Source organism: Nicotiana tabacum, chromosome 1 (assembly GCF_000715075.1).
Source record: "Nicotiana tabacum cultivar K326 chromosome 1, ASM71507v2, whole genome shotgun sequence".
NCBI lineage: Eukaryota > Viridiplantae > Streptophyta > Magnoliopsida > Solanales > Solanaceae > Nicotiana > Nicotiana tabacum.
In genome coordinates, this window is record NC_134080.1 from 80,567,144 (window position 1) to 80,639,232 (window position 72,089).

General features: G+C 38.5%; 1 protein-coding gene and 2 long non-coding RNA genes across 3 annotated transcripts; 1 reads left to right on the top strand and 2 right to left on the bottom strand.

Moving 5' to 3' along the window:
- The first annotated feature begins 9,267 nt into the window (after nucleotides 1–9,267).
- Nucleotides 9,268–10,247, top strand: LOC107800627 (tyramine N-feruloyltransferase 4/11-like). Its single transcript, XM_016623830.2, has one exon. It carries the CDS (start codon nucleotides 9,385–9,387, stop codon nucleotides 10,114–10,116), a length of 732 nt encoding a protein of 243 aa, XP_016479316.1. The 5' UTR covers nucleotides 9,268–9,384; the 3' UTR covers nucleotides 10,117–10,247.
- Nucleotides 10,248–18,671: 8,424 nt separating this feature from the next.
- On the bottom strand, nucleotides 18,672–20,166 carry LOC142181195 (uncharacterized). The gene is made up of 2 exons (XR_012709665.1): nucleotides 19,741–20,166; nucleotides 18,672–18,933 (listed from the first exon to the last, which is right to left on the bottom strand). It is a non-coding gene; the product is annotated as an uncharacterized LOC142181195 (long non-coding RNA).
- A 9,156-nt stretch (nucleotides 20,167–29,322) lies between these two features.
- LOC142180318 (uncharacterized) lies at nucleotides 29,323–30,826 on the bottom strand. The gene is made up of 2 exons (XR_012708751.1): nucleotides 30,384–30,826; nucleotides 29,323–29,576 (listed from the first exon to the last, which is right to left on the bottom strand). It is a non-coding gene; the product is annotated as an uncharacterized LOC142180318 (long non-coding RNA).
- Nucleotides 30,827–72,089: the final 41,263 nt, after the last annotated feature.

Consider the following 72,089-nt stretch of genomic DNA (forward strand, 5'->3'; position numbering starts at 1 on the left):
ATAGCGCTTGGGCTGTAGGAGCCCCTCCGGAGTCTGCACACCCCAAGTGAGTGCAGTTGACTATTTATATGGATCGGGCTGTGCGCCGCAGCGATGCATGGATCGGGCTGCACACCGCAACGGTTATTATATGGTACCTATTGAGCGTGAGTGCTGAGTGTGAGCATTGATTGATAAGAGTTGAGTCATGAGTGACTGAAAGGCTTGCCCGAGGGGCTATATATACATGTATACAAGTGATGCTTTGCTTAAGGGGCCTGTTTATGAACTTCCTGATTTCACTCCTATTTAAAGTGGGTTTCTATCGAATATGTTGATTTAATTAATGCTTTTAATCATCTTTAGACCAAACCTCTATTGACAATATTGAACAAATGTTTTGAACAACTTTCATTTAAACTGAAGTTTTTAAGTTATGAAATGGTTATGAATTTCTATTTTGCCCGAGGGGCCGATTATGATTTTCATCACTTTCACTATAAATTTCACTGAACTTCTACTGAAAACTGTTTGAAAGGCATTTTCAAAGGATTTTCCCGAAATGGAAGTTGAATGAGATGATTTGGTTTATATCATGTTTTGGAAACATGCGGTATCCTCTGTGGTGCCATGATGTGGTTTACGTAATTTCTTATTTCTCAGACTTTATTTACTTTTATTACTTACTAAGTTGGAGTACTCACATTACTCCCTGCATAATGTGTGCAGATTCAGGTATTCCAAAACCCGATAGCTGGTGTTGATTGCTCAGAGGCAGAGTCATCAGAGTTAGCAAGGTGGCTGCACGACGTTCGCAACACTGCTTTCCTTTCGCTTATTTTCATTAGACTATATTTAGTACATTTTTAGACTCTTGTTGTATTCAGACCTTAGTAGATGCTCGTGACTAGTGACACCCCGATGTTGGGCTTGTGTATTTATTCCGCACTTTTCATTTAAACTTACATCAAGATTATTGATTTATAAATGATATAAAAATAACTATTATTGAATAAAGGTTGATTTGGGAGTTGTGTCAACTGGCCTAGTTTCACAATAGGCGTCATCATGACCGGGTCAATTTTTTGGGTCGTGACAAGTTGGTATTAGAGCCTAGGTTACATCGGTCTCACGAGTCATGAGCAGGTTTAGTAGAGTCTCACGAATCGGTATGGAGATGTCTGTACTTATCCTCGGGAGGCTGTAGAACCTTTAGGAAAAACTTACATTCTTGAATTCTCATCGTGCGTCCTTGATTCAGCTTGAAATATAACTCTTTGAATTCCTTCCACACGTTCGTATGCGCACATGAACGCTCGGTACCAACTGTGCATTGTCGGCATGCGATTCCCTGATCGAGGGGCGAGGTGTGATCTGTGTGTGTTGATGTTGGGCCAGTCTGGAGGACTTGAGGCCGAGTTTTGTCTATAGCTTGAGCATTGAGGCGTTGATTGTGTGAGCACGTGCTTTTGGATTTATATGTCCAATAGTGTCCCTATTGGTGGGAGTGATGACATGATAGCTATGTGATGAGTATGATGTGATGAGTATGATGTGACTGTGAGATGTGTGCATATGATTTGAACGATACAAGAAGGGTGTACTTGGGGATAGTAAGGACTATCCGGTGCTTGGTTTCCATCATGATTTGATGTTTAGCTCGAGATGTGGGCGTGCTGACGGACCTTTTCATGTTGCCTAGTTGGGAAGTGAAGTAAATTTCATGTTGCAATATGAGTTCAGACTCAGGAAGATTAAGTGACTGCATAATGTTTATGACGGTGGAAGGGTATAAAGAGATATTAGTTTGAGGCGAAGCAGGTGGGTTATCCTCTGCGGGTGTTCTGAAGTTTGTGCGATCCTTATGTTGTCTGTTGGAAGATCTCATTTACAAGTGAAATATGTGTGTTGTAATTTTAATTTGGGTTGCTTAAGAGAGTGGGCTTGACTATTACGAGAGTGAATGCGAGATTTGCAGAAGATTTGAAGTACTAGATGGTCTGTGTTGCACGAGCTTATGAGGGATTGAGTTTAATCTCACTATGGTATTATGGCAGTAATAGAGTATATACATTATGAGTTATTGTGTATGTTTTGATCTATGGCTTCGAGCCAAGTGGGGGAGTATGCTATTGATTAGTTGACTGCACGGTTATGTGCTATGCTGGTTCCAGTTTGAGGCGTACGAGTGAATCAGTTATGGCTTACAGAGATTGACACCGAGAATGGCTCGAGTAAAGGAAAATTTTGACAAAGGTTATATTATGCTTCATAGGTGTATGAGAATCACAGAATTTATTGAGTGGTTATTTGTAAAGGATGTGCGGTGCATAGAGTAGGAAGTTGCTTGGTTGTAGGTAAGGTTACATTATGCGGTGTCGGAGTGCTAATGAGGCACAGGTTGTTTGGTTCATTTGATTAGTCTAATTGAGGTTTTAGTAGAGTGGATGACTCTCGAGAATGGTTCTAATGAGTTCAAGATTTTACATGTAATAGTCGGAGATTTTCAGGTTGAATATTTAGCTAGAAAGTTTGCATTGGAGGGTGTCAAGACTCGTGGTATTTACATATTATTATGGATTCTACATATCAGTATCAAGAAGGTGAAGGTAATGACTTTAGATTCACAGAAGGTCTTCTCAGAGCGGGTATCTCAGCTGTGGTACTTTTGGGGGTGCTTCAGAGGAATGTGAGGGTCTATGAGCCTTAGGGCGATGTGATTTTTAGCTAAGAGTTCGTGGGGCAAGTTTAATTAAGGATAGTGGTGTACTAGCAAGGAAACATATCAATTGGAAGGTAATTCGGAAGGAACTCAGAGAATTGGGACAGTTTGGTAGTAGGTCGGATCGACAAGGTAACGGATATGATCGGTTCTTGGGTGCTTATGGTGCACTAGGTTTCTACAGGTGTTTCGTGACAATGCTCTTAGGTTTTGATGGCCTGCGTAGCTGGTTTGAGTTAAAAGAATTTAGTTCTGACGGTTTAGTTTTGTGCAAATGGAATTCGGAGAGTTCTTGATGGTTTCTACCACGGTTAGAGATGTATATTTTCTACTGGCATGAGGAGCATGCGATGTATAATAATTTTCTCCTAGATGAGATCAATGGAAAAGTTCTTGTCTGGTTGAGTACGTAGTTACTTGTAGCTCGGAGTGGATTGTGAAGTTCTCATATTTATCATTGGATGGTATGGTATATGCGGTATGTTGCGTGGGGTTGAGATTTGCATGTGTAAGGTCATGGTTCAGTCTTGAAAGGGAGGTCATAAATTCTTAGGCAGCATGGACAGCTTCAGATGACAAGATAAATGAGATCACTGATTGGTGTGGCTTGATGAGGGTATACATTTCAGAAAGCGCGATGTGTTTGAGTTATGGATGCTTTATTGGTATTGCGACACTATCTTGTTGGATCAACTGCTGATATTCGAGTTTGCTCGGTGGCACAAAAGAATTATAGGAGTACCTCTCGTGGGATGATTGGGTATTAGAGGAGTGTTGTATATTCGGATAGCGGAGTTGGGATCAGATACGGTAATTCGCGTGCTGTATGGATTTGGAGACTGGGAGTTCTCATAGACAGGTTAGGTCATGGTTGTGGACCGCGTATATCGGTCTTGTGTGGTAACTATCGGGGTTTGGAGACCCGAGAGGATCTTTGTTGCTTGGTATGTTAGATTTTGGAGGTGATATTGGGTATAGACTGGTTGTCTCAGTGTTGCGTCATTCTAGTCTGTTATGCTAAGACGACGGCATTGGCTATGCCGGGAATACCCCGGAGTGAGAGGCGAGGTTCGACGGATTTTGTTCTCAGTAGGGTGGTTTTATATTTTGAAGACCCAACGGATGGCTGGGAAGGATTGTCTATCTTATTTAGGAATTCGTGATGGATGTCAGTGCAGAGACTCTTACCATTGATTCAGTTCCGGTGGTGAGGGATTTTTCGGATGTGTTTCTTGCGGTCAGGCATGTCGCCGGACAGGGTTGTTGATTTGGTGTCGGGCACCATATCGTATGGCACCGCTAGAGTTAAAGGAGTTGAAGGAGCAGCTTCAGGAACTCTGGGTAAGAGGTTCATTGGTAGATCAAAATGGATATGAGTTCTACATCGAGTTGGCTTGGTTGACTACCAGTCGTATTGTTGAGAGATGTGTTGATTAGATTGTTATTGAGCTTATTAGTGATCTGGGGAGATCTATAAGCTACCTTTCCGTGTTGCGAGGCATTGGGGTTTGTTGGTTATAGGCACATATGGTGCGGTCTTATTGGGGTTTCTCAGTGAAATTCGAGCTGAAAGAGCATTGGGTATTGCTCGGCGGAGGGCGTATCGGTTGTATCCCCTTTAGGTTTGTGTTAATATTATGTCAATTTCTTCGTCGTGGTTATGATGATCTGCTTGGTTCTAAACATCAGATTGCACGTGATGATCAATTTTTAGCATAGCGACTTGAGGTGTTTCATATAGACAAGTGTTTGGACAGGGTCGCGCATTGCAGCGAAGTTATGTGGAGGTATGACCATCGGGTTAGATTCTTGTGTTCTACTTTTAATGTATGACGGGTTCCCAGCATTTTGTTGTGCTGGTACTGGTGAGCTTGCGGTACAACTCTTTCATTTGAGTCATTTTCATGATTTGAGTATGTTTGGTTATTGCTTATTGGTGCGCGGATTGCACGAGTTGGGGCTTTAGGTTGTATTGATGTGTCATGTCACTAGAGTTGTTGTGTTGGATTAGATGAGATTGTTGGGATCTATAATGGATACAAACGGATTCGATTTCAGCATGTTGGAAGGATAATATCGAGGTTCGGCTCAGAAATTTGCTATGGTCCTTGCCAAAGGAAAAGTGGCTTCGTGAATGGTTGGTTTGAGGAATGGTTATGACTTACTGCATGTTTCAGTTATCATTGACAGTATACAGAAGTGTTGGAATGAGCTTTATTGGATAATAGGTATTATCGGTATTCGGTTGTTTTGGGCAACTACTGTGATTAGAAGTTATCGCTGCGAGTGTTTGAGTATGTGGTATATTATGTAATGGCATTTGAGTCTGCGGGTATGGTTCGTTACAACTTGTTCAGGCTTATTCAGAGAATAGATGTGAGATTCTGATCTTGTAGATAATTTCAGAAGTAGATATGTGGTTCTAAGGTTTATGTGCTAGGTTGGATTGTAAAAATTTCAGTTACATTATGTTATCAGACCTATATGAGATAGGGTGACGTGGGATCACCCCCGGGTATGTGCATGGTAAGGTTTCACAGTGATTTGATGGTTTTCGGAACAACTCTGGGTACGTTCGAGGACGAACGTATGTTTAAGTGGGGGAGGATGTAACGACCCAACCGGTAATTTTAAGCTTTTGCACTTCGCTCGCCTGTTCTCGGGCATGACTAGCCCTGTGTGATGTGTTATGACTTATATAAGTCGTCGGTTTTGGTTTTCAGGGTAATCAGAATAAATTTGGAAGAACAATTCTCAGTTTGAAGCTTAAAATTTGAAAGGTTTGACCAAGTTTTGACTTGTTTGTATATGATCTAGGATTCAAATTTTTATGATTTTATTAGCTCCGCAGGTGATTTGGGACTTAGGAGCGTGATCGGAATGTATTTTGGAGGTCCGTGGAAGGCTAAGGCTTGAATTTGGCGAAATTGGAATTTTGGCGTTTTCCGGTTGATAGGTGATATTTTGATTTAGGGATCGGAAGGGAATTCCGGAAGTTGGAGTAGGTCCGTTGTTTCATTTTTGACGTGTGTGCAAAATTTCAGGTCATTCGGACGAGGTTTGATAGACCTTTTGATCGAAAGCAAAATTTGGAAGTTTTTGGAATTCTTAGGCTTGAATCCAATGTGATATTGGTGTTTTGATGTTGTTTTGAGTGTTCCGAATGTTGTAACAAGTTTGAATGATGATATGGGATATGTTGGCATGTTTGGTTGAGGTCCCGAGGGCCTCGGGTGAGTTTCGGGAGGTAAACGGATCTTTTCGGACTTGGAAAGATTTGCAGAAATTGCTGCTGGTGTTCAGTTCTGGTATCCTTCTATGCGGTCGCATGGGTATGAATGCGATCGCATAGGGCTATTTGGGGGCAGCATAATTTTGTTTTATGCGATCGCCTTAGAGTAGTCGCGATCGCGTAGGGGTCTGAGGCGCGTGAGAGGGCTGCGTGGTGGTTTTGTGCGAACGTGTAGGGCATGGACGCGATCGCGTAGAGGGAGTTTGGTCAGTGCTTCACGCGAACACACTGAGGTAAAAGGGCACCTGGGCAGAAAGTTTAAAAAAGACACCTTCGCAACTTTTAGCCATTTTTCCACCATTTTTGGATGGATTTGAAGCTTTTGAGAGGGATTCTTGAGGAAACCAAAGGGTAATCTCCTGGAGGTAAGATTATTGACTTCATAACTCGTTTATATGTGATTAAAGACCTAATTAGTGGTGAAAATTTGGGGGGCCATTTGAGGTCCGATTTTGATGTTCTTTTATGTATAGACTCGTGGGAGGATGCGGATTCTATAAATGTATGTTTTGTTGGATTCCAAGACGTGGGCCCGAGGGTCGGGTTTGGCCAATTTCGGGATTTTTGAGTTAATTCGATTATTTTCGCTTGGGCTTTGTTCCTTTAGCGTGTATTAATGATGTGGGACTGATTTTGGTTAGATTCGGAGCAATTGGAGATTGATTCGAGAGGCAAAGGCATCGCGAGCTAGAGTTTGGGCCGGATAGAGGTAAGTAATGATTGTAAATGCTGTCATGAGGATTTGAAACCCCGAATTTCACATCGTTGTGCTATTTTGAGGTGACATACACGTTAGATGACGAGCGTGGGGTCGTGCACCGTTGGAGATTGTGACTTAGTCCGTCCCATATGACTGTTTAACTACGTATTTGATTGAAAACTATTTGTTATTATCATGTTTTAGGCTAAATGCTATGTTCGGGCCTCGTGCCGATTGTTTTGGACCCTTATGGGACTTTTACTACCTTCCTCACTGTTTTGACTTAATAATTGTATTCAATCATGCTGCATTTTTTAAATTTCCTAACTTAGCCTTATTTACTAAATTTTGGCACTATAAATGATATTTGAGCTGAACGCCCTGTTTTACTGATCGTCTGAGTGACTTGTGAGGTTGATGGCTGAGAGAGGCCGAAGGCCTGATTGTGAGATTGATGACTGAAATAGACCGAGGGCCTGGTTGTGAGGATTATATATTTATGGATCGGGCTGCATATATATATATATATATATATATATATATATATATATATATATATATATATATATATATATATATATATATATGTATATATATATATATGTATGTATATATATATATGTATATATATATATATATGTATGTATATATGAGATATATGGATCAGGCTGCATGCCGCAACGATATATGGATCGGGCTGGACGCCACAACGATATTGGATTGGGCTGCACGCCGCAGCGATATAGCGCTTGGGCTGTAGGAGCCCCTCCGGAGCCTGCACACCCCTAGTGAGCACATCCGACTATATATATGGATCGGGCTACACGCTGCAACGGTTATTATATGGTACCTATTGAGCGTGAGTGCTGAGTGTGAGCGTTGATTGATAAAAGTTGAGTCACGAGTGACTGAGAGGCTTTCCCGGGGGGCTATATATACATGTATACGAGTGATGCTTTGTTTGAGGGGCCTGTTTATGAACTTCCTGGTTTCACTCCTCTTTAAAGTGGGTTTCTATTGAATATGTTGATTTAATTACTGTTTTCCCTCATCTTTAGACCGAGCCTCTATTGAAAATGTTGAACAAATGCTTTGAACAACTTTCATTTAAACTGAAGTTTTTAAGTTATGAAATGGTTATAAATTTCTGTTTTGTCCTAGGGACCGATTATGATTTTCATCACTTTCACTATAAATTTCACTGAACTTCTACTAAAAACTGTTAGAAAGGCATTTTCAAAGGATTTTCCCGAAATGGGAGTTGAACGAGATGATTTGGTTTGTATCCTATTTTGGAAACATGTGGTATCCTATGTGGTTCCATGATGTGGTTTACGTGATTTCTTATTGTTCAGACTTTATTTGCTAATAATTAGTTACTGAGTTTGAGTACTCACATTACTCCCTGCACCTTGTGTGCAGATTCAGGTATTCCGGAACCCGGTAGCGGGTGTTGATTGCTCAGAGGCAAAGTCATCGGAGTTATCAAGGTGGTTGCACGACGTTCGTATCACTGCTTTCCTTCCTCTTATTTTCATTAGACTGTATTTAGTATATTTTTAGACTCTTGTTGTATTCAGACCTTAGTAGATACTCGTAACTAGTGACATCCCGATGTCGGACTTGTGTATTTATTCCCCACTTTTCATTTAAACTTACATCGAGACTATTGATTTATAAATGGTATAAAAATAACTGTTATTGAATAATGGTTGATTTGGGAGCTGTGTCGGCTGGCCTAGTTTCACGATAGGCGTCATCACGACCGGGTCGATTTTTTGGATCGTGACATCTCTTTTCTTTCCATCACTAATAAGGGACAATTGCTTTTTCCAAAGCATATGGGAACTCACATTACCTTTACATTTCTTCCCTCTATTTCCCATTTACCAAACTTCGCACTTTATTTGCTTACATGTATCCATATTCTCAATATTCCCCTTAGAGAAACACAAATATTCAAACAAAGAGAATCAAAAGTTTCCTTCACATGCTTTTGAAATAGTGATGAATTAGTTAGCCGTACAAAATATATATTAAGATTTAAGTTCTATACACTTTAAAGATTCTTTTGCATTATCAGTGATATTTAAGCTGTAATAGCAAGCTAGTATTAGTAAATCTATTTGTAATTATATATTTAAATAACCCAATTGTATAATCATTTTTTCATCTTTTACTCGACCAATATTGCTTACCATGGCCTAGCTAGGGCTCTCTATTGATTCAAATTTCTTAAAAAAAATTTAGAGTGATCATATGACATTGCTCTCTTCTCAAATCTTGTGAGTTGAAATCTTTTCTTTATAATTTTGCTTTCCCTTTCGAATGTATTTCCCCACAGAACAACTAGAATATGAAGCAAAAAATTGTAGTGGACGGTATCCAAAGTGCCGACTCCCCTTTCACCAAACTCAGAAACTTTTTATTATATTTTAGAGTGTTTTATATTAAATTATCATAATTAAAGATACATTCACTAATGATATCTAGAACCCACACTTGGTTTCCTCCACCAACCCCACTAACTAAATAACGAATTAAAAAGAGATCACATCTCCACTATAAATAACCATTATTATAACCTTTTCAAACATCCCATACCAAAACATTATTCTTAGTCTTTTCAACATTTCCCAGGCTTCCTATTTTTCTCTTCCTAGCCTCTCAGATCTCTAACTGATTAACACCATGGCATCAACTATATCTGAAACAACCACCAACTCCACACCGGAAAACTACGTTACGATCACTGAGATGATATATACTAGAGTACGTCTCGCTAGGAAAGCAGACCTCTACCATATATACCAACTGTTTTACCAAATCCATGCATACCATAACAATACTCATCTGTACAAAGCGACTCAGTGTTCCTTAGAAAACTTGCTCTTCAAAGAAAATCCTCTTCCACTCTATTACGGGCCATCTGTTCTTCTACTTGAAGTCTCCCCTACTCCTTTTACCGAATCCAAGCATACCACGAACGAAGGGTTCAAGCCCGTTCTTAAAACATTCGACCTTAAATTTCCGGTTGCGGAAGGAGAAGCAGATGAGTTCAGGTCCAAATATGATGATGGAAATGATAAACGTGATGTATTCATCGCGGGATATGCATTCTTTTACGCGAACTATTCGTGCTTCTATGACAAACCGGGCTTCTATTTCGAGAGTCTTTACTTCAGGGAGAGTTACAGAAAGTTGGGAATGGGGAAATTGTTGTTCGGAACTGTTGCATCCATTGCTGCAAACAATGGGTTCGTTTCGGTAGAAGGGATAGTTGCAGTTTGGAATAAGAAGTCTTATGATTTTTACATTGAAATGGGGGTTGAAATATTTGATGAGTTTAGGTATGGGAAATTGCATGGTGACGCTCTTCAAAAGTATGCTGATAAGGAGAAAAATGGTGAAGGGAGCTGTTAGTTTTTAAATTTTTTTGCTTTTGCTTAATCGTGTAATTTATCAATTTCTTCTTCTTGTTTTACATTGGTGTTTGAAAAAATTAAATTGGTGATCATATATATTACACTTGATAGTACTTTTTTCCGTCTTAATATCTATTACTAAAAGAATATTGACATCTTTCTATATTTAAAATTTTTTAACTTCGAATTTCATTTTACTTTGACTTGCTTAGAATTACAAACTACAAGGATATGATGACATGAAGGATAGATATGCAGGCGTGTGTCCTTCCTTTCTTAGGTTTCGTGGAAATCTTCTTTGTACATAATTTATGCATTCCAAATTTGTGATTGAACAAAAATTACAAATTAAAAAAGGAAAAAAGAAAAGAGATCAATTTGAGTCTTCCAAAATCTCAAAATTACTAAGTGGATGTTGGTTCCTGTCTTCTTATTTGCTGTATTTGTAAATAATAATTCTGGAGAAAAGAAAGTTAGCGTATAAACAAAAATATAAATGAAACAGTAATTAATTCGAGCCCACTGAATTCACAGTTTCCTTAAGGAATTTAATCCCCTCCTAGTACCCAAGGTTATGGATTATTTCCTCTCAGGATAGAGCGAAGTACACACTGGTGTATCGGTACTTCAAACCCCAGTGTTTCAGCGAACACAAAGTTCGGCAGCAAATCACACTTATGGTTGCTTTGTTTGTAGTTTAAAACAATGCACAACAAAGGAGGAGAACTCAGAAGTCGAATGGAAATTATGAGAGGAAGAAATACAATTTATAGCTGATGTTGAGTTCTTACTAAAGAGGATATCAATTCATTTCTACCTATGCCTTCTCCTAACAGCTCTTATTCCGTTTTTCAGTGTTGTGTTTGTGTTTTTTTTGTCCTTGCTCTAACAGTTACTGCACATATTTATAGTGCAGTCAGCTATTAGGAGAATGACCAGCCACCACTCATGGTGGAACAATTACTAGGCTTTTATGGAGGAAGCACTTGACATGGTGGAAGGAGCACTTGCTCATGGAGCACTAGACTGCCAATGGATAATGGAGCATGCACTTGGCCGAACTGGTGGGATACTTGGATTCTATCCACGGATTGGAAAACATTTGTTACAAACACGGATAATATTACGTTAATATTCACTATTAACAAATAAATTTGGTCCAAAAAATTAATCAATCAATCGATCATTTGACCAAATCCAAATCCGAATCCGAAGCCGAAGCCATAACCGTAGCCGAAGTCGAGCCGAGCAAGCGACGACGACGACGACGCGAGGCTTGCCTTCTTCTTAACTCTTTAAGAGCTACAAGAAGAGCAATTGTATATATACCCACCAAAATCCTTTTCCTCTTCCAATATGGGACAATGTTTCAAGAGAGGGAAACTTAAAATTTTACTCAAAAATTTCATTTTCCCTCCATTTCTCATTCACCCTCTTTTTAAGACTTTTCCATCTTAAAATCCTCAACAATCCCCCACATGAATGGGGAATGGCTATATCACGAAAGTATGCATAAAATATTTGTGTGATTTGCAAGCAAGGATTAATTGCATCTGGATAAGTAGGTTTCCCTTTAAACTTTCGGTAGTGAACTTATGTCGGATATACTCGGTCAATCGGTAGATTTGATATCTTTGAACCGTCGAACTTTAGTGTATACCTAGACAACCATAAGTCACACAATCAGCCTTAACCGTCTTTGGTTCTCATTGTTGTGTTCTTTTCATCCATGAACACCGCATGGTTTCATAAGTGCATAGAGAATTGGCCTTGCAAAATTCTCCTAGAAACGGCTAACACTTCACACTTACATAGGTGATTTCTAATCGTGTCATCCCGTAGATACACTATTTGATACACCCCATATCAAATTTAGAAATCATTAAAAAGCCTTAATACTTTATCCTTGTTACTGAATATTGTCTCATCGCGAGAATGGACCAAAATTTTTGTTGACAATGTTGAACCGTCATTAATGACTTTGTTTGATCTCCTTGAACCTAGATCTTGGGATCTACAGTCTTCTAGGTAGAGGTACCACCACAATGACTTGTTCTCGGCCATAGTCTCATTCCCCTCGATGATTTCTCAACTACCTCTCTAGTTAGGCCTTTTGTAAGTGGATCCAACACATTATCACTTGACCTTACATAGTCAATCGTGATAATTCCTCTAGAGAGTAGTTGCCTAACGGTTTTATGTCTACGTCGTATATGACGAGATTTACCGTTATACATAACGCTCCCAGCCCTTCCAATTGCTGCTTGGTTATCATAATGTATGCATATTGGTGCCAACGTTTTGGGCCAAAATGGAATGTATTCCAAGAAATTACGGAGCCATTCAGCTTCTTCACCGGCTTTATCTAAGGCTATGAACTCAGCCTCTATTGTAGAGCGGGCAATGCAAGTTTGTTTGGAGGACTTCCAAGATACCGCTCCTCCACCAATAGTGAATATATATCTACTTGTGGACTTCGAATCAGTTGAACCAGTGATCCAATTTGCATCACAATATCCTTTAATCACTGCAGGATATTTACTGTAGAGAAAATCAACGTTTTGGGTATGTCCTAAAGATACCAAAACTTGTTTCATTGCCATCCAATGAGATTGACCTAGATTGCTCGTGTATCGACTTAGTTTACTTATAGCACAAGCTATATTTGATCGTGTACAATTCATGATGTACATTAAGCATCCCAACACACGAGCATAATCCAATTGTGATATGCTTTGGCCTTTGTTCTTTGCTAATGCAAGATTCACGTCAATTGGAGTCTTTGCAACTTTAAAGCCTAAGTGCTTGAATTTTTCAAGTACTGTCTTAATATAATGAGATTGTGACAATGCCAGACCTTGAGGAGTCTTTTGGATCTTAATCCCCAGAACTAAATCCGCAACTCCCAAGTCCTTCATATCAAACTTGCTAGTTAGCATACGCTTAGTCGCATTTATGTTGGCAATGTCATTACTCATTATCAGCATATCATCCATATATAGGCAACAATGACTGTGATTTGGAACATTTTTAATGTACACACATTTATCACATTCATTTATCTTAAAACTATTTGACAACATTGTTTTGTCAAATTTCGCATGTCATTGTTTGGGTGCTTGTTTTAGACCATAGAGAGACTTAACAAGTCTACATACCTTTTTTTCTTTACCTGGAACTACAAACCCTTCAGGTTGTTCCATGTAGATTTTTTCCTCCAAATCTCCATTTAAGAAGGCTGTCTTTACGTCCATTTGATGAATTTCAAGACCATAAACTGCAACTAAAGCTACTAGCATTCGTATGGACGTAATTCTCGTCATTGGAGAATATGTATCAAAGTAGTCAAGACCTTCTCGTTGTTTTTACCCTTTAACAATAATTCTTGCCTTAAATTTATCAATAGTGCCATCATCTTTCATTTTTCTTTTAAAAATCTATTTACAACCCAAAGGTTTATTTCCAGGAGGAAGATCAATCAATCCCCATGTATGGTTGTTCAATATGGATTCTATTTCACTATTGACTGCCTCTTTCCAGAACAATGATTCCGAAGAAGACATAGCTTCTTTAAATGTTCGAGGCTCATTTTCCAATAAGAAAGTTACAAAATATGGTCCAAACGAAGTAGACGTTCTTTGATGTTTACTACGTCTTGGATCCCCCTGATTAAATGTACTTTCTTTTGTTTCTTCTCGAGGTCGTGTAGATCTTTCACCAATGGACTCGCATTCCTTTTTATACGGCTATATATTTTCAAAGAACTCAGCATTATCTGATTCTATAACCGTATTATTATGAATGTCGGGATTTTCTAATTTATGAACCAGAAATCGATATGCTTTACTATTGGTCGCATATCCTATGAAAATATAATCAACTGTTTTCGGTCCTATTTTTACCCTTTTGGGTTTAGGAGCTTGAACTTTTGCCAAACACCCCCACACTTTCAAATAATTCAAGTTGGGCTTCCTTCCTTTCTATTTTTCATATGGAATGGATTGTATTTTGCTATGGGGTACTCGATTTAGTATCTGGTTAGTCGTAAGAATGGCTTCCCCCCACAAGTTCGGTGGCAAACCAGAACTTATTAACAGTGCGTTCATCATCTCTTTTAATGAATGATTCTTTCTTTCTGCAATCCCATTGGATTGGGGCGTGTAAGGGCTGTTGTTTGATGAATAACTCCATATTCTAGACATATTTCTTGAAAAGGCGATTCATATTCACCACCCCTATCACTTCTTATCATTTTGACTTTCTTGTTAAGTTGTGTTTCAACTTCATTTTTATATCGCCTGAATGCGTCTATTGTTTCATCATTACTATTAAGCAAGTAAACATAGCAATATCGAGTACTGTCGTCAATAAAAGTTATGAAATACTTCTTTCCACCGCGAGATGGTATTGACTTCATGTCACAAATATCTGTGTGAATTAAGTCTAAAGGATTTGAATTCCTTTCAACCGACTTATAAGGATATTTAACATACTTAGATTCCACACATATTTGACATTTTAATTTTTCGCATTCAAACTTAAGCAATACTCCCAAGTTAATCATTTTCCGCAAGGTTTTATAATTGACATGACCCAAACGTACATGCCATAAATCATTTGACTCAAGCAAGTAAGAAGAAGCTGAAGTTTTATTATTGGTTTCGACAACTATTACATTCAACTTGAAAAGGCCCTCAGTAAGGTAACCTTTTCCTACAAACATTTCATTCTTACTTATCACCACCTTGTCAGATACAAAAACGCACTTGAAACCGTACTTTACAAGAATTCCAGTAGAGACTAAGTTTTTCCTAATTTCGGGAACATGAAGGACGTTGTTCAAGGTCATGACCTTGCCAGAAGTCATCTTGAGAAAAATCTTCCCGTATTCATCAATTTTTGTTGTAGCAGCATTTCCCATAGAAAGCGTCTCTTCGAGTCCAGCAGAAGCATAGGTAGAAAATGCTTCCCTCATAGCACAAACATGACGAGTGGCTCCAATCAATCCACCACTCCTTAGGATTTCTTACCAGGTTGCATTCAGAAAGCATAGCACACAAGTCATCAATATCTTCATGCTTTTCAACCATGTTTGCTTGACCCTTCTTCTTGTCTTTCTTTGGAGCACGACACTCTACAGATCTGTGGCCAGCTTTTCCACAGTTGTAGCAATTTCCACTGAACCGCTTTTTGCTTGGGTTATTTCTTGGCCCGGAATCCTGCTTCCTCTTTCTCTTAATTTGAGAAGTAATTTGCTCCCATTATTGTTGAGTTTCCACGGCCTTTATTTTCAGCTGGTTTGTTGTCCTCTTCGATTCTCAACCGGACAATGAGATCTTCAAGGGACATCTCCTTTCGTTTGTATTTCAAGTCTTGAAATCCTTCCACAAACAAGGCAACTTCTCAATAATTGCTGCAACTTGGAATGCTTTATTGATAACAAGACCTTCAATGAAGAAATTCGTTGCCGCAAAATTTTTAGACTACAAAATGGTAGATAGCAAGTCTGTTATTACCCAAGTCCAGGAATTGCAAGTGATTATTCATGATCTACTTGCTGAAGGTATATATATATAAAATGAATATTGATATTGAAAGTAAAATTTTTAGTATTTTTACTAACGGAATTTTCATTGAAGGTCTTGTCATCAATGAAGCATTCCAAGTTGCAGCAATTATTGAGAAGGTGCCTCCTTTGTGGAAGGATTTCAAGAACTACTTGAAACACAAACGAAAGGAGATGTCCCTTGAAGATCTCATTGTAGTTTTCAGAACTGCAAGTTCTCCAACAAAACGCCACGAAAGCTTTAATCTCTAAAATGGGAGTTGACAAAACCACAAAGGTTTTAGTCTCCAGAGCAGTAAGTATACCACAAATACAAAAATAAAGATTATTAAATTCCTTAAGCTTGTTGGTTCCTGTCTTCTTACTTGCTGTATTTGTAAATAATAATTCTGGAGAAAACAAAGTTAGCGTATAAACGTAAATATAAACGAAACAGTAATTAATTCGAGCCCACTGATTTCACAGTGTTTCCTTAAGGAATTTAATCCCCTCCTAGTACCCAAGGTTATGGATTATTTCCTCACAGGATAGAACGAATTACACATTGGTGTAGCGGTACTTTAAACTCCAGTGTTTCAGCGAACACAAAGTTCGGCAGCAAATCACACTTACGGTTGCTTTGTTTGTAGTTTAAAACAATGCACAACAAAGGAGGAGAACTCAGAAGTCGAATGAAAATTCTGAGAGGAAGGAATGCAATTTATAGTCGATGTTGAGTTCTTACTGAAGAGGATATCAATTCGTTTCTGCCTATGCCTTCTCCTAACAGCTCTTATTCCGTTTTTCAGTGTTGTGTTTGTTTTTTTTTTTGTGTCCTTGCTCTACCAGCTACTGCACATATTTATAGTGCAGTCAGCTATTAGGAGAATGACCAGCCACCACTCATGGTGGAACAATCACTAGGCTGTTATGGAGGAAGCACTTGACATGGTGGAAGGAGCACTTGCTCACGGAGCACTAGGCTGCCAATGGACAATGGAGCATACACTTGGCCGAACTGGTGGGATACTTGGATTCTATCCACGGATTGGAAAACATCCGTTACAAACACGGATAATATTACGTTAATATTCACTATTAACAAATAGATTTGGTCTAAATAATTAATCAATCAATCGATCATTTGACCGAATCCGAATCTGAATCCGTAGCCGTAGCCGAGCAAGCGACGACGACGACGGCACGAGGCTTGCCTTCTTCTTAACTCTTTAAGAGTTACAAGAAGAGCAATTGTATATATACCCACCAAAATCCTTTTCCTCTTCTAATATGGGACAATATTTCAAGAGAGAAAAACTTAAAATTTTACTCAAAAATTTCATTTTCCCTCAATTCCCCATTCACCCTTTTTCAAGACTTTTCCATCTTAAAATCCTCAACAGTCGAGCTATCCATGAATTCGCCGTTAGAGGATTTTTTGAGTTTCTCACATCAGTGAAATCGAGGTGGAAAATCCAAGGGCGTAATGTTGTGCATAATCATCAATCAACTATTTCCATTTATAGCTTATCCACTTAAAATTTGTTGCGGATATTGATTGCTCACTTACTTTGTCTTATAAACAATAATATTTTATTTGTACCTTAAGTTGTGTGAAATGCACTTCATAATCCGTAGTGCTTTGCATCAATATAATGGCCAATTTGTTTTGATATTTTCAGAAATTTTTATTGATGCTTTATCATAAATCCCGGCACAGCAGATCCCGGTAGATCATTATAACTTGATGTTTGGAAATTTAATCAACATGTTTTCGGTTCAAAATTCCTCCCAATTTGATAGTCTAACTTTTTAATACCGATTCCAATAATTTTCAATGGTTAAATTCAAATCAATAGAGCCCACTTAGTCTTCTATAACAAAATTTTTCCAAACTCCACAAAATCTAACAATAGTTTTTTTTATTCTTCTACCAAACCAATCGATTTAAATCTCATTAGGGATAGATAATACAAGCTCAATAAAATATTACCCACTCAATTCCAACTATAAATAAAATTCTTTGATTTTCTATAATATATCTTTTTTAAACTTTAGTTGTGTCACACCCCTTTTCTCCCTCCAAGAAATATGTGTGCAAAATATAACGGATTGTGGGTTAAAGAGCTTTTCCAATTAAAGTGACAAATTTGAAGTAAGGATTATTTTATTTACAGAGTTACCACTTGGAATTGATTTTTACTAGTGTTCCAAGTCACCTTTTATTTGAATCCCTATTAAAAGGAAGATTTGACTCTATTATTATTGGTCTGCGAAAACAAAGTCCGGGTAAGGAATTTTGTTGACCGGGGAGAAGGTGTAAGGCATTCCCTGAGTCCCGTGGTTCTAGCACGGTCGCTTTATTGACTACATTTGGCTTGAATTAAACTTGGATAAACTGTGATTTATTTGATTTTTATGCTTTTCTTATGTCCGTTTTTATTTATTTTAAAAAAAAATAAAGAAAAGATTTGAATAATAATCTACAACTTAACTAATGAGAGAAAATTATTGTTATGAGTACTAATTTAAAAGATGAGAGTAATGAGAGAAAATTATCAATTGGCATTGCTTAAAACTAGTAAGATGTGGACTTGTCTTGACATTGAATGAGGCAGCCCACTATTGGGTTGATGGAGTCAAATGGGTTCATGTCCAAGACAAAATCCAAAAGCCCATATGCTTTTGGACTTTAAATCTGCAGATATGGCCTTTTAAAGCTATGTTACAGATTTGACCATATCTTGCTATTTCAATCCGTAGCCAACTATTTACAAAAATAAGTTTACAGATTGTCTTTCTAATCTACAACTTAACTACCTTACTAAATAAGTATTTTTTAAGAGATAAAAAAAAGATTATTGGGACTCTAAAATATAATAATAATAATAAAATAATAAAAACTTAGCTTGGTGACAACAAAGGGACAAACATGGCTACAAGGGTTCAAATTTTAATAATAATAATAATAAAAACTTAGCTTGGTGACAACAAAGGGACAAACATGGCTACAAGGGTTCAAATTTTAATATATATGCTCCTTTCAGACAACCAAATGCCAGTGGAATTATATCTAATGCTTTGCAAAAATAAAAATAATTAAAGATGCTTAACACAATTTAATTAACTAACATATCGTTATAACATTATCCAACATTAAAGATCATATAAAAATAAATTACAATAGAAGGATAAAGCTACTAATATTTCCCAGCGTCATTATCTTTCATTCCAACTCGATTTTATGAGTTTACATGGTCCGAATATTACCTGGACAACAGAAAGAAGAACAAATACAGCAGAGTCAGCTCTTTCCAAAATCAACAGCAAAACAATTAAACGGGCAGCAACAACAGCAAAAGATAGCGACAACCGGCAGATTCAAACCCAAGAAAATAAACTAGAAATACCCCAGCAAAACAGTACAATTATGTAAGTCAGGAAAAATCTTTCAAGACTACTCTATTTTCCTTAAACAAGTTTTTCACTTAAGAATCAACTCACAAAAGCTGCTAAGGGATATTATAGCTACTGATTTTTTCTCTTTTTTGTGTGTCTAGAGGTCCCTTAGTAAGATGGAGTGTCCTCCTCCTTCTTCTTTTTTTCCTCAAAAACAACCAGCTATTTCAAGATTAAAAATCAATCTTTCTGACAGATTTTTCCACAAAATCTGCTCTTAAATTCAAAAGCAAGACTTTTTTGGTTCAATCTTGTCCAACAGAGAGTATTTCAAACAAAATCTGCCCTTCACTATTCAAAGACAGACTTTTATTCAAACACTGTCCAAAGGTCTACATTTTCTTACCAAACAATTGGACTTTTGAGTGTTGTACTCAAAGAGTCGTGAAGTAGTAAATAAACAACCAAACAAGTACCATATACTCTTAAGTATTTTTTACTACCTCACTTTCATCAACACAAAACTATTTTACTACTTCAACAAGTCCAAAAACAGAAAATTTAACATTTCAAACTACAAAAACTAATGCTAAAATAATTAATAATAGACAAAAATAAAATCTGAAAAAATAAAAATAAAATAGAAAAAACATCCACAAAAAAGAATAGAATTTTTACCATTTTATAATTCAAGTGGCCGAAAAAATGGTGGTATGCCCAAAGAGAGTGTTCGGGGAGGTCGCCGGAATTTGGCCGGATTTTAGTCGCCGGTTTTTCAGGGTAAAATTGGCATCAATAGCTAGGTCTTGGGGATCTCTATCCATTGATGTAGGTATTGTGGGGCGGTAGTGGTTGGAGCTTCAAGAATTTGGGCAAAAAAGTGACGGGAAAATTTCCTAGATCTAAGATTCAAGGGGTTTGAGGGATTTTTGAAGGATTTGGTTTGGAGATATGGAAAGAGGAAGTTGTGGAGATTACATGGTGTGAATTTGGAGGTGTTTGGAGGTGGTCCGCCGGCGGCGGTGATTTCCGGCCGGCGGCGGTGGGCGGAGCTGGGGCGGCGTAGAGAGAGTGAAGAGAGAAGAAGGAGAAAAGAATTATGGGTGAAAATGAGGACAATTTTCAGATTTTTGAGGTTTTAAATACCTAAGCCAAGAGTGAATGAGATCCATTGGATCAAGATGGAATGGATGTGTATGATTTGATCTTGTTTCATTTAGTAAAACGACGTAGTTTTGAGGCAAAACTACGTAGTTTCAGACCCTTTCAATGGCAGCCCTTTATCTTGCACTCTTGGACACTTTTTCTTTCAAATTTGGCCAAATTTCTTCCTTAATCCTACTTATTAAACTAATTTTACACAAATAAATTAATTAAATAACTTATTCTAATGATCAATTAACTAGATTAATTCACCAACTGAACAACTAGTTAATTCTTAAAATGCACAAATGAAGAAAGAACTATTTTTTTTTAGTATTTTATGATAGGAAATATGCAATTAAAGTAACAGAAATTGAGAAAAATAATTAAAATAACAAAATACTAATAACTTTAGGAGGTGTTAAAATAGTGCAAAAATTAGGTGTTCACAGCTGCCCCTCTTTGCTCGAGAACATGAAGAGTTTTCGTGCAAAGAAAAGTGAATGTCATAGCTAATTTTTGCTCACATGTCACTCCAATGGAAGCAATTTTTTTTTTGAAAAAAAAAAGGTGACCGAACCTTGCTTCCGAGGCTGCCTACATATCCTTGGCCATAAAAGAATCAGGTCAGTGTAGTTCTGAAAAAATTTTGTAGCTGGGACTACCGGACACTAGAGTTAAGACTATTGTTGTTGTTGCTGTCGTTGTTGCTATTGTTGTTACTCGCTTCTTACATCAAAAAAGAAAAAGAGAAGATTACTATATATGTCTGCAAACTAAGAGTACAAAATTCCTATCTATGCGTCTTCTGGAGTCAAATCTTGATTCTTGACCTGCTCACTTGCGTTGACCTTAGATTGGATTTTGATACTCTTTGAAGAAACGATTATGACTCAATTTCATTTGCTTGCTTTCCTGATCTGAAATTGAGAAGATGAATCTTGAGAAGCTGGGTTACTAACACATGGTCAAAGTTAACTCCAACTATCATGTGATAGAAAAACTTCTTCCTTCTGATGAGAAAATGAAACTGCAAGCTTTAATCTTCACTTGTGTTATACGGCCGAGCCTGCAAAACCATAAAAAACGAACAAAAAAAAATTCTGCCCCAGTCTGGCACTAGAAAAATTTTGTGAGTTATTAGAGAAATCTGTAAATTGTCTAATTTATTGAAAAGGCAAACAGAAATAGTAGTATAAACTAGCTAAAAGAAATAAAATTTGGTAACGAATGATTGTGTAACCAGGGATCGGTATCCCGTATTACTGAAAGGAAATGTAATCAGGGGCTGGTATCTTCTCTTACTAGAAGGAAATAGAATCAAGTGTTAGCACCATGTATTATTGATAAAGTGTTGAATCCTTTTAGGTGAAAAAAGGTTTGATCTGAGTTAAACTGTATTAAACAACCTGAGCGAAGATTACTTCTACCCGGAACTGGATCCCCCTAGGCGAAACGGTTCTACCTGGGTTAAGCTACGTAAAACACCCTGAGCGAAGAGTACTTCTACCCGGAAACAAGGAGCTGGATCCCCTAGGCGAAACGGTTCTACCTGAGTTAAGCTACGTAAAACACCCTGAGCGAAAAGTACTTCTACCGAAAACTATGAGCTGGATCCCCCCTAGGCGAAACGGTTCTACCTGGTTTAAGCTACATAAAAACAACCTGAGCGAAGAGTACTTCTACCCGGAAATATGAGCTGGATCCCCCTAGGCGAAAATGTTCTACTTGGGTTAAGCTAATGTAAAACAACTTGAGCGAAGAGTACTTCTACCCGGAACTATGAGCTTGATCCTCCTAGGCGAAAAGGTTCTACCTAGGTTAAGTTGCATAAAACAACCTGAGCGAAGAGTACTTCTACCCGAAACTACACGCTGGATCCCCCTAGGCAAAATGGTTCTACCTAGGTTAAGCTACGTAAAACACCCTGAGCGAAAAATACTTCTACCCGAAAACTATGAGCTGGATTCCCCTAGGCGAAAAGGTTCTACCTAGGTTAAGCTAATGTAAAACAACCTGAGCGAAGAGTACTTCTACCCGGAACTATGAGCTTGATCCCCCTAGGCGAAACAGTTCTACCTGAGTTAAGCTGCATAAAATAGCCTGAGCGAAGAGTACTTCTACCCGAAATTATAAGCTGGATCCCCCTAGGCGAAAAGGTTCTACCTGGGTTAAGCTACGTAAAACACCCTGAGTGAAGAGTACTTCTATGCGGAAACTATGAGCTGGATCCCCCTAGGTGAAACGATTCTACCTGGGTTAAGCTACGTAAAATACCCTGAGCGAAGAGTACTTTTACCCAGAACTATGAGCTGGATCCCCCTAGGCAAAATGGTTCTACCTGAATTAAGCTACGTAAAACACCCTGAGCGAAAAGTACTTCTACTCGGAATATGAGCTGGATCTCCCTAGGTGAAAAGGTTCTACCTGGGTTAAGATATGTAAAACAACCTGAGCGAAGAGTACTTCTACCCGGAACTATGAGCTGGATCCCCTAGGAGAAAAAGGTTCTACCTGGGTTAAGCTACGTAAAAATAACTTGAACGAAGAGTACTTCTACCCGGAACTATGAGCTGGATCCCCCTAGGATAAAAAGGTTCTACCTGGGTTAAGCTACGTAAAAATAACCTGAGCGAAGAGTACTTCTACCCGGAACTATGAGCTGGATCCCCATAGGTGAAAAGGTTCTACCTGGGTTAAGTTGCATAAAAACAACCTGAGCGAAGAGTACTTCAACCCGGAACTATGAGCTGGATCCCCTTAGGTGAAAAGGTTCTACCTGGGTTAAGCTATGTAAAACGACCTGAGCGAAGAGTACTTCTATCCGGAACTATGAGCTGGATCCCCTAGGAGAAAAAGGTTCTACCTGGGTTAAGCTACGTAAAAATAACCTGAGCGAAAAGTACTTCTACCCGGAAACTATGAGCTGGATCCTCTAGGAGAAAAAGGTTCTACCTGGGTTAAGCTACGTAAAAATAACTTGAGCGAAGAGTACTTCTACCCGGAACTATGAGCTGGATCCCCATAGGTGAAAAGGTTCTACTTGGGTTAAGCTGCGTAAAAACAACCTGAGCGAAGAGTACTTCTACCCGGAACTATGAGCTGGATCCCCCTAGGTGAAAAGGTTCTACCTGGGTTAAGCTATGTAAAACAACTTGAGCGAAGAGTACTTCTACCCGGAACTATGAGCTGGATCCCCTAGGAGAAAAAGGTTCTACCTGGGTTAAGCTACGTAAAAATAACCTGAGCGAAGAGTACTTCTACCCGGAACTATGAGCTGGATCCCCCTAGGAGAAAAAGGTTCTACCTGGTTTAAGCTACGTAAAAATAACCTGAGCGAAGAGTACTTCTACCCGGAAACTAGGAGCTGGATCCCCCTAGGCGAAACGGTTCTACCTGGGTTAAGCTACATAAAAATAGGAGGTGTGAACAATAGTGATGTATGCCGAAAGTAAAAGAAAAATGGAGATTTTAAGGAGCTTACGTTTGGTGACATTCCTTCTTTTAGAATCACCATTCTGTATGCTTTATTCCTGCTTCAAACAAAGAATAATTTGTGAGTTTTCAAAGTGGTTGTTGGTTTTGTGGCCTTGATTGTTTTGATCACTTGATCTCAGCCCTTTCAACTGAAACTAGTTGCTTCCTGAATACCGATTGCCTTTCTGACTCTGGAGAAACTCTAGCTTTTCTAGACTTTGTCATGATGATTGGTTGGTGGAACTCAACCTTTTCGACTTTATCTTGCCTTCGTAGGCCTTTTCCTTCCGATTTCTCTTTTTTTTTCTTCTTTTTTTTATATTCTTTTTTTTCATCAATTTTTTTTCTTTTCTTTTCTTCGGAGCATTGGGGAACTTTCGGTTCCTCAAACTTTGCTGCAACGGCTAGTCGCGTGGGACTTAACCTTTTCCAATTTTATTTCGCCTTCATTAGCCTTTCTTTTCTGGCTTCTTTCTCCCAACTTCAAATTCAGAGCATTTGGGATGCCTTGACTTTTTTCAACTCTTTACCGAGACGGTTAGCCACGTGGGACTCAACCTTTTCAACTTCATTTGCCTTTATAGGCACTCCATTTGATTTTCTCTTTCAAACAGTTTTGATTTCGAAGCATCGGCCGCCATGGCTAGTCGGGGTCGACTTGATCGTACGTACGAGGCTGGGTGCCTTTCTGCACATTAGCTCGCGCCAAATGAGAACCCTATAAATCAGTCTTGTCATCCTTTCTTTGTCTTAGTTTCAGAACAGTGTTAGACCGAAAGGGATTCAAAGAAAACAAACAATGGAATGGAGAATGAGTTTAAAATAAGAAGTGTCCCTTTTGGGGAAAGGAAAGAAGGACTTATCTGGAGTACATGCAGACTTCAATGAACATGACATGCCTTTTGGACTGGATGCCTGATCTGTGTAAACCGTCCGACTCTCAGAAATTCATCACAATTTTTTCCTCAAAATCGATAAACCTTGCCAGGACTCTATCGGTGCCGATGGTTGTGAGGATCCTCTTTTCGATTAGGGGCGCCCTTTGCAGGTTTTCACGAGTTGATCTCTCTCATTTTTCTTCTCGCCTTATAGTGCTCTTTACGAGTTTTCACTAACAAGACTCTCTTACTTTTCATTTCTCTTCTTACCATCGCCTCATGGTGCCCATGTGGGTTTTCACCAATAAGACTCTCTCATTTTATTTCTCTCATTTTTATTGCATCAGATCCAAGTAGTCGTATTCTCTGATACTTACATTCTCACCGATTGATCGGAAGGACTTGAAAGGATTTGGGTAAAAATGATTTGGATCGAATTACAACTTTGGAACTATTCAGGTGGGATCATCGTCGGACCATTACAACATCTGCCCCAGTTCACTTTTGGGGGAATTTGGATTTTTATTTTGGTGTGACTGAACCCTAGAGAGAGGTTGCCTACGTATCTTTTCGGAATCAAGTCGAACGTAGTTCAAAGAACTTTTTTTTTTTATTTCGTTTTTCTGTTTTGTTTTGTTTGCTCTTTCTTTTTCCTTTCCTTTTCCTCTTTTATTTTCTTTTTCTTTGTCTTTTCTTCCTCTTTTTTTTGTACATTTTTTTTTTCTTTTTCTTCTTTTTATTTTTTTATTTTTTTTCAATAACACTTTCAGGTTCCAAAGAGGGTGTTCAAAGAATGGGAGCCGGCTCAAAGGATTTGCAAAGGGTTGATAGTGTTTGGTTAGCGAGAATGAAAGCGTTCATCATCCCAATTGGAGAATATTAACACTATATGGAGGATCCAACATATACCTTTTGACTGCATTTGCATTGACAGTTATTTCAGTGACATTTCCTTCGATGTGTCCCAAGTGCGACGCACTCTTTTGGTAGTACTCTTGTTGCAATGTACGGACCTTTCCAATCCGGGAACCAATTTTCCTTCAGTTGTTCCAACTCTTTATTTTATTTCCTTAAACTTTATCTTCATTGCGATCTAATCATTGATTCATTATTTCGAGGCCTAACACCTTTCAGGATCTGGGCATGAAGTCCGCAAGCATGTCATGTTATTGAAATCTCCATTTAACAGAACTAAAAAGAGAATAAGAAAGAAAAATGACAAGATTAAGAAAAGAGACATTCCTGGAAAATGAAATATTAATTTCATTTGATTTTTAATTTTTTTTATTTGATTTTTTTTTTCAATTTTTTGAATATAGAAAGGTTTGCATCAGAATGTAAGACAATAAGGTAAAATATCCGGATCACACCCTGAGATAATCTGGATGCAGAAAGGATAACAAGACTGGCCACTAAGACTCTCGTTTGATGGGGAACTTTCATGCTTAGCGACCATTTTTGGCTTTTCTTCTATCTCGGCAAAGGCTGCAACGGACTTTGGTGCCGGATCAAATTCCTCAGCTTCGCAAATCATTCTGACTATTTGCCCAATGTTGTGGGCATGCAACAGATTGTTCATCACATAAGAAGCTTTTTTATCCCGAAAAACGATTCTTTCAGTTTCAATCAAATCTTCAACTACCCTTTTGAGAGTCCAACGGTCCTCTGTACAGTGTCTCACTGCTCTAGAGTGGTATTCACATCTAACATCAGCTCGGTGCGAGGGGGACTCGGGGTTCGGCTATTTCGGGACCACTGGCTGCAATAGATCTAGCCTGATTAGCTTTTGGAACAAGCTTGAATACGATTCACCAATAGGGGTGAACTGATTCTTTCTGAAAGGCTCTCTTGGGCGAGGATTGTATCGGAGATCATTTGGTTGGGGATTATATGGAGCTGGGTAAGGATGTGCATTTCTGGGAGGTGGAGCTCGGTTTTGTGTATAATGTTGTGGCCGCGTGCAAGGTTGCGCGTTCATCACTGCATACCAACAAATCCAACCACCTGAACATAACTTGACTAATTTGCTCACACCACAACCTCGTTAGTTTTGAGACATTTAACACATAGGAAATCGCACGTTGGGGATTCAATGCACCTAATAGTTAAACATTTCTACCATGTGTTTGAACGGTTGCATGTTTCATCCCGGCCTTAACCCTTTAAGTATGTACCTCTTTTCTTTTATTTTTACCTCTATTTAATCACTTTTGATTTTTTTCGTCTCTGTCGCTTTTTATTTTTTGGCATTCTCCTTTCTTTTTTTTTGGTCACTCTTTTATTTTTGTCTCTCTCTCTCTCTCTCTCTCTCTCTCTCTTTTCTTTATTTTTTTTGGTTTATTTTTTTCCTCAGTTAATTCTATGGTTATGATCGAATCCAATGGGAATTGTCTACGTATCATGATGCCGCATGACAGATCATTACGTAGTTCAGAAAAATCAGGAATAAAGTACACAAACTAACTCTCGTTTTTTACTCATATACAAATAACTCCACGAAAGCTCCTAACAAGGAAAATGATTTTGGATTTTTTTTTGGTAGAAAGAAAGGATTCAAAAGAAGAAAGATTTTTTTTTATAGATTTCAATTTTTTATTGAATTGTTGAAAGTGAGACTTCGAAAGAAGAGCGATTTTTTTTTGAAATTCGATTTTTTTTCATTTTGTTTTTGGAATTGTTGAAAGAAAGAATTAAAAAAAAGATTTTTTTTTATTTTGTTTTTGGAATTTTTTGAAATAAACACTTCTAAAGAAGAAATAAAAATATTTTTGAATTTCGAATATTTTTTTTTCAATTTTTGAAAGAAAAACTTCTGAAGCAGAAAAAAAAATATTTTGGAATTCAACAATTTTTTTTTTTGGAATTTTTGATTTTTTCTTTCATTTTTCTTTTTTTGATTTTTGAAGAAAAAAAATCTGATTTTGATTTTTTTTTTGTGGAAGAAAGACTTATAAAAGAAAAAAGAAGAAAATAATTTTGAATTCTTTTTTTGATTTTTTTTAAAATTGGGGTCTCTAAGAAATTATTTTCTAAAGAAGGAAGTAAAGGGAAATATATTTGAATTTTTTAAAAAAAAAATTGGGGGCTGGAACCGATGAGGTCTGCCTACGTATCTCACATCCGATGAGAATCAGACCCGCGTAGTTCGGTAAAACTGGGTACCTTTTTTTTAATAATTCTGCTACACTAATTTTCTAAAGCCGGTCGACAATGCAAGCAAACCTTCCAAATGATGTATCATGTAGCACATACGTGAACATGATGGTCTCAAATAGGATACATGTCTTATACGGACCCGACCTCTGTGCCAAGTTTTGCTAAGTCAAATGCATGTGATGCACATAGAGCGAACCTATTAAGAAAATACGGTATGAGGTTTGTTCTCCTAGGTTTAAATCTTGGTGGAAAAGGTATCTAGACTAGCTTACTCGAGCGGACAACTCGAGCCAAGGAGGGTCAGTGTACCGGTAGCATTGCTTTTCGGCTTAACTGGTGGTGCTCCCCGCCTAAAATAGGTTTGACTAAAATCCTTCACCGGGTGACAAACACCTCGGCTATCTCAAAGAAAGCGGGCTATGTCAAGCAAATGCCCAATTTTAACTCAAGAAGACTCGGAGGGAGTGCGACAGAAGACAATTTATATGTACCGTTCAAAACTATCAAAGCGGTAAAAAGCAAACTAGTAGCACATTATACCCAAATAAATCACAGTATATACAAAATTAATAAAGCCAAATAAAAGTCAACATGTACAAGCTCGAATTCTAGTTTTCCCCAGCGGAGTCGCCAGAGCAGTCTCTCCCCTTTTCTCCCTCCAAGAAATATGTGTGGAAAATGTAACTGATTGTGGGTTAAAGAGTTTTTCCAATTAAAGCGACAAATTTGAAGTAGGGATTATTTTATTTACAGAGTCGCCACTTGGAATTGATTTTTACTGGTGTTCCAAGTCACCTTTTATTCGAATCCCTATTCAAATGAAGGTTTGACTCTATTATTATTGGGCTGCGAAAATAAAGTCCCGGTAAGGAATTCTGTTGACCAGGAAAAAGGTGTAAGGCATTCCCTGAGTCCCGTGGTTCTAGCACGGTCGCTTTATTGACTACATTTGGCTTGAATTAAACTTGGATAAACTGTGATTTATTTGATTTTTATGCTTTTCTTATGTCCGTTTTTATTTATTTTAAAAAAAATTAAAGAAAAGATTTGAATAATAATCTACAACTTAACTAATGAGAGAAAATTATTGTTATGAGTACTAATTTAAAAGATGAGAGTAATGAGAGAAAATTATCAATTGACATTGCTTAAAACTAGTAAGATGTGGGCTTATCTTGACATTGAATGAGGCAGCCCACTATTGGGTTGATGGAGTCAAATGGGCTCATGTCCAAGACAAAATCCAAAAGCCCATATGCTTTTGGACTTTAAATATGCAGATATGGCCTTTTAAAGCTATGTTACAGATTTGGTCATATCTTGCTATTTGCAATCCGTAGCCAACTATTTACAAAAATAAGTTTACAGATTGTCTTTCTAATCTACAACTTAACCACCTTACTAAATAAGTATTTTTTAAGAGATAAAAAAAAGATTATTGGGACTCTAAAATATAATAATAATAATAATAATAATAATAATAATAATAATAATAATAATAATAATAATAATAATAATAATAATAATAATAATAATAATAATAATAATAATAATAATAATAAAAACTTAGCTTGGTGACAACAAAGGGACAAACATGGCTACAAGGGTTCAAATTTTAATATATATGCTCCTTTCAGACAACCAAATGCCAGTGGAATTATATCTAATGCTTTGCAAAAATAAAAATAATTAAAGATGCTTAACACAATTTAATTAACTAACATATCGTCATAACATTATCAAACATTCAAGAGCATATAAAAATGAATTACAATAGAAGGATAATACTACTAAAATTTCCCAGCGTCATTATCTTTCATTCCAATTCAATTTTATGAGTTTACATGGTCCGAAAATTACCTGGACAGCAGAAAGAAGAACAAATACAGCAGAGTCAGCTCTTTCCAAAATCAATAGCAAAACAATTAAACGGGCAGCAACACCAGCAAAAGACAGCGACAACCGGCAGATTCAAACCCAAGAAAATAAACTAGAAATACCCCAGCAAAACAGTACAATTATGTAACTCCAGAAAAATCTTTCAAGACTACTCTATTTTCCTTAAACAAGTTTTTCACTTAAGAATCAACTCACAAAAGCTGCTAAGGGATATTATAGCTACTGATTTTTTCTCTTTTTTGTGTGTCTAGAGCTCCCTTAGTAAGATGGAATGTCCTCCTTCTTCTTCTTTTTTTCCTCAGAAACAATCAGCTATTTCAAGATTAAAAATCAATCTTTCTGACAGATTTTTCCACAAAATCTGCTCTTAAATTTAAAAGCAAGACTTTTTTGGTTCAATCTTATCCAACAGAGAGTATTTCAAACAAAATCTGCCCTTCACTGTTCAAAGACAGACTTTTATTCAAACACTGTCCAAAGGTCTACATTTTCTTACCAAACAATTTGACTTTTGAGTGTTGTACTCAAAGAGTCTTGAAGCAGTAAATAAACAACCAAACAAGTACCATCTACTCTTAAGTATTTTTTACTACCTCACTTTTATCAACACAAAACTATTTTACTACTTCAACAAGTGAAAAAACAGAAAATTTAACATTTCAAACTTCAAAAACTAATGCTAAAATAATTAATAATAGACAAAAATAAAATCTGAAAAAATAAAAATAAAATAGAAAAAACAGCCACAAAAAAGAATAGAATTTTTACCATTTTACAATTCAAGTGGCCGAAAAATGGTGGTATGCCCAAAGAGAGTGTTCGGGGAGGTCGCCGGAATTTGGCCGGATTTTGGTCGCCGGATTTTCAGGGTAAAATTGGCATCAATAGCTAGGTCTTGGGGAGCTCTATCCATTGATATAAGTATTGTGGGGCGGTAGTGGTTGGAGCTTCAAGAATTTGGGCAAAAAAGTGACGGGAAAGTTTCCTAGATCTAAGATTCAAGGGGTTTGAGGGATTTATGAAGGATTTGGTTTGGAGATATGGAAAGAGGAAGTTGTGGAGATTACATGGTGTGAATTTGGAGGTGTTTGGAGGTGGTCCGCCGGCGGCGGCGATTTCCGGCCGGCGGCGGTGGGCGGAGCTGGGGCGGCGTAGAGAGAGTGAAGAGAGAAGAAGGAGAAAAGAATTATGGGTGAAAATGAGGACAATTTTCAGATTTTTGAGGCTTTAAATACCTAAGCCAAGAGTGAATGAGATCCATTGGATCAAGATGGAATGGATGGGTATGATTTGATCTTGTTTCATTTAGTGAAACGACGTAGTTTTGAGGCAAAACTACGTAGTTTCAGACCCTTTCAATGGCAGCCCTTTATCTTGCACTCTTGGACACTTTTTCTTTCAAACTTGGCCAAATTTCTTCCTTAATCCTACTTATTAAACTAATTTTACACAAATAAATTAATTAAATAACTTATTCTAATGATCAATTAACTAGATTAATTCACCAACTGAACAGCTAGTTAATTCTTAAAATGCACAAATGAAGAAAGAACTATTTTTTTTAGTATTTTATGATAGGAAATATGCAATTAAAGTCACAAAAATTGAGAAAAATAATTAAAATAACAAAACACTAATAACTTTAGGAGGTGTTAAAATAGTACAAAAATTAGGTGTTCACAAGTTGCATATTCATATATAATTTATTGGAAGAAGAAGGAGGAATATGAGAGTTGTAGTGGGTGTCTATTTTATAAACAGGGACAAAAGTTAAATACCTATCCTTAAAAGGGACATTAGGTGAAAACTCCTTGTCCTATAGGCTATAACTATCTACTTTTCTTGTGCGTGGCCTACTTGTGGTGGAGTTGATGAATCCAACTTTTTTAAAATCAAATTACCATCACCTTGGGCATGATGCTTCTTCCCTTATCCATTCAACAATTTTGCACAATACAAAGAGAAGAGGGGGATATGGACTTTATCTCTAAAATTTTACACCAAGAATATTCTTCAGAAAATGTGAAAGAGACTTTACTATGTCCGAACTATTATTATTATTGTTATTAAGTTAGACTTGTCATATTTGTCATCTATCAAGTTGAAAAAGTTTTTTCACCTCTATCATGAGTTGTTGAAAAAAGTAATAGAAGGTACTAATTCCATTGGAAGAGGCCAATTTAGCAAAAAAGTCATCCACTCATTAGCTTCTCCGTAGCAGTGAGAAATAATATAATAACCTCTGCATTCTTCAAGGTCTGAGATGTTTCTTTGATAATATTCCTAAGTCCTTGCTTGAGCATATTAGGAATGATCATAGAATCCACAACTTGATGTAGCCATTTAATTTGTATACACCATTTAATTTTTGGCTGAAGTTGGTGGAAATCAACTCGCCTTATATTTTGGTCCAACCACTGAAGTTGATGAGGCCAAATTTTCCTGTTGACCCACATCAGCTTTTGATTTACGGAATGTAATACGTACTACTCCAATTAAAAGGCCAAATACGTAAATAACCCCTTAAACTTGACATGTTTTGTAAGATATTCACTATACAAGATGTTGCGGAAGTCAAATGTATATAGTGTTAATGAGTCACAACTACTATACCAAAAATTATGGCAGCCACTAAATAATAAATAAGACAATAATACAACAATTAAAGGAACACCAGAATTTGCGAGGTTCGGCCAATTTTGCTTACTCCTCGGACACAACTAATATTTTATTTCACTCAAAAAATACAAGTGAAATAATACTAAAGAGAGAAGATACAAATGCCTTAAGAAGATAAGAAGGCAAATGAGAGGTGTGTTTAAATCCTAAATATTAGGCGTCCTTTTATAGGGTAAAATTCCCACCCAATTCACTCCCCAACTGATGTGGGACAATTTTGTCACTCAACAAATCTCCACCTTGGCAAAATTCCACATCTTCAATTTTCTCTCAGTAACAAATTTTGGTTATGTCTTCATCTTCAATCTTCAGTGTTCAACAATGTTGATCAAATCCAAACAATGTTGAAACTTGACCGCAGTCACCACTTTTGTTAGCATATCAGCAGGATTCTCTGTAATATGAATTTTCTTCACCGTGACTCCACCTTCTTCTATGATTTCTCGTACGAAATGATACGGAACATTAATGTGCTTCGTCTTGCATGATAAACTTGGTTCTTCGCTAATTGAATAGCACTTTGACTATCACAAAAAATTGTGATACTTTTTTGTCCAATACCAAGCTCCTTTAGCAACCCCTGAAGTCAAATTGCCTCCTTCACAGCCTCTGTAATAGCCATGTACTCTGCCTCTGTTGTAGACAAAGCAATTGTTGACTGCAAAGTAAACTTCCGTCTAACTGGTGTCTTTGTAAAAGTAAACACATAACAAGTAGTTGATCTTTGTTTGTCCAGATCACCCGCAAAATCTGAGTCACAATATCCAACTACAGACTGATTGCCTTCCTGCTCAAAAACTAACCCAACATCTACAGTATTATTAATATACCGTAGAATCCACTTCACAGCTTGTCAATGCTCCTTTAATGGATTATGCATATATCTGCTAATAACTCCAACAACTTGTGAAATGTCAGGTCTCGTACAGACCATTGCATACATCAAGCTACCAACAACATTTACGTATGGTACCTTTGACATATACTCTTGTTCAGCTTCATCTTTTGGCGATATAGTAGTACTTAGCTTAAAATGGGGAGCAAGTGGAGAACTAACTGGCTTAGTCTTCTCATCTATGCCAAAGCACTGTAGTACTCTCTTCAAATATTCTTTCTGAGATAAACAGAGTTTCTTTGAACGTCTATCTCTTATTATCTCCATGCCAAGAATTTTCTTTGCCTCACCCAGATCCTTCATCTCGAACTCCTTCTTTAGTTGAATCTTCAACTTATCAATTTCTTCCTAATTCTTGGAAGCTATCAACATATCATCAACATATAGGAGAAGATATACAAAGGAACCATCTTTAAGCTTGCGCAAATACACACAATAATCGTATTTGCTTCTCTTGTACCCTTGCCGCAACATAAACTTGTCAAATCGCTTGTACCATTGTCTAGAAGATTGTTTCAATCCGTACAATGATTTTTCAAGTTTGCATACCATATTTTCTTTTCCAGCAACTTTGAATCCTTCTGGCTGAGTCATGTAGATTTTCTCCTCCAAGTTCCCATGTAAAAACGCAGTTTTTACATCCATCTGAACTAGTTCCAAATCTAACTGTGCCACTAAAGCCAACATAATTCTAATGGAGGAATGTTTTACAACTGGAGAAAACACTTCATTGTAATCAATTCCCTCCTTTTGAGCATATCCTTTGGCCACCAATCTTGCTTTGTAGCGAACATCTTCTTGGTTAGGAAATCCTTCTTTCTTTGCAAATACTCATTTGCACCCAATTGCTTTCTTCCCTTCGGGAGATTGGCCAATCTCCATGGATGATTCTGATGAAGGGACTGTATTTCATCATTCATGGCAATCCTCCACTTATCTTCTTCTGAACTTTGGACTGCGTCTTTATAAGTGGTAGGAGCATCATCAGCTACAATTGAGGTGGCACAAGAAACCGTCTCTATAAGACGAACAAGTTTTGTTATTGTCCTTTTTGGCCTGCTAGTTGCAATTGATTCAAGTTGTTGTTGAGGTTCCTGAGTTGGAATCTCCCAATCTACTGGCTCTTCTTCTAGAGGATAATCTTCATTTGTTTCCTCTTCTGCTTCTTGTGTAGGAAAAATAAATTTTTCCCCAAACTCCACCTGCTTAGAAGCACCCTCATTTTGTTTGGTATCTTCTGTTACCTTATTTACCATAGTAGATTCATCAAAGGTATCATCCCTGCTGAATATTACTTTCTTTGACATAGGACACCATAAGCGATATCCTTTGACTCCAGAAGTAATCCCCATGAAAATAGCCTTTTTTGCCCTTGGATCCAATTTTGACTCTGTCACATGATAATACGCAATTGAGCCAAACACGTGCAAAGAGTCATAATCTACAACAGGCTTTCCATACTATTTTTCAAATGGTGTCTTGCCATCAATAGCAATAGATGGTAAGCGATTAATGAGGTGGCATACATATGTAACTGCCTCAGCCCAAAATTCTTTACCCAAGCCAGCATTGGACAACATACACCGTACTTTCTTCAGCAAGGTCCGGTTCATACATTCTGCCACTCCATTCTGTTGTGGTGTATGTCTGATAATGAAGTGTCAGACGATGCCATCATTTTCACAGATCTTATTAAAATGATCATTTTTGTATTCACCTCCATTGTCCATGCGAATACATTTGATCCTCCTGCCTGTTTGATTCTCCACCATCGTCTTCCATTTGAGAAAAATTCCCAACACTTCATCTTTGCTCTTCATTGTATACACCCACACTCTTCGGGAAAAATCATCAACAAAGGTTACAAAATAGTGCTTCCCACCCAATGAAGGTGTTTTGGAAGGACCCCAAACATTAGAGTGTACATAATCCAAAATACCTTTAGTATTATGGATCACTGTACCAAATTTAACCCTTGTCTGTTTACCTTTGACACAATGCTCGTAAAACTCCAAGTTGCAACCCTTTACTCCTTTTAACAATCCTTGATCTGATAAAATTTTCAAGGATTTTCCTCTAGTATGTCCCAAGCGCATGTGCCATAGCCTGGTTGCTTCTACCTCTTTTTCGTCACTAGATGTTACTGTCGCTGTCCCAATAATTGTACTACCGCGATAACGGTACATATTATTGTTCTTCTGATTGGCCTTCATTACAACTAGTGCACCGGAGCATACTCTCATCACTCCATTTTTTGCAATGATTTTGAACCCTTTTGATTATAGGGCTCCTATAGAGATGCGATTTTTCTTCAAACCCGGTACATATCGAACATCTGTTAATGTTCTGATCATTCTATCATGGTTCCTTAATCGTATTGAACTAATGTCATATGAGGTAAGAGGGCTGTTATCCGCTGTGTGGAAGACTCCATATTCTCCTTCTTGAAAAAAATCCACGAACCAATCCCTGTTGGGACACATATGATAGCTACAAGCCGAGTCCATCAACCATATATCTAATAATGTTGATGGCTCTATTGTAACTAATGAGAAGTCTGAATCATCACCATCAGCTATATTTGAATCCATAATAGCCTTCCCATTGTTATGTTTGGCCTTATTCTTCAGCTTCGGACAGTCTTTCTTCTAGTGCCCCTTTTCTCGACAAAAGGCACATTCATCTTTGCTGGGTCTAGATCTTGACTTGGATCTTCCTTTCTTTGTCCTCGTTTGATTTTGAGGACGACCCTCACAACTAGTGCTTCTCCTTCTCCGCCCTTCTATTTTTCTCCTTTTCTTTGTTCATAGCTGTACAAAGCCAAACAAACTTCTCTGGGAGAAATTTCGTCATTTCCATGGAGTAGAGTAGTTTCAAGGTGCTCATACTCATCAGGAAGTGACCCCAACAACATCAAGGCCAAGTCACCATCATCAAAAGTTGCATCCATATTTTGCAAATCTGTGACCAACTTATTGAAACTGGTGATATGTTCATTCATCGTGGTACCAGGAACATAGGTGAAGAAAAACAGTCTCTTCTTCATGTACAATTTATTTTGACCATTTTTCTTCAAAAATTTATCCTCCAGTGCTTTCCATAATTTACTTGCAGAAGTTTCCTTTGTGTATGGATATTTCTGCTCTCTAGCAAGGTAGGATCGAATAGTACCGCAAGCAACACGGTTGATAATTCTCCAATCTTCTTCTCCAATATCATCTAGTCTCTTTTCTTCAATAGCAAGATCTAGCCCTTGTTGAAAAAGGACATCTAGAACCTCGCCTTGCCACATCCCAAAATGTCCCGACCCGTCAAAAATTTCTACCGCAAATTTCGCATTTGGCACAATTCTTGTCATAAGCAAAGATGTCAATGATGACGTATTGTTGACACTTGATGTAGATTCTTTTTGTTTATTGTCTCCCATCTTTGACACAAAGATTATTTAATAGCTAACGACACAAATCAAGATTATTTCCTTTATGGTGTGGAAGATCAGACTAAGTTGCAACCACAGAGCATACTCAAACAGAACCTTGACTCAGTTACCAAGATAAATCTTTTTTGATGTGGAAGATCAGACTATGCTGCAATCACAGAGCATACTTAGACAGTACCTTGGCTCTGATACCAATTGTTGCGGAAGCCAAATGTATATAGTGTGAATGATTCACAACTACTATACCAAAAATTATGACAACCACTAAATAATAAATAAGACAATAATACAACAATAAATGGAACACCAGAATTTACGAGGTTCGGCCAATTTTGCCTACTTCCTCGGACACAACCAATATTTTATTCCACTCAAAAAATACAAGTGAAATAATACTAAAGAGAGAAGATACAAATGCCTTAAGAAAATAAGAAGGCAAATGAAAGGTGTGTTTAAATCCTAAACATTAGGCCTCCTTTTATAGGGTGAAATTCCCACCCAATTCACTCCCCAACCGATGTGGGATAATTTTGACACTCAACACAAGAAGCATTAAGTCATGCCAAAAGAGTTGTTGACATATTATATATGTTTCCTGAACGATAAGGCTCCATTTAGGTTGTGCGATATAGTTGCTACAAAAGCTCAAAATATGAGCTGAAAAAGATTAAGATGTACGGGCAGCACAAAAGAGTATTTTTGTCACCCATGTTAATTACCTGCTAATTGTTTATATTTGCAACATCAAATAGGTTAGCAAATTAAAGAACTTGTAATTAGCAAGATTCAATCGCATAGGCGCCTCAAAAAGTTTGTATATAAAGTGGGCAACATCAAGAGGAGGAAAGAAATGCTAAAATATTATTGTTATATTTAATATGCTAAAAGTTTGTATATAGAGTGGGCAACATCAATCGCATCGCGTATTATTTGATAGACATAAAGACGACTTATGACACACGATTTTTCATAAATATCCTAACATTAGTTATATGGAGACAGGTTCTCCTGTGGTGAATAAAATTATTTTCAGGTTTTATGCGTATAATGAAAATTCTTGAAGGATTTAAACTGTTCTGAAGCATATAGAGGTTCCCAAAAATTTTGTTAAATAAAGCTTCAGCAATCCATGTATGATATATATGATTTATTTTTATGTCATAGTGCCCTGGGTGCACTTATGTTTCTTGCTAGAACCTTGAGTATTACGTTATACTAGCAAGATTTAACTTTAATTTGATACGGAGACACTGGAATGCAACTAGTAATATTTTACAAGAGAATCATTGATAGATTTGTCTAATCTAATAAATATTGTCAAAAGTTTTGTTGGCTATGTAAATGCAGGGCATTACATGAAGTTCGTTCTTCACACCAAGATACTAACATCTTATAAATTAAGTGTCACAACACCAATAAGACGTCTGCTTTTTTTAAAAAGAAGATTCCAATAATATTGAAGATGGTGCTGCTTGCATAGCTCAATTGAAAGAACGATATATTGAAGAAGCCAAAATAAAGCACATTTAGCCAAAGTTTCTTTGCAGAGACGATCTTCAACAGAATGATGAAATAGATGTTCAAGAAATTCGTTCAAGTGATAATTTCGCGAAATAATTCATCAAGACATTGCCGATCTCAAGATTAGAGAAGTTGTTATACAAGCTTGGAATTTGTCGTCTCCGAGAAATAAAGTGATGTTTTCATCAGGGGGAGGCACATACGCGCTGTACTCTTTTTCCCTTAGCTAAGGTTTTATCCCACTGGGTTTTCCCTTAGCTAGGCACATACGCGTATTACAAGATATGTGCACTCATTTTCCTTCACTAAGATTTTTTCCCACAGGATTTTTTCTTAGTAAGGTTTTAACGAGGAACATTATCTATAGACATCCAAGGGAGAGTGTTATAAAATATTATATTTTGTAGTGGATGTCTATAACTCCTAAAGAAGTTACTCCCATGATAATGTTCTCCATTAACTTCCCACTATTCTTCACCATTATGGTTGTAACTCCCACAACTCTATAACCTCCTCCATGATCTTCCCTTATGATCTCCATAGTTAATATCATATTCATGAAATCCTTTTGTATTACCTTAATGTCATCCTATAAATAAAAGGTTTGAGCATCACATTGTACATACTTGGAATACATTGAGGAAATAAGAAAGTTCCCTCTTTCTTTCTACATCTTTTGTCTATTTTATTGTTTCATATTATTACTTTGAACTTAGTTTCTTAACACGTTATCAACACGAACTCTAACCAATTGAGTTACATATGTCTATAATTTTTTACTGTATCAGTCAAGGTTTGTTCAAGCCATTCAGAAAGTCAATGCTAGCACCGAAGTACTCAGCTTTTATGTCCACTCGGCAGTGTTCTGGTTTGTTTTCAAACTCTTGCTACTCATATGCTATTATGTTTATTGGAGAAAAATAATCAATGATTTACTGAAGTTTTTGGGAGTGGATTACAACATAATACCACGGGGAAAAAAGTGCATTAAACATTTGAACCATATTTTCCCATAAAAAAATATACTATAGCATATTCATGTTGTAGGAATAACTTTCTTTTTCTGCTTTGTTCTTTTCCTGATGTGTGTGGTCAAATATGTAACATGTTAGATTAAGAATAGGTTAAATTAACAAGATTTCACATTCATATTTTAAGAATTAAGACTTGTTCCCATATTTTTTCTTAGCAATTTTATCCTTCATAAATTTTTATTTCTAATGCTTAATCCATCATTTAATTTAAGTACTAAGCATTGGTTGGATCTTTCATCTCTGGTATTAACAGAATTAAAGCATGTTATAGAGTGGGATTGTGTGTCTCTTTCTTTGTTTACATGAAATAAGTATGGGTCCTATTATTAACTAAATTGTAGAAGAAAGTAACTAGCAACAGATTATAACTCCTTGTTTTTATGGTTGTTAGACATAACTTATTTCATGATATAATAAAATGCAATCCCTTAGTATTAGATATATGATTTACATGTACTTTTCATATTTGTCAGAATGTATGTGCGTTGCATTAAACTATTGAAATTTGATTATGCAATTTTTATTTATATGACTAAAAAGATCAGCATATATTGTCTACTGATCATTATAAGCGTACGAACAAGGTATGCATATTTCTAATAAATAAGGCAGATGAGGTATGTACACCTAGTACAAATTATAATTATAATGGTTTATAATTAGATATGATCCTTCTGTCATGTTATCATCTTTAACTTCCGTTTAGTTATTTGGTGATACATGATGGATTCCCATATAAAATCATGCTTGTGCTTTAAAAATTAATTTATAAAAGTATGTAAGGTTGTCACTTCTTAAATGATGATAGCCTCCTAATAAATATTTTGATATAATTACACCACTGCTATGCTCTTCTATATAGGAGCTGTTTCTTTTGATTTGGCCTATTATATATTGGTTGAGGGTAAGACGGTGGGTTTAAGTCCCACTGCACCATAGGATAAGACATCGGGTTCGAGTCCTGGTGCACCATGATGATAAGATATTGGCTTTCATTCCAATGCAATATGGCCTAATATGTCTTTATATGGGTAAGGCGTCGGTTTGAGCCCCAATGCACCATATTGATGATATACTGATGACTAAAGAAAAATAACATATTTTCATGAAAAAGCATGAAACTTGTCCCTCTTGATATGCTCCATTCTTAAAGTGAATGTGATAGCGGTGCATAATAAGTCTAAATGAAGACAAGTGGTTGACCAATGAATATGGCCGTGCCAAAGATCAAACTAATAATAGTCATCATCATGGTAATTGTAAAAAGGAGAACAATAAGGATTCTCAAAATAATCCTTCAAAGGTGAAGGAATTGTGTATCAATATGGTCTGTAAATATGGGGCACACTCAGACAACTAAAGTCCATTTTTTTGAAAGAATGCGACTTGTGATAAGCATTGTAAGTAGAAGACTGATTCCTGAAAGTGAATGTCGAAATATACTTGTGATATAAATTATGCATAAGAATGCATTTATATATGGTTGGATAAATACCACAACTCACCTCTAAGGGAGGTTTGAGAGGAATAAAGATAATGAATTTTACAATGTGGTTACATGACTATGTCATTGGCCGCGTATATGTGGTACGCCAAAAAAAATATTTTGCCATGTCTTATAAAATGCTATTGAAGGAAAAATTAAAGCAAGAAGTGGTTTTGCTTATGATGACTTTGACCATGACAATTTATCATGATATGATTTTCTCCGTGAATGAGATATTCACCATATGGATGGTGTGACAAAAGATCTTGTAGTACAAAACTAATTAAGAGCTTCGGAAGAACTAATTTGTTACTATCCGGATGAATGAAATTATTCTTGACATTGATATTGTAGTAAGTCTCAAAAGAAACTTTTTGATTTTCAAATGTATTAGCCAAAGTGGTTGGCATATTGAGAGTATAAATGAAAGGAAGATTGATTATCTTCATAATACTATAACATACCGGGTAAATATGAAAGGTTACCCGACTTTTCTTCTATTTGTACTACACATGTATAAGCATGATTATAGAATCACATGCCATAGTAAATTAGATGTTTACTTAAATAAGTATCAGCTGGCATGACTGGTCGGCCACCCCCGTTCAATTATGATTCAAAAAAAAATGATTGAGAATTAGGAGCTTTTTCAAGAATTCTCATGTACGACTTGTTCTCGTGAAAAAATCATTACTATACCAGCTGGGATTGGGATTGTATTCCCTGATTTTTGGAACGTATAAAAGGTGATATTATGGGCCGAGTCACAAGCCATGTGAATCGTTTACTATTATATGGTTTTAATAGATGTATTTATTCTGTGGTCACATGTGCATTTTGTTGTCAACATGCAGTTTGAATTTTGTAAGGTTGATTGCTCAAATTATTAGAGCACAGTTCCAGAATATAAACTATGATAATTTATCTTGATGATGCTGGTTTAAATTCAAATTGATTTAGCAGAAATTGTATGCCTCCAATTATAGCTAAACCATTGGTTATGAGAACAAAACTCCCAAATAGAAATTTAGTATGAGGTGAATTATTTAATATAGAACAACACTTGTACGCATCTAGCCAACAAGTTATGAAAAATTCTCCCTATCACAATTGGTTTCAGGAACCAACTAAGTTTTATCTAGAAATATAGGTGTGCTATATGATTTAATTATCCCACCACAATGCACAAAGATGGGTTCCCAAAGAAAGTTAGAGATATTTGTTGCTGATCCCAATATTAGGGGAAGAAAATGTGCAGCTAAAAAAGTGATACGTGGAATGAATTATTATGAATACATCTAGATCCTAGTACAAGAAAATATGAACTTGAAGTTTAAGTGATAATTCATTTCCAAAATATTGTCAGGCGCATTTGCTGACCCAAAGCTAAATGTTATATTTCAGCTGTTAATGCTCCAAATAGAATAAAGTCCATAATGGGTAGAGCTTATGGCACACATGAAGTGTAATAAACTAATTGGTTCCAACGATAAAACTCCTTGAAGAAGGAGAGGAGCAAATGTTCAAGATGGTTGTGAGCACGTGATTTTTGCCTTACGAAAACTACTCCAAAATAAATCAAAAATAAAATAAATTTCTTTTACTGTATAATTTTTGAATTTGCATGGTGTTAAATATTTGTTTTATGTCCGTAAATGTTTACTTTGTCATAATAAAATAAAAAATAAAATAAAATACAGGTTGCATGCATATAGGATTTAATTATGCATTTTTGAAAAAATAAACAATAAATCACAAAAATATGTGTCTGTTCTAGTTTTAATATTTCACTGTGTGATTAATGTTTTGTCTATGTATTAATAGGAAATTTATCTTTGTAAGGGTAATTTTGTTTTTATTATTTTAATTAGGAATTTAATAATTAGGAATTTAATTGGGAAATTAAAAGAAGTAGAAATTAAGTGGGTAAAACGGATCTGGGCCAAAATCCTAAACAAAAAATAAAAATCAGGCCCAAACCATTTTAACCCCCACAGCCCAATCCAAAACAGCCCAGGTACCGGTCCAATTCAGCTACGCCAAACGACGTCGTTTGGTGATCATTCATCAAGGGCCGTTAGATTAGATCAATTTAACGGCTGAGATACATTACCCTTACCCGGAACCCTCTACCCGACCCATTGCCCCGACTCAGCCCGACCCTGGCATTAAACCAAACGACATCGTTTGGTTTAATGAACGGATCCTGGCCACTCATTCTGATTGATCTAACGGTCAGCATCAATCCACCCTTCCCCTATATAAGGCCTAAACCCCTACCCCGGCCCCCTAACTAGACACCCCCCCTCTTCACTATTCATCATCGTCTCCGAAACTCACCCCTAACCTTAGCCGCCCTAGGATCCCACCGCCTGAAACCCGGCGGCATCAACGCCGCCGGTCACCAAAATAACACCCTAGAATCCCCTGAACATCCTCTACACAGATCTAACATTGGTTTCCTTCGAATCAGGCCCCAACTCTTCGAATCTTAAATCGAAGGTTGGCCTGAAAACCTTATCTTCTCCGATGGCCTCCAAAATAACACCACAACTTCCCCTAGATACCCTCATCACGGATCTGTTAGTTGCATGGCTCGAGTCCTACTGGAACTGCTCGAATCTTCATTTGAAGATTCGAGTAAAACCTTACCCTATCTCAACTACCTCAAACTAACACCAAATGACCCCTGGGCCTCCCTCACCCTTGTGTCATCTTTGGTTCCCTTCGAATCTGCCCAAAAGTGTTCGGATTTAAGATCCAAGAATCTGAAACCCTAAAAATTTTCAAATCTTGGAATTTTTCCGATTCGAGTAAAGGATTGAGGTCTAAGAGACTTTAATCGAGGTATTCTCAACTGAGAATACTTCGAATAAAGTCTGTTCAGCCTCAAAAATGTCCGAATCCAAGTTCAGTTGAGTTCGGTTGAATTCGAAGGTTCAGAGGTAATTTCTGTGCATTCTGCGTGTATTCTATGTTCGTTTCATTAATTTGTTTGATTTTTTTTTTATAATTTTCTAGTCAATTTTGTTATACTGTCCCCTACCCGTCTACTTGATTCCAAATGAATTATTTCTGTTGATTTTGTTTGTTTACAATGTGTGTAATTGACTCGACAGTTTTTAATAAATTAAATGATCCAATCCTGCTTCTGAAAATGTTGACTGAAATAACCTGTCTTGGATGGATTATTTTGCTATAATCAGTTAATTAGTTATTGTTAATCAGTTGGTTCTTGTTTAATAAATCCATCAAATGGACGTTATATGTGTGTTGTTTTCTGAACATTAAGTTCAGGACATTGTCAATATATTGACAATGCTCCTGTTTGTTTGATCTTAGTTCAAAAGCTGAGTTCAGTTGAATTATTAGGCTGAATTCAGTATAATGTTGTCATGATGTTAGTTCTGAATTCAAGTTCACAGAGGTTGGGTAAATACAATTGTATTAGGAGGTTAATCATTAGGAATTGGTTGTTAGCTGCTAGACAAGTTTTAATTCAGATAACTTGTTAAAATCTAAGACAGTAATACCATTAGAAAACAGTAGGTCAGGGACATTTCTGGGATAGAACAATGAGGATAATATGTTAATAGCAGTATGCTGAAAGTGGAAGTTAATGGCTATAATTTAAGATACTAATGGGGAACAAGGGATAATGGGCTGCTTAAAATCAGGATAGGATCATTTAATTTATTCAAAAGCAGTTTTTAATGGAACTTTTTGATTTTAAAAAAAGGAGAAAAGGGTCCAGGCAGCACTTAAGAGAGGGGGACATACCTGTATAAATACAGGGGCAGATTTTAGATTAAAGAGGGCAGTTTTCAGAGAAAGAGAGTTTAGAGAGACTCAGATTTTGGAAAAGAAGAAATCTGATTTAGGAGAACAGAGAAAAAATCTGAAAAACAGAAGATTTTAAGAAAGAAAAAGAAAGGAAATCAGATTATTTTGTAAGAAGAGGAAAGGAAGAAAAATCAGAAACAGAAAATCAGGAAGCTGAACTTGAAATAGGAAAGAAACTGAAAAATCTAAAAAAAAATGTTGTTTTAGAATCTGTCCGTTGTTTGTTTGTGGATATTGTTCAATTTGAAATCTGAAATTTTTCCTCAAGTTACTGTCACTGTTCATCTGGGTTAACGGGTTTGGTTCAGACTTGCTAAATACTGCTATTCTGCTGATTCTGTTACTGCTGCAGCTGCTGAAATTTACTCCTTCTACCTTTATTTTCAGGTACATATCTCTTAAATTCTATGTTGGAAAGAGATTCAACATGACAAATAAATAAAGTTTGAATTGTAATACTGTCTTCTATTCATTTGAGTTCTTTAGTTAAAAATTTCAGCTTTGGTTTCATATTGGTTAACCAGTAGTGAGTTCGACTCGATGACTACAAGTTAATTGTCTTATTTTGAAATTCATATGAAATTTTGTAATAATGTTATCCATGTCAAAATTTCATTAGTTTAGTTATCTTTGAGTTGTGTAAATAGGAAGCATGGTAGAAAGTTGGCTTTTATTTACACTTTATGGTATTGTTAGCTAGGTATAGTATAATATGGAAATATCAAGGAAAAATACGCTATTGGTTTATTTTGTTAGTAAGTTAGTTGTTGTTTAAAGCTAGATGATGTTGGTTGCAATTTGCTATCTTTTGGCACAACCTTGGTTGTGTTATAATCAATAGTTGAAAGACGCGTTAGTATAATCCGCTATGTTCACAATGTCAAATATGATGAGTAATATTGTATGCAATATCTTTTTATTAAGTCAACAGGAAGATTTGTTTTCTTTCCTAATAATAAAGGGCCTAGGAACTTATACAATGTGAAAGATAATGCTTAGTAATAATTCATATAGATTGAGAATCAAATTGGTTTGATTATATATATCTATCCCAACTCAATCATAAGCATAATTAATTAAAATAATTTCGCCTATTAGATTAAAAACGAGTATATGAGAATAAGTTGAGATGTACATGCACAGATTGCAACACTTTAAATCAATGGTAAGTAAAAAATAGAATTTGCACTAAATAAAAATAAATGAAAATTCTGGAAAAAATGTTTCTTCCCTTTATGAATCATTTTTTTTAGTTTCATATGCAATTCATTTTTTGGTAGATGTATAATGATGTATTTGCCGAAAATAGTGTTAATCATATTTTTATTCTTTTACTTTGAATTTGAATAGTCTTGGGATGAACATAATTAATACTCGGAAATTATAGTCAACGGGCAATATTTAATAAATTGTGAATTTCTTTTAAAAGAATTTAAAGACATCCCTTGAATATGAATTTCTCAGTATTTTCATATAAAATGTGTAGATACAACAAACAATTTGTGGAAAAATTTATAATACCATTAAGAATATTTGGTGTAATTAGAGATACGTTCGCGTAATCTGATTATACCAATAAAAGCAATTCGAATTATGCGTACGCGCAATTTCGAATGAATATTTAATATAAGGGATTTCTTCGAGGACGTTAAATTAATTTCATAAAAACCCGAGATGTGCGGTTCACTATTTAAGAAAAATAAATATTCTTGACTCGACACAATTTCGAAAAAATGATTGCTTAATAAATATATATTATCAAAAGTTATTGTGTACACGTACGCGTGACACAATTCCGCATTTTTAAATTTATAACACGAATATACGTACACGTAATTCGATTCAAAGAAGGGTCCTTAATCACAATAAGTGAAAGCGGTAGAAAAATTCACGTAACAAAATGTATTTAATAAAATCAAGATAATTAAGCCAATAATAAAAACAGTTAAGCGACCGTGCTAGAACCACGGAATTCGGAAATGCCTAACACCTTCTTCCGGATTAACAGAATTCCTTACTCAGGATTTCTGGTTCGCAGAATAATAAACAAAGTCATATTCTCCTCGATTCAGGGATTAAAAATTGGTGACTTGGGACGCCTTAAAATTCCCAGGTGGCGACTCTGAAATAATTAAATAAATCCCGTTTCGACTGTCCTTCAATTGGAGAAAACTCCCCACGCGCCCCGCGGGCGCGGTAAAAAGGAGGTGCGACAATGGTCATAATAAGTAGGCAAGTGCTTTAGAAGAGCACCATGACATAACACTTTATAAGACCTCATGGGAGAGGCTCATGTACCTGAAAATAATGAGATAAAGAGATCTCAATAAGTTATGTCTTTATTGGGTAACGATGGAACCATCAACGATATTGTTGATATAATGTAGCGCTCAATATTATTAATATTGACGAGGATCTTGAGCTCAAATCTGTCATGGAATTTGGACAGATAAATGATTGGCCAAATGAAAAATACGCAATAAAAATTGATTTCACCTGAAAATTATGAAATTGGACGGATAGTCCATTGTGCAAAAGTAAAATGAAAAATCAAGTTGATAGACATAAAGACGACTTATGGCACACGATTTTTCATAAATATCCTGGCATTAGTTATATGGAGACAGGTTCTTCTGTGGTGGATGAAATTGTTTTCGGGTTTTATGCGTATAATGAAAATTCTTGAAGGATTTAAACTGTTCTGAAGCATATAGAGGTTCCCAAAAATTTTGTTAAATAAAGCTTCAGCAATCCATGTGTGACATATATGATTTACTTTTGTGTCTTAGTGCCCTGGGTGCACTTATATTTCTTGCTAGAACCTTGAGTATTACGTTATACTAGCAAGATTTAACTTTAATTTGATATGGAGACACTGGAATGCAACTAGTAATATTTTACAAGAGGATCATTGATAGATTTGTCTAATCTAACAAATATTGTCAAAAGTTTTGTTGGCTATGTAAATGTAGGGCATTACATGAAGTTCGTTCTTCACACCAAGATACTAACATCTTATAAATTAAGTGTCACAACACCAATAAGACGTGTGCTTTTTTTTAAAAGAAGATTCCAATAATATTGAAGATGGTGCTGCTTACATAGCTCAATTGAAAGAACAATATATTGAAGAAGACAAAATAAAGCACATTTAGCCAAAGTTTCTTTGCAGAGACGATCTTTAACAGAATGATGAAATAGATGTTCAAGAAATTCGTTCAAGTGATAATTTCGCGGAATAATTCATCAAGGCATTGCCGATCTCAAGATTAGAGAAGTTGTTAAACACTCTCTTCTATCTTTAACCTGGAGCATGGAGGTATGTGATGAAGCACAGCCTCCCTTTTGTTACAAGGTTGTATACTTGTACGGCAGATAATGATTTAACCGCTGTTCATACCAAATAATGATTTAAATATTATAGTAATAAATTACTTATTTATTAACAGAAACATGTAAGGGTCAATTATGCCATCATTTTCACAGATCTTATTAAAATGATCATTTTTGTATTCACCTCTATTGTCCATGCGAATACATTTGATCCTCCTGCCTGTTTGATTCTCCACCATCGTCTTCCATTTGAGAAAAATTCCCAACACTTCATCTTTGCTCTTCATTGTATACACCCACACTCTTCGGGAAAAATCATCAACAAAGGTTACAAAATAGTGCTTCCCACCTAATGAAGGTGTTTTGGAAGGACCCCAAACATTAGAGTGTACATAATCCAAAATACCTTTAGTATTATGGATCACTGTACCAAATTTAACCCTTGTCTGTTTCCCTTTGACACAATGCTCGCAAAACTCCAAGTTGCAACCCTTTACTCCTTTTAACAATCCTTGATCTGATAAAATTTTCAAGGATTTTCCTCTAGTATGTCCCAAGCGCATGTGCCATAGCCTGGTTGCTTCTACCTCTTTTTCGTCACTAGATGTTACTGTCGCTGTCCCAATAATTGTACTACCGCGATAACGGTACATATTATTATTCTTCCGATTGGCCTTCATTACCACTAGTGCACCGGAGCATACTCTCATCACTCCATTTTTTGCAATGATTTTGAACCCTTTTGATTATAGGGCTCCCATAGAGATGCGATTTTTCTTCAAACCCGGTACATATCGAACATCTGTTAATGTTCTGATCATTCTATCATGGTTCCTTAATCGTATTGAACTAATGTCATATGAGGTAAGAGGGCTGTTATCCGCTGTGTGGAAGACTCCATATTCTCCTTCTTGAAAATCCACGAACCAGTCCCTGTTGGGACACATATGATAGCTACAAGTCGAGTCCATCAACCATATGTCTGATAATGTTGATGGCTCTATTGTAACTAATGAGAAGTCTGAATCATCACCATCAGCTATATTTGAATCCATAATAGCCTTCCCATTGTTATGTTTGGCCTTATTCTTCAGCTTCGGACAGTCTTTCTTCTAGTGCCCCTTTTCTCGACAAAAGGCACATTCATCTTTGCTGAGTCTAGATCTTGACTTGGATCTTCCTTTCTTTGTTCTCGTTTGATTTTGAGGACGACCCCTCACAACTAGTGCTTCTCCTTCTCCGCCCTTCTATTTTTCTCTTTTTCTTTGTTCATAGCTGTACAAAGCCAAACAAACTTCTCTGGGAGAAATTTCGTCATTTCCATGGAGTAGAGTAGTTTCAAGGTGCTCATACTCATCAGGAAGTGACCCCAACAACATCAAGGCCAAGTCACCATCATCAAAAGTTGCATCCATATTTTGCAAATCTGTGACCAACTTATTGAAACTGGTGATATGTTCATTCATCGTGGTACCAGGAACATAGGCGAAGCAAAACAGTCTCTTCTTCATGTACAATTTATTTTGACCATTTTTCTTCAAATATTTATCCTCCAGTGCTTTCCATAATTTACTTGCAGAAGTTTCCTTTGTGTATGGATATTTCTGCTCTCTAGCAAGGTAGGATCGAATAGTACCGCAAGCAACACGGTTGATAATTCTCCAATCTTCTTCTCCAATAACATCTGGTTTCTTTTCTTCAATGGCCAGATCTAGCCCTTGTTGAAAAAGGACATCTAGAACCTCGCCTTGCCACATCCCAAAATGTCCGGACCCGTCAAAAATTTCTACCGCAAATTTCGCATTTGGCACAATTCTTGTCATAAGCAAAGATGTCAATGATGACGTATTGTTGACATTTGTGTAGATTCTTCTTGTTTATTATCTCCCATCTTTGACACAAAGATTATTTAATAGCTAACGACACAAATCAAGATTATTTCCTTTCTGGTGTGGAAGATCAGACTAAGTTGCAACCACAGAGCATACTCAAACAGAACCTTGACTCAGTTACCAAGATAAATCTTTTTTGATGTGGAAGATCAGACTATGCTGCAATCACAGAGCATACTTAGACAGTACCTTGGTTCTGATACCAATTGTTGCGGAAACCAAATGTATATAGTGTGAATGAGTCACATCTACTATACCAAAAATTATGACAGTCACTAAATAATAAATAAGACAATAATACAACAATAAATGGAACACCAGAATTTACGAGGTTCGGCTAATTTTGCCTACTTCCTCGGACACAACCAATATTTTATTCCACTCAAAAAATACAAGTGAAATAATACTAAAGAGAGAAGATACAAATGCCTTAAGAAAATAAGAAGGCAAATGAAAGGTGTGTTTAAATCCTAAACATTAGGCCTCCTTTTATAGGGTGAAATTCCCACCCAATTCACTCCCCAACCGATGTGGGACAATTTTGACACTCAACACAAGAAGCATTAAGTCATGCCAAAAGAGTTGTTGACATATTATATATGTTTCCTGAACGATAAGGCTCCATTTAGGTTGTGCGATATAGTTGCTACAAAAGCTCAAAATATGAGCTGAAAAAGATTAAGATGTACGAGCAGCACAAAAGAGTATTTTTGTCACCCATGTTAATTACCTGCTAATTGTTTATATTTGCAACATCAAATAGGTTAGCAAATTAAAGAACTTGTAATTAGCAAGATTCAATCGCATAGGCGCCTCAAAAAGTTTGTATATAAAGTGGGCAACATCAAGAGGAGGAAAGAAATGCTAAAATATTATTGTTATATTTAATATGCTAAAAGTTTGTATATAGAGTGGGCAACATCAATCGCATCGCGTATTATTTGATAGACATAAAGACGACTTATGACACATGATTTTTCATAAATATCCTGACATTAGTTATATGGAGACAGGTTCTCCTGTGGTGAATAAAATTGTTTTCAGGTTTTATGCGTATAATGAAAATTCTTGAAGGATTTAAACTGTTCTGAAGCATATAGAGGTTCCCAAAAATTTTGTTAAATAAAGCTTCAGCAATCCATGTATGATATATATGATTTATTTTTATGTCATAGTGCCCTGGGTGCACTTATGTTTCTTGCTAGAACCTTGAGTATTACGTTATACTGGCAAGATTTAACTTTAATTTGATACGGAGACACTGGAATGCAACTAGTAATATTTTACAAGAGAATCATTGATAGATTTGTCTAATCTAATAAATATTGTCAAAAGTTTTGTTGGCTATGTAAATGCAGGGCATTACATGAAGTTCGTTCTTCACACCAAGATACTAACATCTTATAAATTAAGTGTCACAACACCAATAAGACGTCTGCTTTTTTTAAAAAGAAGATTCCAATAATATTGAAGATGGTGCTGCTTGCATAGCTCAATTGAAAGAACGATATATTGAAGAAGACAAAAGAAAGCACATTTAGCCAAAGTTTCTTTGCAGAGACGATCTTCAACAGAATGATGAAATAGATGTTCAAGAAATTCGTTCAAGTGATAATTTCGCGAAATAATTCATCAAGACATTGCCGATCTCAAGATTAGAAAAGTTGTTATACAAGCTTGGACTCCGAGAAATAAAGTGATGTTTTCATCAGGGGGAGGCACATACGCGCTGTACTCTTTTTCCCTTAGCTAAGGTTTTATCCCATTGGGTTTTCCCTTAGCTAGGCACATACGCGTATTACAAGATATGTGCACTCATTTTCCTTCACTAAGATTTTTTCCCACAGGATTTTTTCTTAGTAAGGTTTTAACGAGGAACATTATCTATAGACATCCAAGGGAGAGTGTTATAAAATATTATATTTTGTAGTGGATGTCTATAACTCCTAAAGAAGTTACTCCCATGATAATGTTCTCCATTAACTTCCCACTATTCTTCACCATTATGGTTGTAACTCCCACAACTCTATAACCTCCTCCATGATCTTCCCCCATGATCTTCCCATATGATCTCCATAGTTAATATCATATTCATGAAATCCTTTTGTATTACCTTAATGTCATCCTATAAATAAAAGGTTTGAGCATCACATTGTACATACTTGAAATACATTGAGGAAATAAGAAAGTTCCCTCTTCCTTTCTACATCTTTTGTCTATTTTATTGTTTCATATTATTACTTTGAACTTAGTTTCTTAACACGTTATCAACACGAACTCTAACCAATTGAGTTACATATGTCTATAATTTTTTACTGTATCAGTCAAGGTTTGTTCAAGCCATTCAGAAAGTCAATGCTAGCACCGAAGTACTCAGCTTTTATGTCCACTCGGCAGTGTTCTGGTTTGTTTTCAAACTCTTGCTACTCATATGCTATTATGTTTATTGGAGAAAAATAATCAATGATTTACTGAAGTTTTTGGGAGTGGATTACAACATAATACCACGGGGAAAAAAGTGCATTAAACATTTGAACCATATTTTCCCATAAAAAAAATATACTATAGCATATTTATGTTGTAGGAATAACTTTCTTTTTCTGCTTTGTTCTTTTCCTGATGTGTGTGGTCAAATATGTGACATGTTGGATTAAGAATAGGTTAAATTAACAAGATTTCACATTCATATTTTAAGAATTAAGACTTGTTCCCATATTTTTTCTTAGCAATTTTATCCTTCATAAATTTTTATTTCTAATGCTTAATCCATCATTTAATTTAAGTACTAAGTGTAAGCACGTGATTTTTGCTTTACGAGCAATCGCTCCAAAAGAAAATAAAAATAGTGACAAATAGTTTCGCTGTACAATTGTTCGAGTTTTCGTGATATGTGTTGTTAGTCATTTGTGGATCTGTCCATTTTTGCATTTAATCATTAGCAAACAAAATACAAAATATGTATGTCAGGATGATTAAACTATAATTCGGTCAGTAAAAGAAAATTCAAAAAAATATATATATGTGTGCATCGTTCGTTCTAGGCTTTTAGCTAACTTACTTAAATATTTTTGTGATAATTGTGTTAAAATGTTGCATTGTTGCTTAGTTTTAATTTAGTTATTTTATTATTTGTTATTTTTATTTTTGTTTTAAAAGAAAAAATGAAATTAGAAAACAAAAAGTGAAGGAAATCGGTTTGGGCCAAAAGAAATTAAACAAAAATAACAGGCCCAACCAGCACTCAGACCCAGTCCAAATCCGGCTGCCCAGGCACCTCCTGAAACGACGCCGTTTCAGGCAAATCAATCTGAGCCGTCCGTCCAGGCCAATCCAACGGCTCAGAACCCCTTCCAGCAACCCGTGTTCAAACCCGACCCAATAACCAATCCGACCCAACCCCTCACTTAAACCAAACGACCCCGTTTAACTACCAAACGACCCCGTCTCATTTCTCACCCTCAGATCCAAGCCGTTGAGATCATATGATCTAACGGCTCAGATCCAATCCCATAGACCATATATAAACCTTCCCTTACACCCCACGCCCCCTATACCAGCACCCCATCCCTTCGTCCCCAAGATCAAGCCTGAAACCCCAAACCCTAGCAAGCCGCCCTAGTCTCCCTCGCCATTAAAGCCGGCGGCACGAACGCCGGTGGCCACCTCCTGAACACCCTAGGACCACCGCACTCTCCTGAACATGGATCTACTATCCATTTGCCTCGAATCACTCTCGTTCGTCTCGAATCTTCATTTGAAGATTTTAGTCGAACCCGGAACTATGCCAAACCACCCCATCTTCATACCAGACACTCCCCTGACCTTCCTCGTGACCAAACCAAGCTTGGTTTGGTCCGAATCTACCCACAACTCCTAAAAATCCAGATCTGAAAATCCAGAACTTGAAACACATGCACCTGGGGAATCCGGCCGGTCTTGACAAGGGTTTGAGGTCTAATAGACCTTAATCAAGGTGTTCTCATGTGAGAACACCCTGATTAAAGTTTGTTCGGCCTCAAGAGTTCGAAGTTGAGTCAGATTTGGGTCATTTTGATTTCAAACTCTTTTGGTAAGTTTTCCTTTCTTTTGTTTTAGTTCTAATTAAGTTGTCAGCATGTTTCGTTGTGATTGTTTGTTATTTTGTTACTTTTCATTCGGATTTCTTCCATCTCTGTTAAAGGCCTTTTATTTGGTCAATTGTTTTCTATTTGTGTTCTAAATGTACTCTGTGACATACATGTGCGTCAATTAGATTAGTCGTCAAATGGGTTAATTCATATAGGCCCCCCAGTAATTGAACAAAAGTTGTTTGATGCCCTTTAGGTCCCTGAACGTATTGTTTATTGAGCGAGTGATTATTACCTTTTATAATTAGTGTAGTCGACCTGATAAAACGTCGTCGATTAGTTTCCTACGATTGAATGTTCAAATATTCTGAATGGGCCTGTATTGTGATTTGAATGTTAGGCATCACCTATGAATGTTAGTTTGTAACTACATTGTAAACAATTAAAAAGCCAGGCTGGGGCAGTCCTGAAATCGAATAATCAAAGCCCAAAGTGCCCTGATGCTGCAATAGGCAGGGCAGTAATAAGCAAGGTTAAACAGGGGTAATCTGGGGTTTGAAAAGGGCAGAAAAGGTTAGTTTAAATGAAGCTGACAAGTAGGGTACTAATTAGGATTAAACTAATACCAATGGGGAACAAAACATGAGGGCATGGGTTTAAAAGGAATACTAAAATAAGCCCATAATCCTGGATTAAAGAATAAAACCAGGCGTGGGGAGCAAATGGCTGGCATGAAGAGATGCTCAAGCATGGGTTTAACAGGGTATGGGCAGGCTGCAAGTTGCAACATGAGGGCAGCCTAGCTGCACTGAGTCATTTGGCTTATAAATAGGCCATTTGAGAACTTAAAAGGGGCTGGATTTTTAGTCTTCAGAAAAAGAGAAAACAAAGTGGAATTTTTAGTCTTAAGGCTGGAGTTTTAACCTGAAGAGAGGTCTAGTGAGTCCAAAGAAAAACTGAAAAACATAAGGTAGCCTCCAGTAAACATTGCAACCAAACACTGTCTGAAAGTTGTATAAGAGTGCATTTTGGTCAAGCTGTCTTGGCCAAGTTCTGTTGCTTGCATTGACTGAGCTGTTTATGGTTGTTGAACTGTTGGTGTTGCTGCATTGAACACTCTGTTAGTGCTGTGGTTTCTCTACTCTTTCCTGGGATTACCCGACTATCTGTTAGTTCTTCTGTTCTGGGAAATATTGCTGGTTGTCTGTGGGCTGCGGAAAACACTTTGATTATTGGTTTGTTGCTGTGTTGCTGCTGTGAATCTGCTGATTGCTGTTGTTTGCTGTGTGCTACTCAGCTAATCCTTTTCCTTCTTCTTCTGTTCCTCTATACCAGGTACACACCTAATACATTGTCAAATGTAGCTGGAAATTTGAGCGGGAATGCAAATGAAAAGACCTGAAGAATGTTTTTTTTCTATATACATAATTTGCTACCTTAAATATCATGTAATGTAGAAAATTTTATGCTTGTTTTGGATGCTGGGGATAGCCTTCAGGCCTAATACTGACAATGAAGGGTAGTTGAATGTTAGATTGTGTATATAGGATGGTGATAAGAGCATGCCCAAGGTAATAGGTTGTATCTCAGATTTAGTGCAATGGTGCAGTATAAGCATGTAATGTATGCCAAGCATGAAAATCGTATACTGTGAATTAATTTCTTTCCTTTCCAATAAATTTCATATATAACTGTTAAAACCATTTTTAGATAAAGAACACGGTTTACAATCTCAACCCCACGAGGGTCGAGCCCGGGTCAAAACAGACCCAGCAGGCTCGCATCGAACAAGCAGCGGCCCAGGTCTGGCCAATCATGCGTGGGCTGGATTTGGGCCCATGATTATTTGTTCGGCCGACTATGCATGTAGCCTCATTTCTGATTTTTTTAGAATTTCTGAATGTTGTTACAAACAACTTGCAAGCATGTAATTAATTAGGACTATCTACTGTTTTCAATTAGTAGAGACAAACGCGATAAGAAACATAGTTGTCATAGGACATCCTTTCAAAAAATAAGAACGAGATGAGCCTCGACAAACAAAAACGCATAAGATGCGGGGCCCTTGTTAAAATGTATATTATCGCAGCATTTAGTTTCCAGGATAGGTTGTTTAGCAAATTTCACAACCCTCCTAAAATAACAATACGTTAGACTCTCTAGGACGCGCCTTAATAAAACTTACCTTCTTAAACTCGGGTGCACATTTATGTGACCCAAATCCAAATCTCAACGGAGTCGAAATGTATTTTTAATCACGGGTACATCGATGGTGACGTGGTTCGAGATGCATGTCCATGACGTTGCAAATTCATTTTAAAAAAAAAATAATAATAAGAATGAGATGAGCCTCGCCAAATAAAAAATACAAATTGCGGGGCCCTCAGTAAATATTTGTTTTAAAAATTATTTGGACTTCGGGATGGACCGTTTAGTAAAATTTCACGGTCTTACCCAAAATAAATACGCTAGTCACTTTAGGCGCGTCTTTAATAATTTAATTTCCTTAAACTCGGGTGCATATTGATGTGACCCAAATCCAAATCTCAACGGAGTCAAAGTGTGTCGACGACCACGGGTACATTGATTGTAACGCGGTTCGAGATACATTTTCACAACGTTGCAATTCTTGATAAAAACAGCAAAATGATAAAAGCGGTTAAAAGTTAAATTTTGCACATAAGTTCACACTTGTATAAAATCAGATAATCAAGCCGAATATAACAGTTGAGCGACCGTGCTAGAACCACGAAACTCGGGAATGCCTAAAACCTTCTCCCGGGTTAACAGAATTCCTTATCCGGATTTCTGGTACGCGGACTGTGATATAGAGTCATTATTTTCCTCGATTCGGGATTAAAATTGGTGACTTGGGACACCCTAAATCTCCCAAGTGGCGACTCTGAAATAAATAAACAAATCCCGTTTCGATTGTCCTTTAATTGGAAAAAACTCCCTCGCGCCCCCCGGGTGCGGAAAAAGGAGGTGTGATAGCTCTGGCGACTCTGCTGGGGACTTCACCCAGAACCACTGGTTCAGGGTTAGAATTCGAGCTTAGATAAATTGTTATATTTGGTTTTATCTGATTTTTACATATTTGAGCCTAATGTGCTAAATGCTGCTTTTACCGCTTTGATATTATTTGAACTGTATATAAACTGTGCCGAAACCCATCTCTTCTTACCTCCGGGGAGGAGCTCGCTGGTCAAGACTCCCTATTCTGTTATTGTCAATACCCGAAATAAGAAAGAGGACGGATAAGTTACGAAGCTGGACGGCCTTTTGGTTCCCGGTAAGTTGCCCCTCCTCGACTCGAGTTGTCCGCTCGGGTACACTGTCTAGAACACTGACCTAGGTTTTTTGAACATAGAATAACGTGACTTCATGCCGGATCCCTAGTAGGAACGCTTATTTGCATCACGTTGCATTTGACTTAGGGGACTCAACACAGGGGTTGGGTCCGTCTAGGGCTAGCAACCTGATATGAAAGGACCATCCTAATGCATCCTATTTGTGTTTCGTTGCATTTATTTGTCTCGAGCCCGCATGCTGACCGGTGTTTGAATAATGAAAAGAAAATTGTTTATTTTTGAAAAAGCCAATGCCAAAACACCGTCAAAACTCTGCCGAAATTTTGAGAAAATGAAAAGAACATGTCTTATTAGTTTTGTTTTATTAAAAGCAAAGGAAAAATAATAAAAAAAAAAGAGGGGTCGTTGTTCTGTTTTGTTTTTTTTTAAAAAAAAAAATATAGTTTGTCCTGTCACAAAAAATGAAGATGAAAAAGAGTCTTATTTTTAATATATATATATATATATATATATATATATATATATATATATATAGTATATGTATATTTATACATATATGTAAATAAACATATGTCTTTATTTGTGGCAAAAAATATTTGTCTTGCCAAAAGTCTTGAAGGTTTTTAGACCCTTAATTTTCAAAAATTACGGTACAAAACGAAATAAAGTTTTATTTTTTATTCACTTGGCATAATCACCCCAATAAACGTGCAGGATGAGCACGGTACAAAACGAACCTTTTTCAGTAATGACCAAGATCCCGTCTGAATTGCGGTTATGGTGGAACGACTTAGGCAAAGAAGGGCAAGACAAAGTAAGGAAATATCTGAAAGGCCTCCCGGACCTACTAAACGTTCAGCCTCGGGGTGATATCATCAGATCATTGGTCACTTGTTGGGATTCTGCACATAACGTGTTCCATTTTTCGGACTTCGATCTCACCCCGACGTTGGAAGAAATGGCAGGATACATCGGGAGTGATGAAGCCCCTTTTAGGTTCAAATACTTGATTGCATCTAGAGCTGTCACGGTACACAGGTTTCTGGATTTCCTAAAAATACCTCGAACGTTCCACCATCCAGATCTTGCCAAAGGATTCTGCAGTCTCCGCCTCATATATACTAGATACGGCCACGTGGGCGGATTCAATAAGCCGGATTTCAAACTGTGCAGTAAAGGCAACCGACAAAAGTGGGACGAACACAGGCTAGTGGCTTTTATGACAGCCTTTCTGGGTCTTATAGTATTCCCTAGGAAAGATGGAAACATTGATCTAAAGATAACCGGGGTCGTCAATACTTTGCTTACCCAAGATAAAAGTACTCTGGCGCCTATGATTGTGGCTGACATTTTCCGGGCTCTCACTGCTTGTCGAGCCAGGGGTGACTTTTTCGAAGGATGTAACCTACTGTTGCAAATGTGGATGACCGATCATTTATGCCATTGCTCCTCACTTTTGGGTTATGGTTCGCCAGAGAAAACTTGTATTGGAGAATTCTACGCGAGAATCAAAGGGCTCAATTTACCTGAGGGAGTCACATCATGGACCTCATTTCTCCGAACTCTCACTACCAGCCAAATCCAATGGACGCTCGGATGGTCACCTATCGAGGAAATCATATACATGCCGGCAACCCGGCCTCACTTTCTGTTGATGGGACTGAAAAGTATCCAACCTTATGCACCGTATCGGGTTTTGAGGCAACTTGGGAGGTACCAAGTGGTACCGAAAGATGAAGATTTGAGTACCCAAGTGATTGAAATCAGTCTGAACGGTCATTTCCCTGAAGAAGAAGTTCGCCAAATCTGGAGTGAATGCCAACATCTGACAGCAAACACTTGTGTGATTGATACGGCAAAAGGGGAAGTCGCCCCAGGGTATCACGCTTGGTTTAGAGGTAGCCTGTCTTACGAAAGACCGGCTAAGAGGCCGCATCTCAAAGATTTCGTAGAATCATCCCAAGGGCAATGGAACTGGTTAGCAAAAGAGAAGGGTTATCGGGCAGAGATTGGCGATTTGAAGCTACAAATAGATAGTCTGAAATTCGATAACAGCGTACAAATCGCGGCGGATCGAAGCGAAAAGAATAGGTTGATCCAAGAGAATGAAGAACTTAAGGCCCAAGTCCAAAAATTGAGATTGTCTCTTGATGAGCAACCCAGAAATCGATCAGACCAGCGGTTGATAAAGGGTTTGAAAAGAGAGATCACGGAATGGCGAGACAGGTTAGAAGAATCCGAAAAGGTCATGACAGAGTTCAAGGCACGGTGGGGAACAAGAGTAGATAAGCATCGCCGATGTTTGAACCAATTGAAACGTGACCACGAGAAGTCTGTTGCCAAAATAAAGAGAGAGATGGCTACACTTGAGTTTAAAGCAGTTAAGCAGGCCAGGGATTTCCAAACGGAGAGTAGATACTGTTACGACTTGTTGGCCCAAATGAAGGAAGAAGTGCGGCAGCTGAGGGATCAGCATATACAGGACTCACATGTATTCAAGACGTGCAGTGATCAGATAAGGCACCTACTCATAGAAAAGAAACAAACCAGAGACAAGATCAGGGCCATTGCCCATGCCATCATCAGAAGGTGTCGGTGGTGTGAAAACATGACCTGCGTTACCGTTCTCCCAGCAGTGATGGGTTATGTCAAACAGACCATGCACGAGTTGGAGCAGCTCGAAAGGGATCTCGCACCTAGAACCGCGAAAAGGCCGAATGATGCCTCGCAGGTCCCTAAGTTGGAAAATTAACCTCTGGTCAAGTCTTGTTTTAGTTGAGCTTTGATGCTTTCCCATATGTTGTTTTCTATTCAATCAAATAGGGTCAAAGAACCGTGGAGTCTGTACTGTTGCTATTTTGTTTGAAGCAATGTGTAATAGCAAATTTTGATAATGAAATTAAGTGACTCCGGAAGAATTTCTATGTGTCTTTACTTTGAGGCAGAACTACGCTTGGTCTGATTCACGCGGGGACATGATACGTAGGCAATCCCCATAAGATTCGACCGCTTTTAATAAAGAAAGAAAATAAAGCACATAATAAAATAAAACACAGAGTTTCCAAATACTTTAAAAAGGACGAATGAGCAAACCGGGATGACGCATGTTGTTTGAGGCAAAGCATGTAGAAACAATTAACTGCCTAGGTGCATTGCATCCTCTATGTGTTATGATCAAATCTGTTGAAATCTAACGCTAACGAAGTTTGTTATTGTCTGATTCAGACAAGTTAGTCGTTAAAGAACTCTGGCAACACACTCCTACCAAACCAGATCCAAAGGACCGGTAGCAACAAGCATGACTACTTCGGAGAATAGCAACGAGGAAGAAAGGCCGATGAGCCAGTTGTTAAAAGAAGCAATGGAAAAGATTGAAAGGATGGGACTAGAAATGAATGCAATGCAACTAGCCCTAGCCAAAACCCAAAAGAGCCCTGAAACACTAGGACACATGCCGGAGTACCCTCACTCTGGCCCTTCCACAAGCCGCCCAAATCCCCTCTATCATCAAGAAAGAAGCCCTCATGATTCACAAGCTCCACCACCTCATCAACCTCTCCCAACACCCAACATTCCCATTTTTGTGGGACCTACATCAGCCCCTTTGCAGAGAACGACCAGTGAGCCACTGTTCCAGGCTCACGATACCCAATACTATCCCCCTGAGCCTACATTCCATGCACCCGAACCACAGGCTTACAATCCCCATTTGGAAGTACCGGCAGAGGTTGAGAAGCCGGTTAAGGCCCCTGAACAGGATGAAGTGTTGAGAAAGTTCAAAAGCTTGGAGCAATCCTTCAGGAACTTGCACGGGCTGGGCAATCAAGTCAGCGTGGCATATAAAGATCTGTGCCCTTTCCCAGACGTCCAACTCCCGACTGGGTTCAAGATGCCCAAGTTTGATTTATATGAAGGGCACGGTGATCCCATGGCACATTTGCGGGGATTCTGTAGCAAAATGAGAGGGGCAGGCGGCAAGGATGAGCTGTTGATAGCTTATTTCGGCCAAAGTCTGAGCGGATCTGCACTGGAATGGTATACCAGGCAGGATTTCAGCAGGTGGTACACGTGGGATGATCTGGCGCAGGCTTTTGCAGGTCATTTCCAGTACAATCTAGAGATAGTCCCTGACCGTCTCACGTTATTGAGAACTGGGAAGAAACCCGGGGAAAGTTTTCGCGAGTTCGGGTTCCGCTGGAGAGAACAAGCAGCTAGAGTCGATCCTCCCATGAGAGAGGGAGAGATGGTGGACTATTTTTTGCAGACATTGGATCCAACCTACTTTGGTCACTTGGTGACAACGGTTGGAAAATCTTTCAACGAGGTGGTCAAAATAGGGGTCATGATAGAAGAAGGTTTGAGGTCGGACAAGATCTTGAACTATTCGGCACTTAAGGCCACAACCCAGGCTATTCAAAGCGGCACGGGAGGTGCGCTGAGAAGAAAGAAAGAAGAGGTTGCCACAATCGAGGCAGGCAGTTGGTCCAGGGCTGGCAGGCCGCACTACAACCAACCCAGGCCTCACAGGTCAAACTACCCATACAACCCACCACAAAATTTCTATCCACCTCGAGAACCACATTGTTCCGTACACCAAGCCCAGGTATACGCTCAGCCTCCGGTTCGCCCACAATGGCGCGCACCGGCTCCCCAGAACATATATGCACCACCACAAAACACCTACCCTCCGCCAAGGGCATATAGAAACCCTTCAGGGGCAGGCTTCCGGGGAAATCCAGATGCTAGGAATGACAGGTTGCGGAAGCAAAGAACCTTCACAGAGCTGGGAGAAACCTACACCGCTTTGTTCCACAAGCTGCGGCAATTGGGTTTGGTTAGTCCTGTCCACACTCGGGAACCAAATCCCCCACCTCAGAATTTGGATCGTTCAATCAGTTGTGAATACTGTTCAGGGATGCTCGGGCACGATATCGAGAAGTGCTGGAAGTTAAGGCATGCCATACAGGATCTTATTGACACCAATAAGATCGAGGTCCAGACACCGGAGGCTCCTAACATCAACCAAAACCCACTGCCAGCGCACCACGAAACTCACATGATTGAGTTGGTGTGTGAGGGAGGAGAATTAAGAAAACCCTCACAAACAGTGATGATGATCCAAGCCGCCCCGAAAGAAGTCTTAACCAGTGGAGGAATAAGTGTACAGTCGCAGGGAGAAGGCGTCAAGCCGGTAGTGATATTGGGGAAGAGCCCGTCCATCATAGCAAGCAAACCCGAGCCAAGCAAGTTGGTAATACCAGGGATCCTGCCCACACCGGCAGTCGTGTTGAAAGGGGTATGTAGAGAACGGGTGACCATAAAGCCTGTGGTCCAACTGCCGATGATTGACAGCAGGGCGGTGCCTTGGAAATATGAAAAGGCAGTGGTGACGTACCAAGGAAAACAGGTGGAAGAAGCCAGTTGTGAAGCGCAAGGGCTGACTCGATCAGGTCGATGTTTTGCTCCGGTGGAGTTAAGAAAAACCAACCCAGTGGCAACCAAGAAGCCAGTGTCAGAAGAAGAGGCTGAAGAATTCCTGAGGAAGATGAAAGTACAAGACTATTCTGTGGTTGAGCAGCTGAGAAAAACACCTGCCCAGATCTCACTATTGTCATTACTCCTCCATTCCGAGGAACATCGTCGGGCCCTGTTAAAGATATTGAACGAGGCTCATGTACCCAGTGAGATTTCTGTAAACCACCTAGAAACCATTGCCAGCAAGATTTTCGAGGTGAACAGAGTGACATTCTCAGATGATGACCTGTCGGTGGAAGGAACGGAGCATAATAAAGCTCTATACCTAGCTGTCAAATGTGAAGACTCGGTGGTAACCCGAGTATTGGTGGATAACGGCTCAAGCGCCAATATTTGTCCATTATCCATCCTGGACCAGTTAAAGATTGACCGTGGAAGAATCCGGGAGAATAGCATCTGTGTCCGGGGGTTTGACGGAAACGGAACAGCCACTGTGGGGGATGTTGTACTTGAACTGACCATTGGGCCGGTCCTGTTTACCATGGAATTCCAGGTGTTAGATGCCACAGTTTCTTACAATCTGCTGTTAGGACGACCCTGGATTCATGCAGCCAAAGCGGTGCCTTCCACCCTACATCAGACGGTGAAGTTCGAGTGGGAAAGACAAGAGGTCGTGTTACACGGCGAGGATACAACATGCACCATGGGCGGAACCATTGTGCCTTTCATAGAGACCGCTGATGACAAAGGTCCTTGGGTCTACCAGATTCTCGATACAGGGTCGGCCAACAAAATTTCTGAAGGAGAAATCATCCCGCACCCTAGGGTAGCTGCCGCAACAGTCATGATGGTCTCGGAAATGCTGGGTAATGGATTTGTACCGGGAAAAGGCTTGGGAGTCGAGCTTCAAGGAATTGTCCAACCTGTCTCCCTTCCTAAAAATCTGGAAACTTTCGGATTAGGGTTCAAACCAACCGCAGCAGACAGGAAGCAAGCGCGAAAAATGAAGAAGAGGGTCTGGTTTCTGCCTAAACCAGTGCCACGCCTCTCAAGGTCTTTTGTTAAAGCAAGTGCCAAGGGGTCAGCGATCCCAAAGATTCGAGGACCTTTGATCGATATAAATGAAGACCTGAATCAGAGTTTTGAGAGGCTATTCGCGGATGTCAGTATGGTGGAAGCTGGAGAAGGTTCCAGCAGAGCAGAGATACAATTTGTGGGACCTGAGGCCAAGACCAACAATTGGACGGTTACTCCTCTTCCTGTCCGAGGGGAGAGTTCTCTTTTACTGGTTCTAATGACATGGCATGCACAGCGGATCTTCGACCTAGTCTAATAAATCAATCTGAAACCGACTCAATGATGCAAAAGGTCGTTTGTGACGATGAATCTGAATGTGACGAAGGTGAAGCCTTCGAAGAAATAAACAGAGAGCTGTGCCAATTTGAAGAGAAACCCAAGCCTAACATAAATGACACCGAGGCTGTGAACCTAGGAGACGCTGATAACGTCCAAGAAACCAAAATTAGTATCCACATTGAGCCGAGTGTCAGAGAAAAATTGATCGAAACCCTCAGGGAATTCAAAGATGTTTTTGCATGGTCATATGACGACATGCCTGGATTAAGCACCAATTTAGTGGTTCACAAATTGCCCACTGACCCGGCATACCCTCCGGTCAAGCAAAAACTAAGAAAATTTAAAACAGAAATGAGTGTAAAAATCAAAGAAGAAGTGATTAAGCAGTTGCAAGCGAAGGTCATTCGGGTCACTCGATATCCCGAGTGGTTGGCCAATGTGGTACCAGTCCCTAAGAAGGATGGAAAAATCAGGGTGTGCGTCGACTACCGCAACCTCAACAAAGCAAGTCCCAAGGACAATTTTCCGCTACCCAACATTCATATCCTGATCGATAATTGCGCTGGGCGCGAGATCGGATCCTTTGTGGATTGCTATGCGGGTTATCATCAGATCCTAATGGACGAAGAGGATGCTGAGAAGACAGCATTTATCACGCCATGGGGAACTTACTGCTATCGGGTAATGCCATTCGGGTTAAAGAACGCTGGGGCAACATACATGCGAGCAATGACTGCGGTGTTTCATGACATGATACACAGGGAAATTGAGGTGTACGTCGATGATGTGATCATCAAATCTTGGCGTCAGGAGGACCATGTAGCAGACCTAAGGAGATTTTTCCAAAGACTCCGGAAGTATGATATCAAGCTTAACCCGGCCAAATGCGCATTCGGGGTTCCATCAGGAAAGTTGCTAGGATTCATCGTCAGTCGACGGGGGATTGAGTTAGACCCATCCAAAATTGAATCCATCCGAGATTTTCCACCGCCAAGGAACAAAACAGAGGTAATGAGTTTGCTGGGTAGACTCAATTATATCAGCAGGTTCATCGCTCAACTCACAGCAACTTGTGAGCCCATATTTCGGCTGCTGAGAAAGGATGCTGCGGTAGGTTGGACAGCAGAGTGTCAGGAGGCCTTCGACCAAATCAAAGGGTATCTATCTAATCCACCCGTATTGGTCCCGCCTAAGCCCGGGAAGCCCCTAATTCTTTACCTGACGGTCTTGGAAAATTCATTTGGTTGTGTGTTGGGGCAACATGACGACACAGGAAGGAAGGAGCAAGCCATCTACTATCTTAGCAAGAAATTCACAGTGCATGAGGTCAAGTACACTCAACTCGAGAAAACATGTTGCGCCCTAACTTGGGTGGCTCAGAAGTTGAAGCACTACCTGTCTTCATATACTACTTATCTCATATCCCGCTTGGACCCACTGAAGTATATCTTTCAGAAACCTATGCCCACGGGAAGGTTGGCAAAGTGGCAAATTCTGCTCACAGAATTTGATATCATCTACATAACGAGGACGGCCATGAAATCCCAGGCACTGGCAGACCATTTGGCAGAGAATCCCGTTGATGAAAAATACGAGCCCTTAAGAACGTATTTTCCTGACGAAGAGGTGATGCATACGAATGATTTGGAATTACCTGAGGAACCAGGTTGGAAGCTTTTCTTCGATGGAGCTGCAAACGCAAAAGGGGTTGGAATAGGAGCAGTACTCATTTCTGAAACAGGACGGCATTATCCTGTTACGGCTCAACTACGCTTCTATTGCACCAACAATATGGCCGAGTATGAGGCTTGCATTCTGGGTCTGCGCTTGGCTGCTGACATGGATGTCCAAGACGTCTTGGTCTTGGGAGACTCGGACCTCTTGGTACATCAAATTCAGGGTGAATGGGAAACACGAGATCTAAAGCTCATACCATACCGACAATGCTTGCATGATCTGAGCAAGCAATTTCGATCGGTGAAGTTCAAACACATCCCGAGAATTCACAATGAGGTCGCGGATGCCTTGGCCACCTTAGCATCAATGCTGCACCACCCTGACAAAACGTATGTTGATCCTCTACACATCTAGGTCCGTGATCAGCACGCCTACTGCAATGCCATAGAAGAAGAAGCAGATGGCGAACCCTGGTTTCGTGATATCAAGGAATACCTCAGAATAGGGATATATCCAGAACATGCCTCTGGAGACCAAAAAAGAGCCCTTCAGCGTTTGTCGAATGGTTTCTTCCTCAGTGGAGGAGTATTGTACAAAAGAACCCCGGATTTGGGATTGTTGAGATGCATAGATGCCAGTCAAGCAACGACGGTTATGGCAGAGGTACATGCTGGAGTTTGTGGGCCACACATAAGCGGATATGTATTGGCAAGAAAGATCCTTCGAACAGGGTGTTATTGGCTCACCATGGAACACGACTGTATCACTTTTGTAAGGAAATGCCATCAGTGCCAGATACATGGAGATTTGATTCATTCTCCGCCAACAGAGTTACATACGATGTCAGCACCCTGGCCGTTTGTGGCATGGGGCATGGATGTCATTGGGCCCATCGAGCCAGCAGCGTCCAACGGTCACAGGTTCATTCTAGTGACCATTGATCACTTCACCAAATGGGTTGAGGCTAAAACCTTCAAATCAGTAACCAAGAAGGCAGTGGTGGACTTTGTTCACTCCCATATCATCTGCAGATTTGGGATCCCAAAAGTGATCATCACGGACAACGGTGCGAATCTTAATAGCAGCCTGATGAAAGAGGTATGCCAACAATTCAAGATTACACACCGCAATTCCACCCCATATCGTCCCAAGGCGAATGGAGCAGTCGAAGCAGCCAATAAGAATATCAAGAAGATACTACGAAAAATGGTGGAAGGGTCCAGACAATGGCACGAGAAATTACCCTTTGCCTTGTTGGGGTACCGCACTACCGTCCGGACTTCCATAGGCACAACTCCTTATTTGTTGGTGTATGGAACTGAGGCCGTGATACCAGCGGAGGTCGAAATTCCGTCCCTCCGAATTGTCGCTGAAGCCGGGATTGATGATGATGAATGGGTCAAAGCTCGATTGGAACAGTTGAGCCTGATAGATGAGAAAAGATTGGCAGCAGTGTGCCATGGTCAGCTGTACCAGAAGAGAATGGCAAGAGCGTATAATAAGAAGGTGCGCCCCAGGAAGTTTGAAGTAGGGCAGCTGGTATTGAAGAAGATCCTCCCACATCAGGTCGAGGCAAAAGGCAAATTCGCCCCAAATTGGCAAGGGCCTTATATCGTGACCAGAGTATTGTCCAACGGTGCTTTGTGTTTGACAGATGTCGAAGGTAGATGTGTCGACATGGCTATCAATTCAGATGCAGTCAAGAGATATTATGCGTAATTTCTTTAATTATGACAATTTTGGTTTATTTGTTTGTATTTGGCGTTTGTTGGATAATGAGATGACGGAGGCAATTCTTTCTTCTATCCAAACACTTTTAACCCTTGCTTCCCCTTTGAGCCTTAAGTAATTCTTTCATACCCCTCTTTTGGAATCACTAATGGAAAAGACATGAAAAAAAGAGAAAAAGAAAAGAGAAAGAAAAAGAAGAAAAAAAAGGAAAGAGAAAAAAAGAAGAAGATGAAATCATAAAGAAATACAAAACCGTGGGAACTACGTTTGACCTGATTCCTCAAAGAGGATACGTAGGCGCCTCACGGCTCGGTCATAGTATGCATCATAGTAAATGTAGGATGCATAATAGTGTGCATAATAGGCACAGCGTGCGTAACGCACATAACGCAACATAAGTGTAAAAAATAAATTCCCCAAGCAAGAAAACTGGGGCAGAGGTTATGTTTTAAGTTCCAACAAAGATTTGATTCCAAAAGTTGTATCGCACCACCCATCAAATTATTTTCATTTTTCATAGCCTTTCTTTAACTCCGCACCAAAACCAACATCAACGTCCAAAAGACCTCCCGATCAATGTTCAAGAGATGTCGAGTTAGGCAAATAAGACCGAGAATAATACACCAATCCCCAGCAAAGAAGAGGATCGTAAGACTGGGAATGAATTGATAGTCAAAGGAATCTCCAGAAGAGAGAGTCGTATCTACAACGCCCCGATTCCTCGAAAGAAATAAAATGAGAGAGTCTCATCGGTGAAAACCTTCGCAGGCACCGAGAGGCGATGTAAGATGAGGGATATGAAATGAGAGAGTCTTATTGGTGAAAACCTTCACAGGCACCATAAGGCGCCGGGAGATGAGAGAAAAGAGAGAGTCTCATTAGTGAAAACCCCTCGAAGGGCACTATGAGGCGACAAGACGAATCAACAAAAGCTACCACATTTGCAACAGCATGGACAGTCATTTATCATCCCCGGCAAGTCAGACCATCCGGCAAATCGATTGATACAAATAGACTGGGTCGGGAATCTATGGTGCACGTCATGATCACGGGGACCAGTCATGTCCTCCAGATAAGTTCTTTTGATTGTCTCCTCCCACGAAAAATATTGGTTCAGAAAGATTTTCTCCTTTCCATATCTTTTATTTCTTTCCCTAAAATGTGTCTTGAAAGGATTTTTCAAAGCTTACTACCAGAAACCGAAGGGGAATTCATCCAATGCAGGATAATACAAACAGTCTTAAAGGCCGGTCCCGGGCAATGCAGTGATTGTGCCCGGAAATTTTGGAAGAAGTAAGCTCCAAAAGGGAGTGGTTTCGGGAGTTAGAAGCAGACTCCCACATCATGTGTTTAAAGAGAAAGCAGAAAAGGGGATAAATTGAAAACCAATCCCCAGCAGGCTAGAGACCCCCAACAGGCAACTTTGCCCGCCAACCAATTATGGGGACAAAGAGCAAGAAAAGAGGAAGAGAGAAAAATTGCTCGCCAGAAAGGCACCCTCTACCACCACGATTAAAACTGACTAAATCCTTTTGTCTGTTGCAGGAGAACAGAGGATTGATGATGGCAGCAAGATGCAACGCCAGGGAAGTCACCAAAAACCGGGGCAGAAAATTTTCTGCCAATTGTCGAAATTTTCTCGGAAGAACGGGGAAGCAATTTTAATACATTTAAGTTCTAGGTCGCCCACCAGTATAATGCGGGAATACATTTAAGTTCTAGGTCGCCCACCAGTATAATGCGGGAATACATTTAAGTTCTAGGTCGCCCACCAGTATAATGCGGGAATACATTTGAGTTCTAGGTCGCCCACCAGTATAATGCGGGAATACATTTCAGTTCTAGGTCGCCCACCAGTATAATGCGGGAATACATTTAAGTTCTAGGTCGCCCACCAGTATAATGCGGGAATACATTTAAGTTCTAGGTCGCCCACCAGTATAATGCGGGAATACTTTTAAGCTCTAGGTCGCCCACCAGTATAATGCGGGAATACTTTTAAGTTCTAGGTCGCCCACCAGTATAATGCGGGAATACTTTTAAGTTCTAGGTCGCCCACCAGTATAATGCGGGAATACTTTTAAGTTCTAGGTCGCCCACCAGTATAATGCGGGAATACTTTTATGTTCTAGGTCGCCCACCAGTATAATGCGGGAATACATTTAAGTTCTAGGTCGCCCACCAGTATAATGCGGGAATACATTTAAGTTCTAGGTCGCCCACCAGTATAATGCGGGAATACATTTAAGTTCTAGGTCGCCCACCAGTATAATGCGGGAATACTTTTAAGTTCTAGGTCGCCCACCAGTATAATGCGGGAATACTTTTCAGTTCTAGGTCGCCCACCAGTATAATGCGGGAATACTTTTAAGTTCTAGGTCGCCCACCAGTATAATGCGGGAATACATTTAAGTTCTAGGTCGCCCACCAGTATAATGCGGGAATACATTTAAGTTCTAGGTCGCCCACCAGTATAATGCGGGAATACATTTAAGTTCTAGGTCGCCCACCAGTATAATGCGGGAATACTTTTAAGTTCTAGGTCGCCCACCAGTATAATGCGGGAATACATTTAAGTTCTAGGTCGCCCACCAGTATAATGCGGGAATACTTTTAAGTTCTAGGTCGCCCACCAGTATAATGCGGGAATACTTTTAAGTTCTAGGTCGCCCACCAGTATAATGCGGGAATACTTTTAAGTTCTAGGTCGCCCACCAGTATAATGCGGGAATACTTTTAAGTTCTAGGTCGCCCACCAGTATAATGCGGGAATACTTTTAAGTTCTAGGTCGCCCACCAGTATAATGCGGGAATACTTTTAAGTTCTAGGTCGCCCACCAGTATAATGCGGGAATACATTTAAGTTCTAGGTCGCCCACCAGTATAATGCGAGAATACTTTTAAGTTCTAGGTCGCCCACCAGTATAATGCGGGAATACTTTTAAGTTCTAGGTCGCCCACCAGTATAATGCGGGAATACATTTAAGTTCTAGGTCGCCCACCAGTATAATGCGGGAATACTTTTTAAGTTCTAGGTCGCCCACCAGTATAATGCGGGAATACATTCAGCTCTAGATTTTGGAATCAGTCACCCCACCTGAAGACGGAAGGGTACAACAGAGGTCCCCAAACAGGAAACAATAAAATCCCCAGCACCAAGAAGCAGACAACTGCGGAGGCAAGTGCGCAATTCAAAAGGAAAAGGAACGCGTCTCAAAAGAAGCAGTTTGGGAACGTTATAGCATGCCCAGCATAACAATTTTGTTGAAAAGCCATACCACCAGAGAAAACAATTGAAAGGCTTGAAGAAGAGGGCATGTTCCCAGCGGACCAAGCGAAGTGATGAAAACTGGCATTCAAACGTCAGCGAAGGACCAGCGTCATCTCCCAAAGTCACAAGATAAAGGCATCAGAGGAAAGCGTTAGCCGACAAGAAAGCAAGGCAACCAGAACAAGTTGAAGATGAACAAGATTTCACGATCCTCAGTCTAGCTTAGCTTCTTGTTTTTCTTTTTTTTGAGCAATGTAACAGGGAAATCGGCTGAGCAGTAGCATCCTACAGCAGCATGCGACAGCGCACAACAGCACCAAGCATTACAGTCACACGGTAGTCCCAGCTACCAAAATTTCCCGAACTACATTGACCTGATTCCTGTTCAGCCCAGGATATGTAGGAAACCTCTGAAGCAAAGGTTCGGTCAAATCTTTTTCAAAAATGCTTCACGCGGAGTATTCGGACGGGCAAAAATCGCTCGCTTTATCTTCGCACGAAAACCCTTCGTGTCTTCGTGCAAAGAGGGGCAGCTGTAAGCACGTGATTTTTGCTTTACGAGCAATCGCTCCAAAAGAAAATAAAAATAGTGACAAATAGTTTCGCTGTACAATTGTTCGAGTTTTCGTGACATGTGTTGTTAGTCATTTGTGGATCTGTCCATTTTTGCATTTAATCATTAGCAAACAAAATACAAAATATGTATGTCAGGATGATTAAACCATAATTCGGTCAGTAAAAGAAAATTCAAAAAAATATATATATGTGTGCATCGTTCGTTCTAGGCTTTTAGCTAACTTACTTAAATATTTTTGTGATAATTGTGTTAAAATGTTGCATTGTTGCTTAGTTTTAATTTCGTTATTTTATTATTTGTTATTTTTATTTTTGTTTTAAAAGAAAAAATGAAATTAGAAAACAAAAAGTGAAGGAAATCGGTTTGGGCCAAAAGAAATTAAACAAAAATAACAGGCCCAACCAGCACTCAGACCCAGTCCAAATCCGGCTGCCCAGGCACCTCCTGAAACGACGCCGTTTCAGGCAAATCAATCTGAGCCGTCCGTCCAGGCCAATCCAACGGCTCAGAACCCCTTCCAGCAACCCGTGTTCAAACCCGACCCAATAACCAATCCGACCCAACCCCTCACTTAAACCATACGACCCCGTTTAACTACCAAACGACCCCGTCTCATTTCTCACCCTCAGATCCAAGCCGTTGAGATCATATGATCTAACGGCTCAGATCCAATCCCATAGACCATATATAAACCTTCCCTTACACCCCACGCCCCCTATACCAGCACCTCATCCCTTCGTCCCCAAGATCAAGCCTGAAACCCCAAACCCTAGCAAGCCGCCCTAGTCTCCCTCGCCATTAAAGCCGGCGGCACGAATGCCGGTGGCCACCTCCTGAACACCCTAGGACCACCGCACTCTCCTGAACATGGATCTACTATCCATTTT

Bases quoted from the DNA above. Each gene is read 5' to 3' on its own strand.
- LOC107800627 (XM_016623830.2), top strand. From the start codon at position 9,385: ATGGCATCAACTATATCTGAAACAACCACCAACTCCACACCGGAAAAC.